The following is a 72,089-nucleotide window of genomic DNA, read 5'->3' as shown; positions in this document are numbered from 1 at the left end:
GTTTCTATATCTTCTATCTAAATTTACTTGAGTTTAAATTTTCACATGGGACACTTCGGGAAGCAATAGATTTTCTGAAAGGAAATTTATTGGCAATTGAAGCTGACCCATTAGAAACTCCACAACCTCGATCAAGACTAAACAATTTTCAAAATACGACACCTTTAATTTGAACTTTTATTTTTTCCATTATATTATATTATGAATTAGTTTTAGTTGTTTGCTAAGATCTTACGCAACCTTGACAAGCCTGACAAATCTCTGTTGCACAATCTTTAGGTCTATCTCAATCTAAATCAAACCAAAACAATTATGTCCTAGGTCATACAATCCGAAATTTCTTCGTTTCCAGAACATCCTGAAAAGCGACAAATTTCTCTACCCTACGGGGAAAGAAAAATTCTTCGGCAAGTAGGGGTGATTTGAAGCTTTTATTTCGCATAGTTTTTCTTCTTTTTTTTTGCTTGCTCTGACATCATTAAGAAAAACTATTATATTATATATATATTTTTTAAAAAAAGCGTACCTTATCTATTATAAATAGAAGGTAAACTTTTATACATAGTGCATTATCGATTATCATTACGAAAATATACACCGAATAATAATAATAACGATATATTTCACAGTATCTCCAAAGTTTTACAATTGGCTCTTCACCTGGAAATTGAGTATGATAAATATATATGTAGCGTATAAAAAAATTCATTAAAAATACTGAGACCGGTTGTAACTAGAGACTAGAAGGCTAATAGTTGGTAAAGGCAAGTAAAGCACGACCAGACTAAGACGCTAGGTAGGCTGTTGGATCTAGGTAATTAGTAGAGTAAATACGATTGATGAGGGATGTAAGAGTGACACAAGAGTATCACTTGGAATTGCAGAATGTCCAGGAGTAGTAAATATATAAAATATCACTAGAATAACTCAAAACTAATTAAAATCAAATAATTAAACAAATAGAGGATAGTTACTCTAAAGAATAATGACCTATAACTACTGCTACTGGCTACGGAATAGGGATAAGTTAATCAATACGATGGGAAATGACTAAGAGATACAAGGCATTAAAGGATTGAGTTAGATGTGGCAACGTCCCAGCTAAAAACGATAAGCAATATAAAAAGTACTAAATAATGAAATATGAGAAAGTGAGAAAGTATGTTGTTGTATAGTTGACGATCGTAAAGAATAGCAGAGTTGGTTATACAAGGTTAATAACTTTCGCAAGTCTGATATTAAGTTATCAAAAGGTTAGTTATTGCTGCTTGGAATCGAGTCATGAGCAGAGTAAAAATCCCAAGGAAATAGCTTGACTTTGAGAATCAAGACATGAAAATACTTTAAATTCATACAAGGCTCCTAGCGAGACCTTGATCCAAAAAATGCTTTTTAGTTTCTCTACAAAATATATTATAATTTAATTCATCCCGACATTTTTGGGGAAGTCCATTGAATATACGCGAAGAGTCGTATTCAAAACTACCCATAATAAATAATATTTGGACAAGCCAACATTGTGCCAGCGTGAACAGGGTTTCTCAAACCTTCTCGAGGTGTCATTTTTTCCGTCGGAAGGAAAGTTGGCCAGTTATTAGAGTTAATGGATTTCCATGCAAGTTTAGCCATTTCAGCGAGATCACGTCTGATACGTTTGAGTAGCGGCCTCTCACGAAACTGGTGGTTGCATTTTGTATCCGCTGCATCTGCTGGATGAGGTAGGATGGTGCGTTAATGAAAAGAGCATTGCCGTAGTCAAGCTGGCTCAATACAAGCGATTCTGCAAGCTGCTTCCGTAGATGGTAAGGTAGGTAGCGCTTGATACGACAAAGTGACTTGAGTGTACCATATGCTTTAGACGTAGCTTTTTTTATATGAGCGTTCCATTTCATATCCTCACTAAACGTTATACCGAGGAGTTTGAATGTTTTGACACGTTCGATGGTTTTTCGTCAAGCGATTTTATCTCGTATTCAAACTGGTGTCGTCTGGCCATCCTGGGCCATCTGTTGTGTCGAGAATAGCACGGTTTTCGTCTTTTTCGAATTGAATAGAAGATTCTGGGTTTTCGACCATCTCTGGAGATCTTTGATGTCATTGTCGATTTTTTCAGTGCACTCTACGAAGTGTTGGGGTCTTGTGTGACGATACAGGCTGGTGTCGTCTGCATATTGCATGCACTCCGCATCAGTATTTATTGACATGTCATGGACGTAGATATTAAATAGAACAGGGCCGAGGATACTTCCTTGGGGAACACCATTCAGTACGGTAAGTCTGTTCGATTCCTTGTCATTGATCTGTACGAATTGTAGACGGTTTGATAGGTAACTTGCCATTAGTAGTAATGCAGACTTTGAAAAGTTAAGTTTATGAAGTTTTTCAATCATTATTTCGAAATCGACTGTGTCAAATGCTTTCGAGAAATCAGCCATAACAGAAAGAGTGACCTCACCACAATCCATCGCCTTGATGATATCACTCTTGATTTTCATACATGTTGTGATCGTACAGTGTCCTTTTCGAAATCCAGATTGATGGTTGGATAGAAGTTTACGGGATTCGATGTGATCGACCATTTGATGCATTAGAATTCTTTCGTATACTTTTGAAAGGATTGGGAGAATGGATATCGGTCGGTAATCTGACGGTTCACTTGGTTGACTTTCGCAATAGGGGTGATCTTCGAGATTTTCCATTGGTTTGGAAAAGCGTTCTCCTCGATTGCAGTGTTTACTATGTGACAAATTGGACTGGTGATTTCGTTAATACAAAGTTTTAAGAATTTCGAAGGTATCTTATCTTGCCCGGTGGAGCAATCATTACGGAGTGAGAGGATTGCTTTTCTTACGTCCGAGTAGGTGGTTTTAGAGAAGCTGAATGTGTTCGCGGATTATCAGGAAGTGTATCAATCAAGTTTCGCAACGTTTCTTCAGGCTTAAATTCATGATGTATTGTAGAAATATGATGTATTGCTTCAAAACACAAATCATTCCATCCCATATCACTTTCAAATTGTTGCAGATAAATATATCAAAATATAATGTCAAACAACAAAACTAATAATCCATTATCCAAACTTTCAAACAATATTATCGGTAAGAAGATTCTTCATAAAAATTGTATTTTCGGCTCCTTTGCAAAGACACCTGCATTATTATCAGCGAGTCAGGTTCGTAATCAGTGCCATACTGTACTCTTTCTTTCACATAAAATGGTCACAAATGAAATGTTCAAATTATATGGTTCGTATTCGGATATGTTCTCCCGTTCTCCTCAAGTCCACGAGACTTTGCCCATTTCTGAAGTGCGTTTATCCAAATGTTCGTGTTTTTGTTTTCAGAATTTTGCCATAATAAAAGAGTAACATCATCATCCAACAGCCTGAATATGTTGTCATCTTTATTCTTTGTACATTTTTCTTGTACTTTTCCTCCTTTGATTTTGATCGAACAGCTATCTTTTCAAAATATTTGTGTTTGTTTTTAAAAAAATCGAATGTTGTCAAAAATAATCGAATGTTTTGGAAATTCGAACACTACTCGGCGCGTAAAAATAATGTTAGGAGAAAATGGTTTTGATCAAAAATATTACTTCTAAAAATAAAGTGAAGCATCTTAATTTCTCCTGAATGGTTCAACAGTTTTGTTGTTTACGTATTTGTAAACTGCGTTTTGTTTGTGGCGGGACGGCGGAAAAGAGGGCGTATTATCAGAAATTTTTGGCAGGAGCGGGGTATTACAAATCAAGCGGGGTATTACAAAATAATACCCCGCCGTAGGATAAGAGCGCGCAACCTAAATAAAATCAGTCATATAATTACATACTGTACAAATCAGGCCAATCTCGCAGTTATTTCTACCATATGTGTAGATATGTAGAATCCGTAAATCTACTATATGTGTAGATACGGTAAATGCTTTAACATAAAGACTTATGCAAAAAGGGCAAAAATCGCGAAAGTTTCTGCCCTTTAAATGCATATGCATTAAAGTATGGCTTATTTATTATTACAGTCTGTAGTAGAAAGTAAAGCAAAAAAATGATAAATAAACCGCCTAGTCAGTTGTCCGAAACAATACAGTCCGATAAAAGTCGGGCTGTATTCTCTCTCATCTCTCTATGCAAATTACCGGTAATCAAAATGATACTCCAGCCTGATGATGTCAGCAAAAAGTGCATGCGTAAGCATTCAGGTGGTTATCGGGCATGCTCCGTCAATTTTCGTTTTTCAGAATATAATGATGCTTGAAAAGCAATTCATGATATGCACCACTGCAATGACTTCACGAAATTATGCAACTTTAATGTTTTTGTCCCACCCAATACGTCACTTTTTATATTGTATAAGTGACGTATTGGGTGGAAGATTTTAAAAGGTTCTCAGAAGACTTTTCAGTGGTGCATTATCATGAATAGAAGGTGTAAACAATCTCAATCAAGTTATAAGAGAGCATGTGTACCGGACGTAATGTTATGTAATACCTTTCGGAGTAGTGTTTTCGAGACGATCTCTCAAGTTGGCTATGATTTGTTGAAATTTATCCTCCACTTCTATAAAGAAAATGACAGGAAATGTAAAAAGAGATACCATATCAGTAGAAAATTTGGTGACAAAAAGTGACAAAAAATCTACTAAATGTATGTTGTGACTAAATGTTTACCGACGAATTTTTGTACACATTCTTTTATATGCAACCGAGTTGCTAAGGGTTTAGCCTGAGAATGGTAAGAAAATCAAGCAACTTGGCCTTAGCAACCTGAAACTGAGTATGAACCGGGAGAGCAACCAAAAATATCTAAAAAAGGAGGCCTAAAATGCGTACCAATGGTATTTAGATACCTAATCTTATGGTTGATTGAAATTTGATTGACGTTTTTGCTTACGTTAATTTGAAATTTCCCTCCTAGCTTTTGTAATTTCCCTCCTAGCTTTTGTAATTTCCCTTCTAGCTTTTGTAATTTCCCCGCGCTTAAATTCGAACGTTTTAAAATCGAACGTTTAAATTTCGAACGCTTCAAAAACAATTCGAAAGTTTTGTTGTGTTGTTGACAACAGAAAAGTCCTTTCATAAAATAAAAAACTGCTACAGTATGGCTGCAAGATTTAATTTGCTATCAAACGAAGATCTGGAAAGTTTGCCCACAGCAGCTGAAAATAAAAACACAAATAAAAGTACAAACAATTGGATACGTGTTTATAAGCAATGGGCAAATGTACGCAAAACATGTCAAAATCTCGAAGACTTTGTCGATGCTAAAAGTCTTGATGGAACATTAGCCCAATTTTATGCTGAATTAACAAAGCAAAATGGTGATAAATATGAGCCTGATAGTTTACGCGTAATGCAAAGCTCGCTTCATCGTTACCTTGTGGAAAAGGGGTCTACAATGAACATTTTAAAGGACCAATCCTTCTCTAAAAGTCGAAAGATACTTGAGGGTAAAGCAAGAATTCTGAGAGGAGCGGGAAAAGGCAAGAAGAGGAATGCCAGCAGTGCGTTGGATCCTGATGAAGAAGAACTCTTATGGTCAGTGGGAAAACTTGGTGATAATTCTGCAATTTCGCTGGTGAGAACGATGTGGTTCGTTTGTTCTGAACATTTTGGTCTACGAGGCTGTCAGGAACATTGTACTATGCGGGTTGAAGATTTTATTTTTAAGAAAGACAAAAATGGTTGTGATTTTGTTGAATTTATAGAGGATCCAACAAAAACAAGACAAAGTGGATTAAAACCAATTCAGCGAAAAACAAATCCAAAAATGTACGCTATTGGTGGAGAAAGATGCCCTGTCCGTTTATTAAGATTATATTTATCAAAACGCCCTGAATCGATTCAAGAAAGTGGTAGGTTTTATTTAACACCAAAGAAATCTTTTAATCCTAATGATGATGTTTGGTTTATGCAAGTACCAATGGGAAAAAACACAATCTCAGGAATCATGAAATAGTGAGAGCTACAATGTTCTTCGTGTGCACAGACTTGTTAAAAGCAAACTAACTTTTTTAAATGATCAATTAGGTCTCTAAGATCACAAAAACGAGTGGTGAGAAAAATTTTGACCATTTTGCTGGTCCCTATGTGACGTCATCACTTTTGCTGGGGCTTGAAAATGAAAGTGAAAATTAGAAGCTCATATATAGTTCACATGAAAGATATTTATCCAAGGATTCCAAAAAATATCACAACATATACCTGAAAATCAATATTTGAGAAGCTATAAAGGAAAATAGTTGTAAAAATGACGTCATCGATGACGTCATCGGTACTTAAAAAATTGTCGAAATCGAAAATTTTTTGTTTCATTTGAAAGAGGACCTGCTTGGGAACAAAAAATATTACTACGGAAAACCTTGAATTTCACTTGATAGGAAATTATTCTGTGAAATGCGTTTGACTTGACTCTCAAGCTTTTTAAAGAGTCCTGGGCGTGCCCGAAGCTAACCTTTCACAGGCAAATTTAATGAATTACAATTTTGCTGACAGGGGCTCATAGGGAGAGATTCAGATTTTTTTGTAGTAATATTTTTTGTTCACTAGATGGTCCTCTTGCAAACGAGACAAAAATTTTTCGATTTTGACGATTTTTTCATTGTCGATGACGTCATTAATGACGTCATTTTTCGAGCTATTTTCCGTTATAGCTTCTCAAATATTGATTTTCAGGTATATGTTGTGATATTTTTTGGAATCCTTGGATAAATATCTTTCATCTGAACTATGTATGAGCTTCTAATTTTCACTTTCATTTTCAAGCCCCAGCAAAAGTGATGACGTCACATAGGGACCAGCAAAATGGTCAAAATTTTTCTCACCACTCGTTTTTGTGATCTTAGAGACCTAATTGATCATTTAAAAAAGTTAGTTTGCTTTTAACAAGTCTGTGCACACGAAGGTAGCTTTCAGAACATAGTAGCTCTCACTAAAAGCACTGACCTCAGGAACAGAACTTGAAAACTCGAAGAAAAAGTTTACTAACCACAGTATCCGAAAAACGACGGTGAAAAAATTGAAGGCAGCAAACATACCAGAGTCGTCTATAATCAAAGTTACAGGCCATACTACAACGAAAGGATTAAGCAGCTATGATCCTGGAGATGAGAATGAATTTCGTTCGATGTCGAATGCTTTAAATGCTCCATCCACTGGACAAGACATTCGAAACAATAATCCAGTTTACCAATCTGCATTCCAGTCTTCATTTGTACAAAATGTGCAAACACCACAAAATGATTTCCATGGATGTACAGTTAATTTCAACACGGTTCATCAGAATGTCGTCAAACGTAAATGTAAACGTGTTGTAATCGAAAGTGACTCTTCACAATCTCAGGACTGAATTGATCACACTTAAAACTATGGACTGTTCCCCCTTTGTTTAATGCTTATAGTTTAGTTTTTTTCACTATATTTTGTTACATTGCAAGTTGTAGTAGGGTTATTTAAGAGTTTAAAATAATTTCAATCTGAACCATAAGATTAACCAGGAATCACATGTTTACTTTCGTGAAATTCGGGATAAATTCCCCTTGGTCTAATTTTGAAATTTTTGAAATTTCCCTCGTTGCACTCGGGAAATTTCAAAAATTTCAAAATTGACCTCGGGAAATTTATCCCGAATTTCCCTCAAAACCATGAGATTACTAGTACAAATTTGAGGTATTTTGGACATAAATCTAGATAAAATCCCAAAATTTTGAAATTGCTAAGCATTTTTGACTTAAAATCCATAAGCAACTTTTTGGCTGAAATCCGGAAAATCTTTAGCAACTCCAGTGATGACCTGAAATACCGACGAGTGCTTACTTTTTTTCTTGAAGAAAATTCGAGATGAGGAGGCAGAAGGGGAAGGTGGCGTGTTTACTAAATTGTGTTGTATTGATAAATAAAGTTTCTGATCGGGAATTAAAATAAATCGGATAGTCGAAAAACCATACCTGTTTTAACCATAAAGAAAGGCATTTGTAATTGTCTCGACTCTTCTTCACCTAGCTGTAAATGCAGATAGAGGATAAAATGATATCAAAAGAAATAAAACAAGACCGGCTTTTTCTCACCACTTCGTTTTTCCATTCAGTGAATAAAATTCCCACAAGAAATTTTAGGTAATTCAAATTCCCTGTGAAAAGCTTATTACACATCAGCCTTTAGTTGCGCGGTCTTCTTCTTTTGTACGAAAGTAAAAAGGAAAAGTCAAGGCCCTGCCTTGTGAAGCGTTTTTTCGATACTATTTAAATGTCTCTCAGATGGAAAGTTTTGGCGGGAATTTGCTTGGTTTATTTTTAGAGGTCCTTGAAATGCTGCTGTGCGTCGAGAGCTATTGTCCTTATAAGTTCATTGCCTGCCCTCTAAAAAGCCGACCGAACTGTCGAGGGTTGATAGCAGGTGTATTCATGTTTCCTGTAGATAGTTATTTCATTTTCCTAAATTTTATAAATTGATTCAAAAGTTGTCGACTCCTTGATAAATAAAGGCTGTTTTGATTTCTAACTACATGACTGGATCGGGCGTTCCATACAAATGGAGGCGTGTCCAGTCTTTGAGCTGACTAATCCGCCATATTGCTTTCGATTCTGGTCGTCAACAGCGCGATTCGAATGTTTTGAAATTCGAACGTTCGAAAATCCAAGGTCGACTACTAAAATTGACACACTTTCACTGGAAATCTGTGAGCAGTAAGCCTAAAAGAATTTTAATATCTGTGGTCGTGAATAGATAAACGTACCTCTGAACCGATGGAAGTATCGACCGATGATAATTGGTTTCGAACATCAGTAAGTGTTTCGCGCATGGCTTGATTTTCACTCAATAATTGCTGGAAAAGAAAAATTCAAAAAAAGTCGTTTACTTTCGCTCAAGACTCTGTGTCAATTCTTCTTATTAGTGATACATTGCGATAGAAGGGGAAAGTCAGCTGACGACCACTCAGTCTTTTACTATAACGTGACAAAGTTGGAGGCGCGTGAAGGCCTCCTGGAACTGATCGTGATTATACGTATTTTACAATTGTCTTGTGTTGAATCTTTTCGGATGTTTACTCCATGCAGCGTTGAGTTTTTCTTTGAAGACTTTCTTTGCCTCAGCGATATCTTTTGGCAATTTATTACAGGTTGGTATAGTTCGATAAAAGAAGGAATTTGTTTGTACATCACGGAGTCCAAGGTTTAGAACCATCTTAAAGATGTGCCTTCTGTTTGGTCGCGCTCGACGGGCTATCTTGTTAGGGATGAGTATCTTTATCATAATAGTTGATGTGCTTGTAAAGTTGCACCATGTCACAAAAGTGTCTTCTAAACTCGAGTAGAAGTCTTGTGTTCACCACCCACCCATACCAAAATCACATCTCAAAAGTGAACGTACATGAGTCGAGATACAAGACTGGTATAATCTTTCAAATACTTTTAATAATACACCCCTGTGTCAGAGACACGCTGGGACTCCAGCCCCACTGGAAAATTCGGCAAGAATTTCGTCACCGGTGGGAAGAATACCCTACAATTTCATCCTCACTCGGGAATTGACTTTAATTTCATTCCCATTCAAATTTCAATGTAATAAATTGTACTCTAAAATCATCACCACTGGATTTTTCGACTAGAATTGTTATCCCCACTGTGGGAAAAGTGTTCACCGGGGCTGTGAGACAGGGGTGTAATAATAGAAAAACAAAAGTAAGTTGGGCATACCTTCTCTTTATCTTCGAAATTGGAAATGATCATTTTATACATCTCATCTTCGTTTCTAAGGAAAGACAACAACAAAGTGCGTCAACTGACTTTTTCTTGAACTAAAAAACATTTTAATGGTTATGTTATGAAGACCAAGAAGTTGGCCTGATTAAGCCTAATTATAGAATATTCCTATCTTATATTTTACCACAGATTGGGCACGCAGTTAGGCGTTAAAACACACGGCCAATAAAGTCTAAGTTGCAATAGTTTCTGACTGTTCAACTCCGGCGCAAAAGGTAGGCTGCCCTGAAAAATGACCGGAATACCGAAATAAATGACCGGTTTTTTATATCCTTGGAACCTCCACCTAAAAAGTACCCGAAGGAGTACTTTTTGTAAAAATACTGATTAATTTATTTAAAGCGCAAATGTACGGCGGTTTATCTATTAAAGTGAACAAAAAGGCTTTTAGGAACCCACACCAAGAGCTTACTTTTTGCCAGCTGTCTTCCACGTGCTACGTTTACCGTCCGCGCGCTGAAGAGCGTTCAAAACTTGGATACCAAATTTCCGTTCTTGTGATTTGTCGTTCAGAAGCTAAGAAATTGCATACAATAAACAAGTTAGCTCTACTTATGACTTTAGGCATAAAGTGGGAGATGCCTTGGAGTTTTTACAAGATACTTCACTAATTGGTCATAAAGTGGGCTGTCTAAAGTTGCCACCTTTTGACGTCAATTCAATGACTTATTTCAACCTTTTCCAAGCAAAGGTTTTAACTGCCAACTTTCTGCCAACTTTCTGCCTACTCTAACAATTAGAATAGGCAGGGCAGAAAGTCACCCGTCTAAACTAGAGCTAAATTACATATTACACAAGCAGTTCATAAGATATTGAAAAAATATTCTAGAGAAATCTGGATATAAAGCAAGAAAGTCTTTGTAAACGAAAAAAACGAAAAACTAGACCCTTTTTGTAGCTATCATGTGAGCACGTTTTTAGCTCACCCTCTTCTTTCTTGGACTAGTGACATGTTCAGACGTGTTTAAAACTTATATAAATTCTTGTGTCTTATTTCTTTGTCCTTATTCCTATTTATGTCTGAGAAAGAGTCTTAGTGTTACTAGCCAAAATTGATATACACGTCAAGGCCCTGGATGTTCTCAACAGCCTGAAAGTATTCTTAAAATGTTCTTAATTTTGCCATTTTGTGAGTTTTTTTTGTTGGGTGATTTAGAGTTCTTACTTTATTCTATATAGATCGTTCTTAAAAGAAAGTCTTACCGAATGCACTTTCTCTTTGAGCCTCGATATTTCTTTCTCCGTTCGTTTCGATTCGTGGTAAAACTGTTTTTTGAGATGTTCGATATCACTTTTCAACTTCCGCTTCTCATCTCGTTCCGCTTTGACTTCTTGTGTGAGCATGCGACTTTTCTCAACTTGTTCTTTCTCACGACAAAGAAGAAGTACTGATTCACGTTTCAGATTCTCAGGTCTTGCTGAAAGCGAACTTTGAAATAACTTTGTTTTGATAGGCCTTTGATAAACTTACGGCATAGTTATTTATTTTTCTAAATAAATTATTTATTTTGAATATTACCTCTCTAGGAAAACAAACGTTTTTGGCCGACTTTCTTTAAGATCTTTTCATCCAAGTTAAACATTTTTTTTGAAGCACTCCAAGCTCTTGTTAGTTCTTTTAGCACTTTTGAAAATCAAAATCAAGACTTGAAATCAATATCAACGGTATTATATTATGTTTTTAGTATTTATTTTAGTACGAGGTGTACTCTTTATAAATTATAAACAGGAATCCTCTATTGTACTTTATACCTTATATACGGAAAGAAATGAGTAAATAATAATAATAATAACGATATATTTCACAGTATCTCCAAAGTTTTACAATTGGCTCTTCACCTGGAAATTGAGTATGATAAATATATATGTAGCGTATAAAAAATATGATTTTCATTAAAAATACTGAGACCGGTTGTAACTAGAGACTAGAAGGCTAAAGGTTGGTAAAGCCAAGTACGTTCGATCAAATACCGTTGTAGAGTAATATGAGCTTGGCAAAAGTAGACTAAGTGAACGTAGTGCTAGTGAACGTAGTGCTAGTGGCTTGTGCAAGACCGGTGTAAAACCAAAGTTTGAATTTAGATTTAGCTATAAAATACTACAAAATTGATACAACTATTGATAACAACTAATAGAACTAATTCCTCCATGGACAGTAAAATAAAGTACGACCAGACCAGGACGCTAGGTAGGCTGTTAGATCTAGGAAATTAGTAGAGTAAATACGATTGACGAGGGATGTAAGAGTGACACAAGAGTATGACTTGGAATTGCAGAATGTCCAGGAGGATTTTTAAAATATCATTAGAATAACTCAAAACTAATTAAAATCAAATAATTAAACAAATAGGGGATAGTTGCTCTAAAGAATAATGACCGGAGTGTAACTACTGCTACTGGCTATGGAATAGGGATAAGTTAATCAATACGATGGAAAATGACTAAGAGATACAAGGCGTTAAAGGATTTGGAGTTAGATGTGGCAACGTCCCAGTTAAAAACGATAAGCAATATAAAAAAAATACTAAATAATGAAACATGGTCGGACGGAGGATGGTAAGCAGGAATTTTTCTTCCGGCAATTGCACTATGATCGTTTCTTTTCGCCTTGAGAAGTGATCTTTTATATTATAACCACTGCGGCGTAGTGCATCCTCGTAATCTGGTTTAACTTGGTCAAAACACAGTTTCGTTTGAAGAGTTTTTTAAGAGTCTTTTGTTGATTGATTTTGGTAATATTGGTATAAGATGTTCTTGGGATGGTTTGAAGATGTGTGGATGTATTTTAGGTGGTCGTTTGGTTTTCTGTAAGGTTTATGGAAGCCTGTATCAAGGTTAATAAGTGATAAATCTAGAAAATCTACTTACTACTTTTAGGTTGATCATAATTTCAATGTTGAAAAAAATAAATTAAAAAATTTATGTAACAAGTTGTCTCACTCTATCTTCCTTACGTATTTTGGAGGATCATTAAACCAGCATCCCGGTAAAGGTTAATATCGGTTTTGTTTAATTTTTTGGAAAGGTTGTGGAGGGATATTCCAACAAGTTTGCAAATTTCAGCACCATCATAACTTCTCATTGTTACGTCGAAGGCGCTGTAGTTTTTCTTCTTTTTCCAGGTGGTGTCCTTTGAAAACAGTAACGATTTTTGGCAGTGATGAATGGTTCTATTTGAAGCTTGCAGACTCATTTTCTGTCATTAAATTGAAATTGAAAATTGGAAATGACCAAAAGTTAACCCTGTCAGATACTATCAAAATTGAGCAAAAATTGTCTCGAATAAAAGTTTAATCAACTTTTCACCTGACTGAATTAAGTTTCTGATAGACCCAAAAGATTCTCCTTATAAATATGCTTTTTAGGTTTTGATGATGCCTTTGGGTCCAAATTGGCCTGAAAATATGTTAACTTATTTTTTTAAATCAAAATCGACCTTTTCGATTTCTGTCAACCTATTCCCTTTATTATTTAGGATCTAGTGAGGGGTTACCGACTTTTCTACCGATTTTTCGATTTTTTTATTCTGATGACCTTGCTAGACCCAGAAATTTGCCAACTTCCATAACCCAAATCACCAGGTGCTCATTGTTTTTCAAATCAATAACAATCTCACAACGTGATTCTTCAACAAAAAGTGTTATAATTGGGAAATTTCCTGTTTTCAATCATTCTTTGACCACATAATTGTCTTAAGTTTTGATCTAGAAAAGTAAAGACCTTTTAGGCCTAGTTTATAAGGCCGCTTTTATTTTTTATTTGTTTTTTCCAAGATTTCTCATAAAATTTCAACCATATTTTTTTACAAGTACTGTTCTCCTACCTATTTCCTTATGGTAGAACTGCTTTAGAAGAAATGTTTGATTTCAATGATTTTGGGACCCTCTTAATGGAACTCAAAAGAAACAAATTTTGACAGGCCTTGTAAACAAAAAATGACTTTCTGTATAAAGTAAAATGTAAAATCCACCTAACAGAGCTAATTTGTTGTCATGATTATCAAGAGTTCAGGCAAGGTCTCTTTGGAGGACTAGACCAAACTACTAAAGTAGAATTTTACAGCCAAACACCTTGTTTGATATCAGCAATCCAAGAACACGAGAGAAAGGGGAATTTGGAGATTTACTAAAATGTAATCTTAAGCAGTGAAGGTTGTGTCTATCTGTTTGGAATCATTAGTTTAGCTAGAACCCTGCATTAAAATTGAGCTTTAGGAGAAGCTGGATATTTATAGGCTTGAGTAATGATTAGTATATGTATGGTATGTACTAATGACTATTGTTTGTCAATCTTAATTGCGACATTTTAAATTTTCTTTTACGTAATTGAATAGTGCTTTTTAATGAATGTTGATGTGTATGTGAAAAAGAGAAAAAAGTGTTTTATAGTCATCAATGGTTGATACTTTCTCGTGTTACAGAATAAAACATCAAGAATTTGTTACTTTTTTGTAGATTAGTACCATTTCAAATAATATCTTGTTGATCTGTATGTACACATTTTAATTCTTTTTGTTTATCTAGTGTCACATTACGTATTCTTTTGTCTCAAGAGTTTTGCCACTACCCTATTTGCATCCTGATAAAATGTATTCAAAACAGACAAATGACAACAAAAGACTCTCAATGCAGGAGAGCAGTATCTCTTAATATTGTCAATTCCTTACTCTTAAGCTTTGCTCTTATTTGTCATTATTAAAAAATGAGAAAGGGAGAGTGTAAGTGTTGATTGAGTTAAAAATAATTTGACATAGAATTTTTGTTGAGAAAAAAAGAGAGTTGGTAAAGTTGTTGTTGTGCTTATTTTTTGTTCAATGGAAAATATCAGTCTTTTATCAAATAAATTGCCCTTTTTATTGAGTGCTTCACCTGATTTTGTACATGTATGTATGAATTAAGATTTTTTTTTAAATCTGTTTTCATATTTTTATGGGCATGACTTTTTCACTGCCAATGCATCATGTTTTAAGTTTTACAGCAAATTTAGGATGATTCACAGGAGTTTGCTTTCGATGATAACGTGGTAGAAAGTAGTATGAAATTGCTCTCATTAACATTTTATAACCTGGATCAAGGTCCCTTTAAACTATGAGGCATATCACACCTTCAAATGATCTTTTAAAAAAGATCTATTCTTTAGCTACTAAGTTATGAGCCAAGTGTGAAATTCAACTCTATTCACTAATTTATTAATATCGTTTAGCAAGTTTCTTCTTTTTTTCTCTCCAATATCATTCATAATAAGTCTTACCTTGATATTAGCAAGATATATTTAGGTTATTAAATTGTAGGTTTCTTTCAACTTGGCAGTGGTCCCTTTTAATATCCCATTATACATTATGTTAGGCATTTTACTAAAGTAGAATGCTTTTTGAAATTGCATTTTATTTTGTATTTATTTTGGTTTACTTCCTCCTGTTTTTTGGTAAACATTTTGGTACAGTTGCCATCAGATACCATTCATCTCCTTATTTATGAATTCTATTTGCAACTGTGTTACTACTTAACTTTCAATAGCTTCTCATAAATGATAAATTTTTCTCTCTCTCACTCACTCTATCTTTACTGATTTTATTGTGAATTTGGAATTATCTCTTTTCTTCTATGTAACAATTTTGTGCTGGTTTTTTTCTCGACATATTTTGTTACATAAAATGATTTTTGCACTTATACTAGAGACAAATTGCTGATATTGAGAGGCTTTATGTGTAGCTTGTTACATTAAGCGATGTTTGTTAGATGAATTTTGTTTATGATCACATCAATTTTGCTGATAAGAATTTTTCTGTGTAAACTTTTGCTATAGGCAGATACAAATTGTGTTGGATAGTTTCAAAATTTGCAGCGTTACAACTTTTTTTTGGACCTACCTCCGGGTGCCCCGGTGGAGGTCCTTTAAATTAACCCATGTCCGTTCGTCCGTTCGTCCGTTCGTCTGTTGCCAGCTTTTCTCAGGATTGGCTCATTAGTTTTTTCTGATTTTTTGCACAAAGATGCAAAATGGCAATGGCCAAAATGTGACGGAGCCCGATTTTCGAAAAAAAAAAATTTCCGGCCGAAAATGCCGGAAATATGCCGGAAAAACTGGTTTTTCGGCATTTTCTCGAGATTTTATCATTAAGTTTTTTTGATTTTTTGCTCAAAGATGGTAATTAACATGGCCAAAACATGGCCGAGTCTGATTTTGAGAAAAATTTTTTTCCGGTCTGAAATCAGAAAAAATGCCGGAAATCGCCGTTTTTTTGCAGATTTTCATTGGACTTTTTCCTTAATTTGGTTGTTTTTCATTCAAAAACTATTAATACAATGCCCACCATCAAGCAGAATTCAATTTCAATAAAATTGATTTTGAAGCGGAACTATTTAAAATACAACCTATTTCGCCGGAAAAAGTATTTCTTGAATTTCTCGAGCTGTACTTTATATTTTTTTATGAAATTTTGCACACTGATGCAAAATGACAATACCTAAAATGTGACGGAGCCCGATTTTCAACAAAAAAAATTTTCCCGCCGAAAATGCCAGAAATATGCCGGAAAAACCGTTTTTTTGGCATTTTCTCGTATTTTCATCCTTAGTTTTTTCTGATTTTTTGCAGAAAGATGCGTATTCGCAACGCTCAAAACATGGCCGAGTTCGATTTTTGATAAAAAATTTTTTCCGGTCGAAAATGCCGGAAATCGCCGTGTTTTCAGATTTTCATTGGATTTTTTCCTTATATTTCTATGTTTTTTACACAAAAACATTATTGATAACAATGCTCACCATCAAGCATGATTCAATTGTCAATAAAACTGATTTTTGCGACCAGAACTTTCTATTTATTTTTTCCCTACAACCCTTCCCTCTCCCCCCATCAACAATCAATGATGAATTTATTGGGTTATGCATTTTCGCTAAACGCTATATTTTCTGACTGATTTTTTTCATTTTTCTCCTCACATTGCTATCTAACTTTCATCGTCAGGTAGGTCCATTCAGCATCTAGCTTGTTTTTTCTGTTTCCACGCTATATAGCTTTAAGAATAGGTTTAGGCTGGCTTAGGTGAAACTCAATCAATTGTTATAATTCCTCTTGTTATTATTTAATTTTAACATTTTTTTTGGAATAGATTTTGATCTTCACCTTACATTACATTAAAGTGAGTTCCTTGTGTCATATCAATTTATAAATTCGACTTGAATTTAGGTGCTTTAATTTTCTGATTTTGATCTTGACTTTAAGTCTTCTTTTTTGTAAATAAAAATGAGAATTTGATCCTCTGAATTTAGAGTCAAACATTGTCTCTGCTGTGATTTGTCCCATTTAAAGAGCTATTTTTTACAAAAAAGGGAAATGAAACATTATAAACAAAGGAATTTAAAGGGAAAGAAGGGAAAATCTTCAACAGTTTTACTTTCCAAATTTCTTCTTCTTCTTTTCAATCTTTCTTCTTCTTCCTTTTATATTGGAACTTTATTTGCATTGTTTTCATTTAGATGTTAGGTTATTTGATTCACTTCTTTTGTAAGCACTACAAACCTATTTTGTTATTTGGTTCCTGTATTTCACAATCAGGTCTCATCGAAACCACAAACAAAATTTAGAACTTAGAAGCCAAGCTACCTCTAAGACACCTTTCTGGTCTACAAGCCACTCCTCCAGGGAAATAAGTATGATTTTAGTCAAGTTATCGTTGTTCTTTCATGCCATTCTAATGAAAAAGTTTTTGTTTCGTGTTTTAGTTTTCTGTTTCATTTTTCATTTTATTCTCGTGTAGCTTCTACTGTTTTCTATTTTCTCTGGAAGATAATAAATGTTTGAGTTTGTAGAGAAAGAAGAAAAAGTGATATTTATTAGGCTAAACATTTTTTTTTTCTTGTATTTCTTGAAGCTTTGGAAGTTTGTGTTGGCCAGCTTCTGTTTCATTATTTACTTTTATTGAAATTTTAATTTTCAATTTATTCTTTTCTTTCCTTCTCCAGCAAGCTCTTCCTAAAAGCATGATCATATCACAAGGTCTATTTATAAGCGAAAATATATGTTAATTCATTATGTGTTAATTGTGATATATGTTGCTGGGTGCTGTGCCACACATAGTATGGTTTGTAGAACGTTCGCAAATTTTGACATGGACTATTCCCTACCTATGACGACTTTCTTTCTTTTTCTTGTATTCTCAGATTAATTATTATAAAATCACAAAACAGAATTCACTAAAGAACATCGAATTTTCTAATGGAGTAAACCAGCTTCACTTTTAAAACTACTGATTATCGAGGGATAACTATAACCTTCTATTTGGATTGCTTTTTGGCTGGATGATGCGTGCACCAGGAGAAGTAATGGCTGAAAATCGTCCCTCCCCAACACTTGGTCGAAGAACGTTAAGCAACGGATCCACTTCAAGTACAAACGATCTATCCCCTGCTTCACAAAGGAAGGTATGATCCTTTATCATGCTTTTTTCAGTTCTTTTATATGGCTTGAACTTCATATTCTGTCACTACATGGATTTGTCACCCTATCCTAGAAGTGCAACATAACAGTTTTGTTTCATCATGTTAGACAAGTTTTATTTAATTAAAAACATGTTCATCATTAAAAGGCACAATCTCTCGTTTTCTGTGTGCCAATTTTCCCAATAATAAATAGCTAGGTAGACAATAGACCTTTTCATAAATAACGTCACAACCATCACTTGCCTCGTTTTGAAATTATTACCATGGTATAAATAAAAAAATCATTTAATGTCTCAAGGGACATAATCACCATGGTAATTGTTTGAATACGAGACAGTGATGTAATTTATGAAAAGGTCTTTTTTGTCTTTTTATCAAAGTTCTAACTCATGATTTATTGATAATTCAAAATAGTTGTTTGTGCGAAAGTATCGGAAATCAAATTTTTCTATCTAAATCTTAGCCGAAACAATTTACAGTATCAAATTTTTCAAACAACATCACATAGAAATTTAAAGATACTTAAAAGACTTAGTAGATAAACCTGCCCTCCTCTTTTCACCGTTACATTGTATAACATTCTTAAAATTGATACCAGCAATAATAAATAAACTTATTAAATCTCTCTAATGCCGCGCTATTTTTATCATAAAAACGTATAGACATTAAAGTTCAAAGGGGGGAATCATACCAACCTTTTAATTTTATATTTAAATTATTTTCCAAGAAAATCGTTTCAATTTATCTAAAGCTATTCTCGGTATGAATTTATTCAACTTTCATATTACAGGACTTAACGAATGCTGCAAATGGTGCTATTGAGGTATATAAATATTTTCAAACAAAACAAAATACACGAACGACACAAAAATGACAAACATTAAACACAGTAACGAAACTAAACTTTTAAACCCATACATACAAAAAAAACTGGTAACCAACAAAACTATTTTTGCTACCTGCTTGACTCAGTGTAGATTCAATTCTACTCTTGCACATCTTTTCAACGAAGCTGTAATATCTCATTTTGGAAGGACTGTGGTGTTTTAACGCTTGTAGAACCTTAAATACTTCCTAATTCCTTTGTGTATGACAGGCCTGTATAGGTTATTGTTGCATTTAGTCGTGGAAGTAACAGTGAAGTAAAACTTGCGGTCGTTCTTTGCTGCAAAATGTGAGTACTGGTTTTAACGTTTATCATACTTTATCATCGTTGGTTGTGTGTGAAGCGTGATGAGATATCTATTCAAACTTTATACCACTGAGTTACAAAAGAAGTCAACTTTGTCCTGTTTTTACCAAAGACACAATGATATCTCTCTCCATATCTTTGTTTGAGGTTTACTTTTTCATTGTTGCAAAAAGTAGAAATTAAATTTCATTTGCTTAAAGTGTGTACGTGCTTTATTCTTTTCTGTTGGTTGCTGTTTGCTTTGAAAGAGTCCTTGCAGACGGGTGTAGACGTCAAGAAGAATGCCTGGGAATTTCCATCATGTACATTCCCCTTGGTAGAAAGAAGCATCATGAGCGCTTAGACTCTGTTTCCACTAAGAGGAATCTTGTTGGTGTCAATGGACTTAACAAGAAGAAGAAGGCTTCTGTAACTTACATGTATTTCAACCTTTACTACGAGGTATGAACTGCTGTTTTGTTTTTGTTCGAGGTTTTCGATTTATGTTATTTTAATGAGTCTTCAACTTCTTTTTAACCCAACTAAGTCTTCTGGTAGGTACCCATCCGAATAACTCGACATTGCGATAATTCGAACATACTTAGTGTTCTCCGTGCGTGTTCGAGTTACGGAATCTCGACACTGTAATTGCGCAATATGAAAGTTTGGGTTGGATTTGATTTTAACTTTTGCGGTCTCAATAGTTTTGATTTGGACTTCCTTGCTTCTTTCTACTGAAGGAAGTTCCAAAGGAAAACGTTGAATTGTGTGAATGAGTTGTGATTGAGTTGTGATTGAATTTTATCACAAGGAACCAAGTTCAATTGGCATGTGTGTAAGGACCAATTAAGTGACTCTTTGTGACAGGTTGAACCATAATCTGATACTCTATTTTAGGTAGCTTATGCTTTGGACCTATCCTTAATTATTTACTGTTAACGAATAATCGAGTTAACGAGGACATGATAATTGTTTATGTTCTATTAAATGTTGATGAGTCTTTGCTTTCATTTGGAAAAAGTGGTGCATTGGTGTACTTGTTTCGTCTGCAGGTAGAGGAAGAGAGTTTTTGAGACAAATGTTAGGGGAAATTTGTAGATAAATTTTGACCAATGGTCAGGCTTTGAGAGTTCAAAAATATATATAAGAACGTAAGGCTTTGATGGCCAAAATATTAAGAACAAAAGTTAAAAACATTTTAAGGCTTTGCGACCTCTAAAACACCCAATATTTTAGGAAACGGGAGAAAAATACTCACTTAAAGGTGAAAATAAGATCATGTTAACAACAATTTTAGGCTTAAAACTGAAAAAAAAGGTAAGAAAATCCGAAGGCTTCTAAAATTTTGGATTTTCTTATTAAAAAACGTGTTATTCGTGTCTTTCCACGACAAAAGTACTCTCACGTGCCTCCCTCTCTCATTGCTCACACATTTTACTCAAATTCTCATACCTTTTTCGCACTAAAGATAGCACTTTTAAGACGGTTTAACATCAATAATTTATGGCTGAATACTTTATCTTATGGTCTCCAAGCTTTAATTTGATTCTTTTTACAAGAGTAAAGAGCTCTAACAAAAGCTCTCTATTTACTACGGGTAGAAACTGGTCTCAACGTCTTAGAGAAGAGTCTACAAATTTGTTCTTACAACTAACGCCTTCTTGTCTGATTAGGAAAGCTTAAAAAGGACAAAAATTATTCTTTATATTCGTCTATTCTTCATTTTTTTGAGAAGTTCTTGTCTTTCTCGACCTCAAGGTTTGTTTTTCACTCTCTGCTAGTTAAAAATAATTTCGATATGCATGTTTAACACATGGAACTTGGTAAATTCAGTGCATGATTTTGCAATCATTGTTGCTGTTTCAGTTTTCAGTTCTTCCATCTTTCACAATGTTCTTGTAGCGATGTGTCTTATTTAGTCTGATCTGAAAGAAAACTTCCTTTCTTAGCTTTTATTGAGCTGATAGTAAAGTAAGTTTAGAACAGATTTTCATTTCTGTATACTTCTTAGTGTAATTTTGTTTGTGCCTGATGTTTTGGAGTGCTCAATGAAACGAGAGCCAGGTAAAATATTAAAAGATATTCTCATCACAACAGAAAAAGTAGACTACTCAGAGTTTCGTACTACTGCAAATTTACAAAACTACTACTTCTTGTAGCTACATACCTTATTGAAATGGGTTGTTTTGTTTTTTCTTGAGCATCAAGGGCCCAAGATGTCGGACTTTGCGTTCAGTTAATTTTGAGTAAATGCTAGTGCTACTTTGCCGGCAATAAGAGTCGATTATTTCGGCAGCTTACTTACAATGGATCTCCATTAATCTTCTCATTAATAAAATAACAATGTATTAAATTTAATTGGATGTCATTACTTTCCTTTTAATGATCACCCCTTTAAATATGACTCATCCAATAAATTAAAGCCTATTTTCAAGGATAAAATCGTTTAAGGATAAAATATGCCTAGGGTTAAGTTTATACTTCACTTTTCAATCACTTTTTTGGACTCGTTATGTGTATTCAATGGAGTTGTTGTTGCATTGAAAAATGTTAGTTATGAAAAGTAAAAATCTTGAGGCCAAAATGCTTTTTAAGATCTTGTTAGGATCATTTTTTACCGAAACAGCACTGTTGTAAATGCTTCAATTACCAAAATCTGTCGTAAAACTTAAAATTTCACTTTGTATTTTTTCGTCCATGAAGACAAACAACTCTAATTACCACCTCATAATTGCTTTTGAAAGATGTACATTACATTAGAAACCCTGAATTGTTCAACCATCATCATCATTTAATACCACTTGTCAAATTTTCCCATAGAGACGAATTAAACAATGACAAGTCTCTCCTGGATAACGTTTTATTTGTTCTTCTGAAAATCGATATGCACCTCATTACTACTTCCTTCTCTCTGATGACAAAACGGTGGTCGTTGCTTTTGTGTGTAATTTACAGAATGACGGCCCTGTTTTTAAATGGTTGTTGTTTACAGGATTTTAGTCAGTGGTAGTTGTTTTTAAAAGTGAATTTTGAATTCCTTATTTAATAAGGCTTTCACTGACTCTTCGTATCACTTTCTGTGTAAGACTACTTTTTTGAAGTGACTTTGTCATTGATAGTTTCCCCGATTATTCCGAAATTTTCATTGATTCCGATTTTCTTTATCTGGATATTTTTTTTTCAAACAGCTGTTCCAATAATTGTTCAAAATGTCTTTTTTCAACAACAATACCAAAAGACCATTTATATAACAAAATTTTATCTGTCATGCCTTTAGTATGGCTGCGTTAGGGTATCACTTTTTTATCTATCCTTGGGGATCAGTCGAATTGAAAACAGGATAGTTCCGATTATAATAAAGCCTTGGGAGGCGGTAGAAATATCAAAACGACTTTGTAATAAACATGATTATAGCAATGTCTCTTATAACGTACTTGTATAAAAGAAGGAATTTATATCAGTTTATAAAGCTGGTTGTTTGTACGGCTAGAGAAAGTGACCGATCTATGGTCATCTTGTAATCTGGTTATAACTTTTCTGTGGTCACACCGAGTCACGTCATTCGTCTCTTTCTAGTAAAACTCGAATTTTATTGCTCTCCTTTTCTATAAGAGATGTGTATTTATTTTGTGTTAAGTAAGTTTGAATCAAGGCTCTTCGACATTACTCATCGTCTCAAGAGCCACATGTGTTAGCAAAGTTGACTTTTTTTGATTTTATGTTGGTGTTCATGCTGATTTCCTTTAGCCATGCAACCTCGCTCCAATTTTGATTTGTTGTTGAAGTTTTTGGTATGGTTTCGACGACCATTTTGTCAACACTTTTCTTATTGTCATAAATCTGTCAACTTAAAAAGTTCTCCACCATACAGTATAATTTGATCTCCATTTAAATTTCCTGCCCATACTATTGTTTCGCATACAGTGGTTCTTTAGTTGAATAATTCAGTCCAATTACGTTGCATTGTTGGAATGCTTTTGACGAGAACAATAGAAATGCATTGGTAATTATCAAGTTAACGACCGTTCCTTTGTTCGTGGTTTCGAAGCTATTTTACTTTGTTTTTGATTAACGCTGATAAAAGGTTTACTGGTTGAGAGTGAATGTGCTTGTAATGTAAGCATTATTGTTGTTATGAGGTTTTTGTTTTGAATTTTTATCATAGTATTATGGTAATGAGTCTGTGTTTCTCGTTTCAAAAGAGAAAAGATTTTGTGTCGGCAAAATTTCATCACTTTATAGTATTTCATTGATTTGAAGAAAAAAAATGTTTCAAAAGTTTTTATAATATGAGTTTGATATGCAGTTGGTTGCGAAAAATCGGTCGGCTTGTTTACTCTTGTTTCGAAATTTTGTTATAGCTTAGTACATAGTTGCTCATTTTTCATCTTCTTTTTCATTCTTTTATTTTTGTTGTTTGCTTTATATATGTTTTCATTGAAGCAAACAAAAAGTAAAACAGGTCCTATTGTTCTTCATAGGGAAATAATCTTCATAGGGAAATAAAATTGATTACGTAGGGAATAGCTTCTTTATCTATGATGGAAGAATTCCTTTCTCGTCCTTTTAAAACTTGATGTAATAGGAAACTAAAGAAAAATGAAAATTGAAGATGATAATTTGAAGAACTACGATTCATCATCTAACCATGGAAAAAAAATATTTTCAGAGAAAAAAAATTCATGGAATGTTTTTTTGTGTTTTCTTGTACCGTTTTAAAGGCAGTCATGTTGAGCTTGCTTTTTAAAGTGATTAAAAGTTTTGTATTTTCTGTAGAAATCGTTCACATTATGAAACAGTTATTTCTAGATAGGATAAACTTTATATAGTTCATTGGATGTGGCCTGTGTAAAGTATTTTCAGGGTTTTGCTGAGTTTTAAAGGTTGTAGCTACACACAATCATCACCTAGAGTTTAGTACCCAAATTGTTTTCATGAATTTATTTCACCTACTTTGACGGTACACATTCTGTCTTGTGAAATTTAATTGATTGTATGCTTGTTTACTAGAACATGTGAGTACAGAAAATGACGCAGCTCTTTCTTATCGTTCAGTGTAAATAGTTTTTGTCGTTATCTAAATTCGAAATCATCGAAGACAATTTGGAGTTTGACAGTTGGAAGTCGTTTCTTACAAAGATAGAATTGTTTGATAATTTTGAATTGGCTCTACAAATCGATTTAGATTTTTTATCAGTGATTTCACTTTCTATATACTCAACTTCTTATACAACTGGCTGTACTATTTATATCAAACAAATTGATTCAGTTTTAATTGGATGACGTCTCATTCTCATAGTTTTGTATACTCTTGACGAAAAGTCAATTTTGTTGTAAATGGCCGTGACGCTGGTATAAGGAGGCGAATATAGTTCAGATAGTTTCTCGTTCAGCCTTGTGCAGTGTGGGATGTTTTAATTATAGTGCTGAGCTACGGGCTTTCTTATACATTCAATTGAGGGAAGTACAATTTGTACTCGCAAAGCAAAACGTTAAAGTTTCAGATCTTATCATGCTGTTTGTCTCTTTAAGTCACAAAACGTGGCACAAAAATTACTCGTAAAGTTTTCTAAACTATCGAGAAAAAAAAAGCAATGACGGAAGTTTTGAACTTATTTTGTTTAAAAAACCACACTATTGGACTAGTGGCTTTGGTAACTTTAGTAAAATTCAAAATATAAAATATGTTGAAAGCGATTGCGATTGCGCTTGATTGAGAACATGGTATAATCTAACTGTAAAGGGTTAAATCTCTGAGCTGTCTTATTATCACGTGCTCGTTAAATTTGACGACCATTTGTTCGGTCAGGTTGCCGACAAAAACAAAAGGGGAAGTGATCTTTTTTGTCAGATTCTTACCTCGAATGAATAAGCGAACAGACAGATTGTGATTGATCCCTTCTTAGTTTTTGAATTTGACAGAAGAAAGGAAAATCGTGCTTGGAGTCAGAATCTGCTTGAAAATTCTGTTTGAATTAAACAAATTTCGAATGAACAATGTGTTTTTCTTAACCTGCTTTTGTTGAAGTTTCAGGAACAGAATGTGGAAATGTAGGTAGAAATAGCTTTCTTGTTGTTAAAAAACTAGACATTTGACAAACTTTGAACTGCTCCCAGATTTATGAATAAAGGGTGAACTTAAAATGGATAAAGGGTCGACTTGTAAGCCCATATCTCAGATAGAAATTAAAGTTTAGTTTAGGATGATAAAGCTCATCCATATATATCTTTTCTCGATGTTGTAACATGATCCGAAAGTATTTTAACGCCAGCAAAACTTTTGTCAACCTCAAATATGGTAATAAACTTTATGAGATTTCTTACTTTCTTACAAAGGAAAACATTTAGCAACTTCTTTCATTTTTTTGTTTTCAAAGTTTGATGTGTTGACATTTTCACCATCATGTCTCGGATTTCAATGTGAAGTAAGAAAAGGGGAAATTTCAAAGCCGTGATAGTAATAACAGGATTATTGAGAGAATGCCTTAGTTGTAGAGCTTTGTTTCAGGCCGGTCTCCACTTGCGCGCGCTTCAATCGCACTTTTTCGAACAAAGCTTCCGCGCTATTGGTCATAAGAAAAATGAAGCAGCTCCATTGGCGCGATCTGACGTAACGATTGAAAAAAGTTGAAATGAGTTCAACTTTTTTTTTTGAGCGCGCGCTACACTTTTATGACGTAATCTTTTTTCCAAGCAAAAAGGATTGAAGCCAAACAGTGCAATCGCAGCGCGCGCAAGTGGAGACCGGCCTTCATCTAAATGAGTTCCTATCTGAAATATTTGAGGAAAAATTCAGACGTCTAGCCTACCAAAAGTTACAGTGACAGTCAGTGACAGTTAAGATTGAAGCCCGATTGAAGTTTTTTTATATGATATGATTAATACCATATTATAGCGGCAGTTGAATTAGTTCAATGCAGCGGGAGTATATTTATTTAATTGCTTTCTTAAATCCTTTCTCCTGTATTGGTTTTTTTTTTAAATGAATATCTTACAATTAATCCCAAGATTGACAGTAGTACCTATCGACCATTTTACATCTTAACTATGCATCCTTTTAAACAATCTCTCCTAACATTAGAGAAAGAAAAAAATACTTGAGAAAGGGAAAAGAATTTATTCTAATATCTAACCATATAGAAAAGCGAAAGAAAAATAATTGGCATATATTTATCACTGTTGGTCCGACATTCTTATCATTTCATTGGATTTATACGTTTTTGATTTACTTCACGTATATAACATCATTGCTTGCTCATCGAAGAAGAGAAGTGACGTTACTTTTTATGGTATCAGATTTAATGTAAATCTTTCCTCGTATTTTCTTGGTTTTGTTGGATATTTTGACGGAAAGTTTATGAGAAAAACAACATGGTTTCACTGAAAGCACCTCCACCTGGCAAACCAGTATGTATTTGTTGGCTTTCGTTTGATACTCCACTTATACATCTATCTATCAACCATTGAGTTTAAACCCGAAGGGCTATAGTGGGATCTTCAACCTTTCAAGATTTGCGCTGCTTTTAGAATGACTGATTTAATCTAGCGCTTTTATTGTTTTCACGCGGCTGGAGATGGATTTTATCTGAAAACTGCGTGGTTACGCTTTCAAGATTTAGCTTTATTTCTCATACAAGGGCACAATGTTATCAACTTTTTCGCCAAAAGATGTTATAACAGGGGATGTGAATTCGAGTTCACTAGGGTCTGATATCATTGTATTGTTGCACTGGCAGACACAGAAATTGACCTCGGTCGGCTTTGGTATACTGGGGCGGGTTCAGGTTTTTAAACATGACTTTAGTTGTTGTTTTTTTGTTTTAATTATGTTGGATGTGGACTGGAGCCAAAATGGTGTAAAGAGTATTGTTCTTAACTACCTACACCTCACTCAACATGGGAAACTTCATTCATAAAACATCGACAGTCATACCACTCAGCCTCTTTCATCAGAAAAGTCTGTTGTTTGTAAATTAAAATTTAGCTGTGTCATCAATTCTTCCTGAAAATTGTGATATTACACGCTTTCTTTTTATAAGAATGGTGTAAATCCATTTCATCATGGATATTCTTAACTTTTTTGGGAAAATCATCCTAAAATATATTCTTGCAGCATTCTTAGGTTAGGATCCTAATTCAGACTAATTTTAACATTTAGTACATACGTCTCAAGCTTAAAATGGCATTTTTTGAGTGAGTCTTACTTGGAGGTAATCAGGGTAATTGACAATTTATAATTGAAAATGCTCTAAAAATGGCATTCTTAGCATGAGTAGCAAATTCCATGATGGTAATTATTCTTAGCATTATTCTTAATTTTTTGGCCATTTTCATCATGGACATTCTTATAAAGTGCATTCTTATAAAAAAAAGCGTGTAAATCATGTTAACATACCAAGCATTTCAGGCAGCAATGACTTACAGTAATGTTTGTCATTAAACCCCTAGTGCTTGTAATCTATTGATGACCTTTGAATTTTGTGGAAATTGTAATTCATAAAACTATTTCAATTTCAAGTTCGTAAACCTTATTGGATTAATTCTCGAGCCATCATTCCCCAAAAGTCAGTGTGCAAGGAGAGACTTTATTATGTATACTTTTTCAACGTTGCCTAATTAGTTCGATGTATTACTATTATAAAATTTGTAAACACACGATTGAGGAATGCTACCGAAATGGATACATGTTGCAATATCCATTGAGGACCACTTAATGATGTGTTGCTATTTGTGGTAAGGAACAACGTGCATCCTAATGTTTACTTAAGAGTCCCTTTAAATCCCTCAGTCATTTATAAGAAAGTATGGTTTTATTAGAACTTTGTCAGACTCATTCAGCTGCTTTTGTTGGATATAGGGTATTGATTGTCTGGTGGCTTCATAACATCAAACACTAGCTAAACCTAAAAACTATTTTAAGACATGTTAAACGGTGAACCATCTTAAAACGATTCAAATTTTTCCCAAAAAGAATTCCTTTTTTTGTCAGCTTTCCAAGTTTTTTTATGATGGACTGTGGTTTTCTGTCATACTCAAAGTTATCGAAACGGCCAGCCTGTTATTGAACAAAGATATTGGCAATAATTTGAAGTATCTATTGTTTACCTTCTTAACGAGTTAATCGATGCTGAATTCAAAAAGATTACCTTATCTTATTGTTGAGTGAATGACAAAAAATGTTATACAATTCATACATAATCATTTTGGTATTCAGTCTTAACGTAGTTGTAGAGAGTAATTTTACTACATTGCTGGAAGCATGTTATTTTTATGTTTTTAGATTTAGAATTTTTTGGCCAAGATTCCAATGTTTTAATGGATATTCTCAGCTGTTTTAGGGTTTTACAGTTTAATTTCTGAATTCTAGATTCTGAATATTACAGTCATCAGCAGTCATTGATTTTTTTCGAAATCAATCGAGCCATGCTGAATCCATTTATATAATGACGTGATGATAGCTTCATTTTCGTAGGAAGTTAAAAGGTTCAAAATGTCAATTTTCATGTTTTATAATGTGGTGTGGTTGTGACATCTACGTAGGAACTTGTGAAATAAATGTTGAGTTCTTTTCCTTTTCCTTTCTGTCAACCTCGTTGAATGGACGAATTTCATCAGTATAAGATAGTGTCGATAGTTAGATAATGTCGAGTTTTTACGTGGATAGCTCAGTAATGTAGGACTTTTGGACAGTCTCTAGATTGTTTTGACGGGGTCCACGACCAGCTGGTTTAGCTATTTATGAACTGAACGGAACATTGCAAGGAGCGGGGACTCGAACAGCGAAGCCCTGGTTTGTAGTACTGATGTCTTTAACCACTTGACCATCACTTCTTAAGACGAGTCTACTTTACATCTGCTTTATTAACACAGTTAAATCTGTGAATGCGTGATCTACTTCTTTAGAGAATTTGGTGGATTGAATTCGAGATTATATTTTTTTGGAAGAGCGAAACACATTACACTAATCACCTTTTTGGCATACCAGCCAGGTGTATTTCGTTTTCGAAACGAGTGTAATTAACTAAAACGTAATCACCTTCCAAGAATCTTGATGCATTCAATTAGTTTTCTCATTTCCAAAAACGTTTTAACGACCTTTTCTATCGGTAGTGGTAAGAGTGTTGGCGAAAGTTGGCATCGAAAAAAAAACAATCAATTAATTGATGACGATGCTATTAAACGCGTGCTTTCCTTTCGAATGGAATGATCCACCATTTGTCCATCTGATTTCGTATTTTTAAACATTTTTATTTGATGTAACTGGGAAAATTTATTGACATCAAACTCTTCTTGTACTCTTTGTGTACTACTATTGGAGAATTCACTCTGAATGGCAGTTACAGTGGAGTCTCTCGAACACGCACGGGGAACACAAATTTGTTCGAGTTAAGGAAATTTCGGGTTATGAAGTAAGGTTTATAAAGCATTTCTAACTCAAGGGACCAGCAAACTTGTTCTACTTGAAGAGACATTCGACTGAGAGGTTCGAGTTAAAGATACTCCACTGTAGTTAAGGATTTCGACTTTGTTTTTTCTTTATTATTCTTTCTTCGCAAATAAATGTTTCTTCTTCAGGCCTTGATGTTGTCTTCAATGTGAGGAAGCACTATGATGGTGGCCGACGGTAAAAGAGAGACATTTTCAATTCAATTGCTGTTCTTTACCATGTGTGAAAATGGATATCCTAGCTTTGTTGAAAGGATGTTCACGTTGAGGCTGCTCTTTTACCAAAACTCTTTGCGACGGAGAGTATACCATCTCTTATTAGGAAATTTATTTCTGGTTACAAGCTTTCCACTGTAGGACTCTTTAAAATCTCACCTCCATTGAGACACACCACGACGACATTTTGAATTGAGAATTTTTCATGAATAATGAATTATCCCACAACACGATTTTGTTTGAAAACTGACGGTAAATATGACTCGCCTATTCAGCAGACAGGTTTGTCTCTCTATATTTAGATGGCTTCATCATTTCAAACGAAATCACATTGATTATTTAAGAATACTCTCTTCTGACCGTTTTACTTTCATTTTATTCATCCCCGTATAGAATGCGGGGTCGTTTTATTATGGTTCGGGTTTTCCATGATTTCTATGTCTCTGTTTTTGAATATTTTTTGGTGGCTTGAATATTTTGTTTGTCTCTGTCTAGATTTGCCTTATGATGGTCATATTATCTCAGTTCGTTCAAAATAAACAGTTATACACCTATTACAAGCACTGAACTCTATGCAGATGGTTTCGATGTTCTTCTTTTCTCGAGTGAAATTTCATCATTTTTTCAAGACTTTCGTCTGATTTTACATATCTTATATTTTTATCCAGACTCAGAAAATCCCCATCAAATCTTTTCACATTAATTCAAGTAACATGTCGATAAAAAGGGCAAAAGGGGTGATATTCTTACGCTTGGAATGAGTTGTTTGGCAACTTCACGTGAATACCTTTTGATAGATTGTTTTGATAAAGGATTTAGGGTCATTTTTGTAGCAGTCCTACTAAACACGAAATGTTTTCTTTGCAAAGAGTTTTTTGAAGCACTTCTCAAAGTCCAGTGTTAGTTTAAAGCTTTAAAGTTTATTTTTACATCAAATATTTTGAGAAGACGTGAATTATAAGAACACAGAACCACTGGCTATTTTGGAAAGTAATTGCTAGAATCAGTTGTCAAAATGCCTTTTGCTTGACTTTGTTAAATTGGGATCTTGGAAATATAGTGCTAGACAGTGTACTAGAATCTGTCATCGCATCAATTCTGGAGTCTTCTTTTCCATCGTCAACAACTTTTTTACAACAAAATTTTTACAGTTTTTCAAATGTTTGTACAACCCTTCATCCTCTCTCTCTTTTTCCCTTTCTCTCTCTACACGTTGCAATAAATTTATGTTTGTTATCTTTTCTCTGCTCAGTTTGTGTGCGGTAAAGATATTTCGTAATATTGTCATTTTAAATCGTAACCGCATCGGGTTGTTGCGCTAGTTGGTTAGAGGGTTGATTTCGGAAAGACGTATACACAATTCTTCTTTATGAAAATGCAAAGTTAAAGCGAAACTTTCAAACTTGTCATTCCAACTTTCGCATCCTATGTACTGTACATATTCTCAAATTGATGGAATAGGAATCTTATTAGTCATTTTGTTTAGAGTCTTCATGTTACATTACACCAAACTTGATCACGTGTTTTACAGTAATATGATCCATATATCATTGTTTATGAGGCAACTTTGTCGTAGTTAAAAAGCGATCATTTTACGCAAACGAGTGCTACTTATTGCAAAAGTCATGATGATATTACTCATGAGAATGCTTTTAACGAGTTATCAAAATGATAGTTGTGTATTTTCTGTAATATACAAGAAGAGTGTTTTATGCGATATGTCTTTTTCAACAATGTCAGTAAATTGTGGTGATAGGGTGTTCCATACATTACCGTAAGTTGGTCTAATTTCGACACCCTTCCTTAGAGATAGAAATAATAGGAAGGTTGGTATCACTGATAGACAAAAGATTTTTTCCGCTCTGAACGTTAAACAAAGATAATTAGTTTCAATCAGCGATTCGGACTTTCCTAATATTCCTATTTTCAAAGAAGGATGTCGAAATTAGAAGAGGGATGTCGACATCAGACCAACTTACGGTACTAGATACTTCGGTATCTATCTAAAATTTCTTTCAAAATGTTTGTTTATTAATCTCTAAAAGAACTTAACAGAAACCTTGTTTTATGTTTAACCGTGATGGTTTGTTAAACTTTTGCCCGTCTGAATTTGTGTGTATGATCATTGGATCAGTATCCTTTGCTTACTCGTCAATTTTAATTTACAAGCTTTTTCACTTTGGTTTTACACGGATTAGAAGCAAGATTGGTCAGAAAGAGGAAAAGACAAACATTTTTTTGCTTATATCTGCACAATATAACAATAGGAAGACGCTGTCCTGATATGAAACGGGAACATTTATGTAAAAATAAAACCTTTAAATCTCTACTATATCTGTTATCGCCAGTAAAACAACCAGCAAAAAATAGTAATAAGAAAAAATGATTGGGTTCGTCCAGATGAATGGTTTGGACAAACGGAAGAAATTTCCACATCAGCATCAAAAAGTGAAGAAAATTCCCTCTCCTGATGCCTCTACTGGTAATGGTGACGTCACCATCAATAAATACCTCGATGGAGTACGTGAATTCGATTGAATCTACTGCAGCTGTTTTTGACAGAATTTGAATTGCTAAGAAAAACTTTTAATGCTATTCACATCCATTTCTATGACGATTATGAATGACGAACTATAAATTGAGACTGCAACCTAAAGAAATTTAGTTGATCCTAGCCCAACTTAATGATAAAAATGCTATGTACTTTATACTTAAAGACTACAACTTCAAACCTTAACAACGCATTATAAACTGTTCTACTAAACGCGATGACTTATTTTTGATTTCGTAAGACGGAAAGAGAAATTGACCTTTTATATAAAAAGGGTGAAAATTCTCTTCACACTGAAAACCGCATTGACCGACCACTGTCGAGACAGTCACACAATAAACTTGTTTTGATATTTTTTCTTTTTTCCTTTGAATTGAATCTCTCTCGCACAAAATAGTCTGTTTGTTTCAAAATTTTAAGAAGAAATCTACCGTCTAATAACCTTGTAAAGAAATTCACCTTTTAAACCTTCCTTTCTCTTCTTGCAAACTTTCAGGGTATCAATCGAGCTCAACTGACGCTACAAGAGCTTCAAAGTCTTGCGGAGAGACAACGCGAACAGATCTTGTACAACAGTCAAGAACTTATGGAAAAACAACAACAACTCATGAAAATGCACCACGATTATCGAGCAAAACTCAAAGCACAACAAGAAAATAATCGCTCTGTCCCTAAAGGGTTGAAAGTAAGTAGTGACTGAATATTCCCATAAACATTTATTGACCATAGAACTTGAAAATCTCGGTAATACCATTATTGCAGGGGCTATACCCTCGACTGGAAATCTTATCGAAATGTTTAGTTCGACTGAGATATTTTTTGCTGGTTTTTCTAGTTATGTAACGTCATAAACAAAAAGCAAACTAAGGCTATTTCTCTTTTATCTTTTAGGCACACGAAAACCACACAACACATACTTCACTTCCACAATCACCCATGGCTCCCCATAGAACCAACCGTTCCCGCCCCTCCAAAGGCGGTGTGGATCAAGACCAGTACGCGAAAATGTTGAGGGCGACTTATCAAAATATGGGGCGGATACAGAGCAAGAACCAAATGCAACATAATTTAGATGTCAAGAAGTTTAACAACACTGAACTTAGTACGAACTTCTTTTTTTTTCATAATCCCGAGATTGTATTATGGCCTTTCTTTTTCGGTAATTTCACAACAACGTGTTTTTTTTTCACGCTTTCACAATGCTGGACAAAAGGTGAAAAATGATGAGAAATAGAGCAAAATGACTCTTCAATGTGTCTGAAAGGGGATGGAAATTAAGAAAAACACTTTTGAAGTCGTTGCATCGCCTTTGAATTGCTTTTGAGCGAACCACAAGCAAAAAATCGTTTTGATATTGGTGTAAGCTAGTCAATCAAGCCCTTGTGGTTTGCCCTTGCGGTTAGACTGCAGTGGGTGATGAAAGACTTTGAAAGACTTTGAAAGACTTTGGATGGATTTGGATGGGTTTGGATGGGTTTGGAAAGCACCCAGAACTTGTTTTTGATCGATATTGAAGTATTTTGCAAACCTTTTGTCCAGCATGTTATCTTGTACTCGTTTTCCTGGAACATCACTCTCGACAGTCTAGACCATGCAGAACATGCTCTTAATTTTTTCTTCCTTATGTTACAGCTCACGAGTTAGAGAAAGTACGTGCGGCTTTCGCTGCCAAACAAAACGAACTAGCAGACGCGGTTAAGAAAGTAGACGTATTAACACACGAGCTAGAGCAACGTAAGAACGGAGAAAACCATCCGTCCGTACCGACTCCCGAACGAATCAATCGACGCAAGAAGATTCAAAACGCCAAAGATGAATTGTACAGACTCCAAAGTGAACTCATTGTATGTCAAATGCTTTTCAATAATCCTTTCTCTTTTATACTTGTTACGGTTCTCTTCTACCTCCTGTAGTGATATTTCACGCATTAGATCGGGCATATATATTAATTTCTACGTAGGATACTGCACTCTTCTTCTCTTAGCTTTGTCTGGCCGTAGTTTCTAACCCCTGTATTACGTTCAATGTTTGTGTTGCATGTACAATGTTTGTGTTGCATGACCCAATTAGCGAGAAAAAATCCCCCAAATTATCCTAGTTCTAAAATCTAGATTCTTTACACCCTTATCCATTCCAGATTCGAAACGAGATGAATTCTCAGCAAAGCCATCAGCTTCAACTACAACGTGACATCATCCAGGAAAAGAAACAAGAACTCAAAATGCTCAACATCAGAATGGCCGAACTCGGTAACGCTTTACGCCGCCAACACGGAAGTGGGTTTGACCCACGTCGCTCCATGTCCTACGGGAAACAATCGCCGGGACTTTTTAACGGAACTTATTTACAAGACACTCTAAGTCGGCGCAAACTCAACAACAATAACAGTAAACCGCCGCCAGGACAACGTGACGTCAACGCTAATATTGTTCCCAGTCCTTCGAAAGACCAACAACAAACGGAGCGTTCAGAAGCGATGACGTCATCGCCATCTACGCAACATTTACGTAACGGAATGGTCAATGGCGGACATTCATCTAGCAGTAAATCGAAATCGAACTTTGAAGATGCTCCAGTGTCCGGGAACCAGGTTTGGCGAACTGACCCGAAGAAGAGTTTGAACTTTGACAACCAACCACAACAGAAATCCTCTCCTCTCCATTCGCCTGCATCCTCTATCTCATCTCTTTCTTCACTCTCCTCTGCTTCCGCTACTCCTGATGAATCAGCACTCTCAAATAAACCAGCTTTCCCCTTTAAAGAGGCTCCACCGGCGCCGCCAACTCGCACCACACCCGTAGGGGTCTTAATCGATCACAACGAACCATCACAGGAAGACCTCGCAAAGTTACGCGCACAAAATCAAAAAATTTACGAGCTTCAACAAGAACTTAAGAAAAATACGAACCTTTCACTACAATCTTATAATGACTCTTCTCTTTCGTCGTCCAAAGATGACATAAGGTTTCAACCGTACGGAGATGCCAGCAGTAGTTGTTCTAAAGAAGAACTTTCTTCTACCGCTCAACTTAAATCTAAACCACCTCCACCGACTACTAAACCCAAACCACCTGCGGTATCACCCAAACCAAGTATAGCAGCCAAACCGAAAATAAACACAACCAAACCGGAAGAGATCGAAAAAACGGAAGTACAAACAATAAGGGATGATACCATTCCCGACGAACGTCATGTAAATGACCACGAAAATAATACTTCAAAAACGAATGACGCTAATTCGTGGTCGGTGGCTCCGCCTCAAATTGTAAATGTTAATGAACCAGATGAGTTTGAGTTATCTTTTGCAGATATTGATGAAATTAACGATATGCAAACGGACTTATGGAGCAATAGCGGTTCATCCGCAGGATCGCAAAGCTCTTACGATTCCGAAACTGAATCTTATACGGCGGCTCCCGTCCCTGTTGTCATAAGCGTGTCGCCCGATAAAATGCCTCCTCCCATTTTAATGAAACCGGATAAACCGAGAAAACAGAAACGGAATGTTATTTTGGATCCGTTTGCTCTTTTGTTGGATTCAGCTTTGGAAGGAGAAATGGAGATGGTGAAACGAACACTTATGCAGGTGAGGAAGAGGAGACAATCTTTATTGCTCCAATGTTTTTTCACCAAGAACGGTTTTACCTACATGAATTAAACGAAGTCTTGCTTACATTTGACTAGAATGTCAGTATTGTCAGCTCATGTTGAATTTTTAATCGGGACATGGGCCCCGTCAACTAGGTCAGTATCTTTCCTTTCCAGAATCCTCAGTAAATCCTCACTAAAAATGCGTGCCTTAAATTGTCATTATGATGAAGGTTGTTTTGAATCAGCTTTCTGGTTACTAGCCTTACTTTCAATGTAAACCTAACACAGGAGGAAATATTTAGACAATTTCTTTTTCTACATACATAGGTGCCGGACCCAAGTCGACCAAATCCCGAAGGAATCACAGCTCTCCACAACGCAGTATGTGGAAACCATAAAGAAGTGGTGAGATATTTGGTGGAAGTGGCTTGTGATATCAATGCTGCCGACAATAACGGATGGTGAGTCCAATCTCCTCTGTACCTAGTGATTTTCTGGTGTTCCAAACAATCGTTTTCAATATTCTGGTCAGATTGCTTCGCATTTGACGTTAAATTCTCACACGGTCCCTTAGTAAAATTAGCATTTTTAGGCTGAAATGAAATATAATTTAAATCACTTTTCTTTGAGATTTTTTGACGCTTATATGGACCTTTGACAGTAAAAAATTGAAATTCACGAATTGACCGTTGACTTCTTATCTATTGGGTAGACCCCACAATTCCCATATTTTGATAAACATACTGAAATAATTAGAGTAACCTAAAACTAGGAAAATTATGAAAATCCTCTTTCTTAATCGCGACGTATGTATGGATCCTTTGCGGATCAGTACTTTAACCTTGTTCAAAGAATAACGTTCCTTCATTCTTTTTTCTTACCAGGACGCCCCTTCATTGCGCAGCTTTCTACAACGATACGGAGCTGTGTCGATATTTGGTGGAGAGCGGCGCTTCAGTGTTTGCCACCACTTACACCGACTACCAAACACCCGCTCACAAATGTTCACGCCTTGATGATCATTACGATGAGTGTTTCGCTTATTTACATGGTAAGTTTGAGAGAAAAACGTTATCAAAACTTTTTCATTTCCCTGTTTTCCATTCAAAGTAGTGAAAAACTTGTACCTAGAATCCTTCGAAAGCGGAGGTTGATCAGGCGACGGGGTAGCAGAATATTGTGACTTTGTTAATAGTAATTTTTTCTGAAGCTCTTATAATGAAAAGTCTATCAATGGCGAAAAAGCCATTTCAAGTTTAACCAGAACACAACAATTTTATTACAAAGCTCTACTAAAATCGTTGCAATTTAAAAGAGTCGTATATATTTTGTTGGCTCAGTGTTAGATCTTTCGCTCAGTCAAATGGTCGCTTTTTCATAAATTTCTATTCTTTCCATCATTAGAATGTAAAGAGAATGTTGGCCGCATCGACGCTGGTTTGGTGCACGCGTTATATGACTATGAAGGCCAGTACGAGGACGAGTTATCTTTCTATTGCGGTGATGAGTTAACTATCTTACGACGAGGTGACAACTCGGAGAAAGAGTGGTGGTGGGCTAGAGACTGCAAAGGAAACATGGGATACATACCGTGCAATCTTGTAGGGGTAAGTGTTTTACGGGCTCTCTTAATGACTTGACATTTCATCTAATAATTGGAAAATGCAGTTGACGCTCTTTAGTTCGATTTTCAAGGGGAATTGGATTTTCATCTAATAAGGGAACATATTTGATAGCAGGGCGTTGTTTAAGAGAGTTTCTTGTTAATGGTGGCTTTCACTTCAGTATTATCGAATAACAAGACGTCGAATTAGAGAGCAACAACTGTATTCAAAAAAATATTTTTCCCCAAGTTGAGGAGGTTGAGTTTTCCACCATGGTAATGCTCCTCCAAAAGCCTGGAAATTCTAGGGAAATCATCTTAAAGATAAGCAAAAACTAGATGTTTGCTTGCAACATGGAGTAGTGAGGTCTATTTCTGGATTAGCATTTTCGAGGTTTGAGGATGTCTCATCAATCTCAAGTAATATGGTTCATATTGTTCTCTAATTAAGTTTATCTCTTTTCCGTTCTTAGAATTACCACCGTATTTCTGCTGCTGTGTAATGGAGCCATGTTCAAAGAGAATGATGGAACGTGGTTGAATATGTCAATATAAAATTTCAAGTTGGAAAAAACGAAATGAAAATATTCAAAATAAATCCACTATGTAAGGACACACCTAAGTGATTGAAGTAGCGTCTTTGTTATGGGCCCTTTTCTCAATGCTTCTAAAGTGAAAATACTTGCCAATTTCAACTTTTCCAATGATAGAAAAATAGAGAGAATTATTCTCAAATTTTATTTTTGTACGATTTTATTGTTATTATTATCATTTGTATTGTTATCTCACCTAATATTTTAGTATTTTGAAATAAAAAAACCTAAAAGTCATTTAAGCCAAAACTCCTCTTCCTTTTCACACTAACACCCACTTTCATTTATATATAATGAAATTCTTTTTTCTTGTAAATTTTAGAATCCAAATTTTTTTCTTGTAGAACTTTTTTTTGTTTTGACAATAAAATCAGAATCTTGTACAGTTTTTTATATTTTATCAGTTTTATTTTCTGAATAGATGTAGCAATAAGGGAATGATATAAAAATCAAATACAGTTGTTACTGCTTTTCAACCTCGTCAATTAGAGTCTTCATTTTGTCATTTTGTTAGAAACAAAAAGACAAGTTGCGATTCGCATACTTTTTGATCACGTTACCAAAATCTCCTCTTGGGATTGCTCTATTTTCTAATCACATGATCAATAAGTTTGCATAATAAATCGATTTTGGTACGTACTCTCCATCTTTTAACAATAAAAAGAGACAAAAGCCTATTCCAGACCTTATTCTGACAGGTATAACCTTTTTTTTGAAGCTCTTTTAGACCTACCTGGAATTTCCATGATGTTCCTGCAACTGTTCATGATTTGACAGTAAAAGTAACAAAATCGTGACAATACTGCCACCCATTAGTGCCATTCGCGATATTAAATTCCCGCGAGATCTTAAAATTCCGCGGATGAGCTCAACCGCGAGATTTAATCCCCGCGAAAATTAATCCCATTAAAGTAGACATTTAATTTCGAATGGGGATGAAATCAAAGTCAATTTCCCAGTGGGGCTGAAATTCCAGGGTATTTTTCCACCGGGAACGAAATTTGTGCCTAATTTTTCAGCGGGACTGGTGTTCGTTCGTTACCAGCTTTTCTCGTGATAGGATCGTAAGAATTTTTTTATAGAAAGATGTGTAACCATAAGCCCTCAAGTGAGACGGAACTAAAAAACGGGTTTTTTACACTTTCCACAAAGTTGCATCACAAATTTTTTAGATTTTTCTATAAAAGTGTGCCGTCATAAGTAGAAGATGGTAGCGAGGCAGGTTTTTGCAAGAAAAATTTTGGTTCGAAAAATTGACTCTCCTCAGGCACTATTACGGAAAGTTTGTTTTCCATAAATCAATTTCTTTCACGCAAAGTTGTAAAGGAAGTTCTTCTTTCTGAGGAGCTCGCTTTTTTTGTAAGTAAAGTATTTTTTGTAGGGAGTGCAAATTTTCCGAACAGGTGCAAATTTCCTAAGAAAAAGTACTCTCCGGGGAGTACTTATTTTCTGTTACACCGCTTGGGTGACTTAGGGTATGTCTATATTTTTAAAAATCACAAATCCCGAATCCGCGACCAATAGCACCCATTCTCAGGTATTCACTCATTAATTTTTAGATGACCGATACCTTAACTCTTCATGACCCGGTTGTTACGTAAATTAACCTAAAAATTAATTATTAAAGAAAGTGTGAATTATGACGTCATCAAATTATGACGTCATAAATCGTAAATTAGCTCTAACTCCATAAGTACATGTCAAATTTAGACCAAAGATGCATCTTAATGGTGCCGAACTTTTCAATGAAAAATTTTTAAAAGATTTTGATGACGTCAGCAAAAAATACAAAAAATCGAAAAACGCAATTTTTTGCTGACGTCATCAAATTTTTTTCAAAATGTTTTTCAAAAAAAGTTACATTTCAGTTAGATGCATCTTTGGTTAAAATTTGGGAAAGATTGGACATGTATTTTGATTCATGACGTCACCAAATTCGATCAAATTATGACGTCACGATTACAATTTCTTTAATAATTAATTTTTGGGTTAATATTTAATTACGTAACACCGGCTCCTGAAACCTTAAGGTATAGAGGTACTTTAGAGCCCTAAGTGGATCTCTGAATCTGACTACTATTGGTAGCGAAAACTTAGGGTAAACTGTTAGGTTTTTGAGACTTACCCTAAGTCACCCGAGCGGGCCATTATATATTTATCACTGTCATCCAGTCTATCAAAAAGCTATAAGTGGCCCCCGGGCTACACTTTTTATTTAGAGCTAACTTTAGTCAGTCAAGAACACCTTCAAATTAGCCTATCATAGGCTATTTAGACTATTTTATATAGGCTATTTAGCCGAAAATCGATAAAAACCTTGATTTCAGACGAAATATAAATAGTCGCGTCTATTTTTCACCATTACTTCATTGCCCAAAGCCAAAAGAATCTTTTTCACTTAAACTGATATAACATTCAATTTTGGAAACAGAAATATGAATAAATTTACTATCCATCGGCTAACTAGCCGATTATAGGCTAATTTTCTGATAATGAAGTTCTGCTGAATCGACAAAAAGCCCGGTTTTCTTACCCTGCGCATGCGCACGCATGCCCAGTACCAAAAAGTGGAATATTTCCTAAACCAAAATTGACCCAAAGTCAAAATTTGTCATGAGCATTTCTCTGACAATGAGAAACCGTGTATTTCTTATTAGGGAGGGACATGGTACTTGTATGCGCCAGTTTTTGCTTGCTTTTTCTCTCTCTCATTTCAGGATGATTGGCGACGACGCCCACGTCCGACGTCGAGGACGCACAAGCAGCAGCGCAGCTAGTCCCAGCCAGGTTTTTTCCCCAAAAGGTGTTTATAGTCCAGGGACTAGTCTTTTTCGTCTTCTTTTGGGATGTATCACGCAATATGCTCTCCATTGGTGTGGGTCCCTTCGGAACCCCATACTCCTACCTAGTGGCTAGCTTATACAGTATCTTCATGCACATACATGTTAGGAGTAAAGGCTTTCCTCCTTACAGTCCAAGCTTATTTGACTGTCCTCCTTACAGTCCACACCCATAAGGTTCAGGAGTAAAGGCTGTCCTCCTTACAGTCCACGCTCATAAGGTTAGGAGTAAAGGCTGTCCTCCTTACAGTCCTTCGACAGGCCGTCATCCTTACGGTCTTAGGCGCTTAAGTTAGTAAAGGCTGTCCTCCTTACAGTCCTTCGACAGGCCGTCATCCTTACGGTCCTAGGCGCTTAAGTTAGACCTCATATTGCAAGGTACATCCCCAACATCAGCCCCAAAGCGAACAATATTTCACATTTATTTCATTTCACAGCTTTCGGCAAATTTCTATTATTTCAAGTTTACTATTATTTACTCATTTCGACAAATACACATTTCGGAACCTAATACACTTTTGTCATTTATTTGCCTCCCTAAAATCTTCACCTGTTTGCACTGTTAACAACATTTCGGCCCTCTGACGTAAAAATTAATCCTTAGAAAGCAGGTCGAAGATTCGGGTCTAGTCTTCTGATTTTTCATTTCGAATAGGAGTGCTATTACAACTGAATGAATGCATAGTCATTATAAAAACACTGGTCTGGAGGGCTTTTGTCTCTTTCTATTGTTAAAAGATGGAGCTTACTGTACGTACCGAAATCGATTTATTTTGCAAATTCGCAAATTCTTTGAACATTTAATTAGAAAATAGACCAATCCCAACAGGAGATTTTAGTAACATGATAAAAAAGTATGCAAATTGCAACTTGTCTTTTGTTTCTAACAAAAGAAAATTGAACAAAAAGCTAAAACAATACATTGCCAGACCGGGATTTTTATAATGACTATATGATGAATGTCAGATTTTTGTCACAGGTTTTCTATACAGTGGTGGTTTCTTAGTACGGGTGAAAGTAGAATTTTTTTCTTCAATCCGTACATTTCTGAATTTCAGTCTAATTTAGGTTGGCAAAGTTTTCAAAAAAAAAATGGTCCGACGTAGGTCCCATTTTTCGAACCTTAGTGGAAGACCCCTGTCGGTCAATCGGCAAAGGTAGTACCCCCCTTCCGGGTGACAGCAGGTGAACGTCATCAAAATTTACAGAATCTACTGGTGTTCATGAATGGGGATAGTTAAAATTAAAAGTTTTTTACATAAGTGTTCCCGTTTCATATTTGACACATATTTCATATCAGGACATGGTGTGTCTGCCTATTATTATATTATGATGATATTAGCAAAACTACGTTTTTCTTATCCTCTTTCTAAGCAATCTTTCTCTAAATTCGTGTCAATATGAAAAAGCTTGTAAATTGAAAATGAATACACGGGTTTCGAATCAAATTTTTGCTTAGCTTTAGCTTTGATCCCATGTAAATTTGCACGAAAAATATCAAGTAAACAGAGCGAAAATTGGCCATGTATCAAGCAATTTTAGCTCATTTTTCCATTTTGACAGACTTTATGGGTCATTATGAAAACAAAAAACATTAAAATAAAAAGTCAATCGTTTAATCATATTTCTTTTATTGAATTTAAAATAGAAAAACATCTTTTGAATGAACACCTGGCTTTCAAAAGAGAAGAAAGGAAATCTATCAACCTTTTATAAGGCATTTCCCGTTATCGCTCCTTTTATTTACTTGATTTTTTGTCTCGCGCCAGATTTAATTCGAAACCCGTGTATTAAGCCATAACGATATCACTCTTATATTTAAGAGTCTGCTAAATGACGCGCCTTACGCGCCCACGTGCCCTCGTATTTCTAACGCGCCTTCGCGCCTTACGCGCCTATGCGCCTAACGCGCCTGACGCGCCTCGAAAATTTGACGCGCCCTATGATTTCGACGCGCCTTGAAAATTTGACGCGCCCTAGAATTTCGACGCGCCTTGAAAATTTGACGCGCCCTATGATTTTGACGCGCCTTGAAAATTTGACGCGCCCTATGATTTTGACGCGCCTTGAAAATTTGATTTGCCCTATGATTTCGACGCGCCCTAGAATTTCGACGCGCCTTAAAAATTTGACGCGCCCTAAGATTTCGACACGCGTTAGGGTTTTGATGTGCCTTAAGTTTTCGACGGTTTTGACGGACGGAATAATGGGACCGGTCTAATCATACATGGTTGGTATATAAAAGAATGCCGGTGTTAGCAAAATGATCATTTCTTAAGAGATTAGCCTAAAGTCGACCCGTTCCATTTATCGGCTGTACACTTTATGTACGCTTTATTAGTCTATTTCATAGAATTTGTACATGCTACACGTTATTTCTATTCAATTTACAGGGGAAAATGCACAAATTTGTCCCTTCACAGAAAACCCGACTTTTTGTAATCATCTTTGACTTGGGAATTTTTGAAAAGTTTTCCATTGTCGCTGTCTTTGTTAAATGTACATCTCAATTTGGAAAAGAGTGATTCAAAATAATAATTTGATTACTGCAGTGACGTAGAAAAAAATAATGTACTGAAAACACGAATTATGGCTTGGTAATAAAATACTCGGGAAAAAGGTTTGTATCCTCAATCGCTCATAGAACGACACTGGGATAAGAACAACATTCTTTATGAGACATGGAGAAAACTCTGATCTTCAAATTACTGATCTTCATTACTAAGTAACTGAGCCTTTCAGGGCGCGTCAAATTATCAGGGCGGGCGCGTCGATTTTTAGAGCGCGTCGATATTTTAGGGCACGTCAAATTATCTGGGCGCGTCAAATTTTTAGGGCGCGTCAAATTATCAGGGCGCGTCAAATTATCAGGGCGCGTCAATATTTTAAGGCGCGTCAAATTTTTAGGGCGCGTCAAATTACCAGGGCGCGTAGGCGCGTGGGCGCGTAACATTTTAGGGCGCGTGGGCGCGTAAGGCGCGAAGGCGCGTTAAAAATATGAGGGCGCGTGGGCGCGTAAGGCGCGTCATTTAGCAGACTCTATATTTAAAAACAAAACGTTTAAAAACACAGTTTTCTTCGGGGAAAGTAAGGAATAGGTTTGGCAAGTTATGGACACAAAACTTTTGGTTTTTTTTTCTGAAAATGAAAATAATATTGTAAATGGATGACAAAGAAAATAATTTAATAAATAAATGTTTTGTCAAGACTGGATGAGACGTTTAGTTAGGGTAAAATATCCACCAAAAGGGGCATTAATTTTTAGTCTGTTATTTTATCGTATCACGAGTGAAGGCTGCAAATACTTCATATATTGAAATTATGGAAAAAGTCTAATAATTCGTTAAGTCTAAAATTTCAGGCTTTCAATCCATATAGACTAGAGTGAAGCACTGAGCTTTTTATAAACCTTGTAGGCAGTTTCTTGATCCCCGCCATAACCAAAATCCCTCATAGGAGTTTTTTTAGAGTGGTACCCTAAAAAAAGGGGATGAGCTGGAGTTTTTATAAAATTCTTCACTAATTGGTCATTTGAAATAATAGAGATGACGCGTTCTTTAGAAAAAGCAATAAAATCCTTTGTCTCAAGATTCAACGACTAACCGAATCATCGAAAACCTTGTAAAAATTCCAGCTTGACCCAAAAAAAGCATAACTCAATAAAGAGCGGTGTAAAATGTGTCGAGAGTGCTAGATCTACTGTTACTTGGATACTTGTGATGTTATAGCGCCATTTGAAGTTAATTTTTAACATCACAATATTTCTTCTTTATCGACACCACCAGAAAACTCCGATCAAAGTCCCCCGTCATGAATCTTAGTCCAGGGTTTATAAAGGCCAATGGATTGAAGAGAGTTGCTTACTATTTTTGAGTTTGAAGACAATTTACACCCTATTTACACAAAGTATACAAACGGGAACTTAGCGAAAACTATTTACATTTTACGGGAACAAAACTAATAAGTATATTTCATGGAGCCTCCATTTGTTGAGCTTGGGATGAGACATGCTCCAATGATGGAGAGGGTGAACGACATGACGAACATCCCAAGACCTATCCATGTAGCAATGACCGACCAGCCTCGCGTCGATGAATCCCATTTAATTTCCAATTCGGCGTATATCAAACATGCAAGTGTAGCTCCCGCTATAAGCGAGAAAAAAAATTTTCATTTTTTGAAAGAAAAAGATATATCTATTTTTGAGTGAATATTGTTCAATTTTTAACGGAAAATAGGACGTGTTATTTTTAAGGAAAACAGTTTTAACATTTTCGAAGGCAATTATTCTATGTATTTTTGAAGGAAAATAATGTATACTAGTTGGAAAATAGATTATGCAGCGTTTTAAAGAAAAGTATCAATACTTTCAAAGAACCTGACCACGGAACTGATAGGATTTTTTCAGCCAGCGGGGGTTAAAATAACGGCCTGAAACTAAATGTGGACTGGAATTCGTCCTATAATTCTTTATGATCAAGGATTGAATCCCAATTTTCAAATAAGAAAATTCGTTGAGATGGAAGAATAGCACAATATTTAACAGTATATTTTACCAATAATTCTTTACCATAGACAAAAAATGGAGTATTATTTGTAACTGGGGACGATATTTTAGCTAATTTTTTTCCAGTAAAAGGAGTTTCCACCGGGTCTGTGAGAAGGAGCCGATATCTTTTGAGTTTCATTGGTATGAATGAGAAAGCTAAATCTTACCTGCCAGTAGAGTGTTGCAGATCACCAAAATACTTCCACACAACCAACCCGTTCGCTTATTTTGACAACAAAACATGGCAGCTGAGGTGATTAGTGCGCACACTCCAAAAAATCCTGCCCCAATCAATAGCACCAATAAGATGTCACTGTTCTCTGAAAAGAAGATGAAAATTATTTTTTGAGTGTGCTGTTTTTCTCTAAAACAAGCTTAAGAACAAACTAAATAAAAACATAAGGCTTCGATGGCCAAAATCTTAAGAACAAGTTAAGAACATTTTAAAGCTTTGCGGGCTCTGAAAAGCTTTTTTTTCTTAGACAAAACATCTTAAAGGGACAAAAATATTCAATAAATGCTGAAAAGAAGAACATGTTAAGAACATTTTTAGGCTTGAAACCCAAAAAGTTAAGAACATCTGAAGGCTTCAATAATTTTGGATGTTTTAATAAAAGAAAACGCGTACAAAAATTATTTGCGAAGTACGAGGGATAAACAGACTTAATTAATTTTCATCCGAAAGAAATTTCAGCCAAAAGTTATCTTCCTACTGTTATCCTTGAACTCGGGATCGAACTTCAGCACGTCTTCTCGACTTGTTCCACACGACGTATCATCACTACTCAGGAGAGTTACGCAAGATCGCCATAAACCAATTTCCGTTTTCTCCACCGAATTCTCAGACCTCCACCACGAATGACCAATAGCACCAGCAACAATACCTGCTATCCCGACACTTATACAAATGAAATTCAAAACCAAGACAACACCCGTCGTTGTCCCCATTTTTATTTTTATATTGGTCTAAAATTCGGATGACAGGAAACTTGACACAAAGATGAAAATAAATTGTATCTGTCATCATTAGTACCTCGTACTGTATCAGCCAATCTTGATTTCCTGAACCGGGGGAGGCCGGTGAGGCAGTGGGTTTACCAAATGACGGTATGTGCAGCGAAAAAATTGGCTTTTAGAATCGTTCCCTTACAGTACAACAAAAAGTCAAATTTTTTAACTCTTTTAGAGCAAAAAGATCTTAATTTTAGGGCAAAAAAATTGCTATTATTGTTGCATTTGCTGAAATTTCTACCTTTACAGTGCATTTATCTTTGAACATATAAACGACTGGACATTCATCTCCTTTGTATTTTTGAAGATAACACTGCTAGCTTCGTTGCCACCTCGTTAAAATCATAAAATGAAACAATGGAGTTTGATGATATACCTCAGGGGAATACTATGCTAGCTACGACAAAACTTCGACAGAAACCTTGATGGTCCAACTCCTTACAACTCTTTAATTTACACTATGAGGAAAATAATAGAGGCAAAATACTCCGTCAACTTGTTAAAACTCTGGCTAATATTTTGAAATTTCGACTCAAAAGTATGGAATAATTTTAGAGAGTATGGGATTCACATAAGGCTCTGAATTATAACATGCCATTTTTTAAGCCATAGATAATGCTTTTAAAAAATAGGAGGACAATTTTTTTTTGAATTACAATGTTCAAGCTCTTTCAATCCTTTTAGATAGTAATTCAAATAAATAAAATTAAGACGGAATAAAGTCGGATTTTTTATTTCAAATTTGAAATGCAGGTGGCAACGAAGCTCGTTTCAAAGACACAAAAGAAGTTAGACGTCAAGTCGTTTATATGTTCATGATTTATCAAAAGTCCACCCTTACAGTGCATTTCTGCAATCCTGAAAAACATACCCTTAACTGCCGCACATAACCATCGGTCAATTTGCCTGACCCCCCCCCCTTCAAGTTCCAGGGCCCTACTAAGAACAGTCCTGTCCCAAATTCAAATATAACAAATATAAAGGTGGAAGGAGGATTCAGGAAACACTAAGAAAGTAAACAAACTTCTACTTAAGTTTTTTCTATTCTTGTGGAGTAAAATTTGTTAATTGAGTCAATATCTAGGCTAGTCTCTAAAAAGATTGATGATCTCTCAGCGACTTTGTCATCCTGAAACTTCGACTATAAACCTTTCACCTCCTTTTTCTTCATGACTTACAAACACTTGTCCCCCACTACATCTGATTTCTGACTATTTTCAATTCATTACGAAGTCAACTTGTTGTCAGTAATTAAAGATAACTGTAAAGGCTATAATTATCCTAATTATAATGGAATGTTTTAAATTCCATGAAGTGAAAAAAAATACAAAATACAAATTCAGATCGAAAACAACCGCAAATGGCAAAATTGTTTTAAAAAGGAAATAATGCTTATACTTGGTTGGAAATAGTTCCCGTGGGAATGCACTCGAAGTGAACGACCTAACGTACGCGCAGCCTTAAGGCTCCTTTTTCAAAGCTTCACTTAAAGTGTGTAAAAGCTAGAAAATCATACTCTATTTTGCCTTAAAATGGTCAAAATATTTCAAGAAGATGCACCATAAGGTTCGATTTTTCGCCCAAATTTTCTCTGCACTGTAAAGGTCTCATTTCAAAGGCCTAATTTTGGGCCGCACATACGGTCCGAATTCGGTCTTTCTATTTGATTGCAGTAGCATGGTGGCAGGGGTGGGGTAAAGTGGCCGATTTTTTTTCGAGCTGGGGGGCGCGAAAAGGCAAAGGTGCCATTTATTTCTAATTTCGGTATGTATCCCTTTTCTTTTTTGCACCCTAATATTAACAGTGTCAGCCAAAAAGGAGGACAAACATCCAAAGGTTTTTGTACTGGCTATAATTGCATTATTTAAAAAGAAATATTTCCCGTAGGGAGCGCCAAATAAACACCCCTGTGTCACCCGCTGGGACCCCAGCCTCACTTTGGAAAATCTGGCAAAAATTCTGTCCCCGGTAGGAAAATACCCTGGTATTTTAGCCCCACTGGGAAATTGACTTATCCCCATTGGATTTTTTAACCTTTGAATAATAGAATTTCTATCCCCATTGGGATTTCAATAGGAATTCTTATCCTCACTGAGAAGAAAAAGTCCACCGTGGCTGTGAGACAGGAGTGTAAAATACCTTTCTTAGAACCCCCTTAGAACATTGCCTCCCCAGTTTGCCCGAAATTTAGTCGATATGCATAACGCTACTGTATGAGCTTTCATTCAATCATAAAGAAATCACAAATCGTAGTAATCATCAGAATCTCACAAAGTCTCAGCATAATTGCAAGCTATCACTCTCATATCCTAAATATACTCGACAATATTTTCATGAATTATGAAAAATTTTGAAGATTCAAAAACTTTATTTTCAAAAGAAAGATGAAGATGAATAATAAATAACTGCATTCAGTTATTCCTACAACCACAGATAAAAATAGAAAATAACGGTATTTTCATTCGTAAGGTCATTCATTGATCATATTGAATCGAACATATTCATTGGTTGACAAACGGTTAACCTTCTATCATTGATCTAAAGAAATTAGCGTGAGTCCGAATAGACAACCTTGTGTCTCAGACCTGCTGGAGCCCCAGCCCCACTGGAAAGTTTGGCAAAGATTTCGTCCCCGGTGGGAGTTTGACTTTGATTTCATCCCCATTCGAAATTTATTGTATAGAAATTGCACTCCAAAACCATCTCCACTGGATTTTTTAACCTTGGAACAATATGATTTTTATCCCCGATGTAGGAAAAAGTTTCACCGGGGCGCTGAGACAGGGGTGTAAATAGTACTCCAAATACACATACAGGGGCCTTATTAAGGCCCTGTGAACGGCGAATTTTGCCGGCCCAAGGCACTAACCAGAATTACGATTGACTGGTCTAAAAATTCGGTTCGCCACCTGAAGTAAATACATTTCCTATCAAAAACGAATTAAACCCCTCAAATACACTCAATAAAACCCATGGAGATTAAATTGTAAAATTAAAGAATTTTTTTACTTATAGAATTCATCGCGGAGAATGCAAGTCGAACGTTTTGACGTTTATCAAATCCGGGGGTTTGACGTCACTTTTTTGACGTCAATAAAAGAGAATTTTGAATTTTTTAGCTGTTTTCATCACATGTTGCTCAAATTATTTAGATATTTTTGAAAGTTTTACATGCTAAATTTTGTATATTTGAACTGTCTGATCTTTCTTCTCTCTGGTAATACTAAATTTGTCTGTGAGTTGATTCTTGATAAAAAGATTCAGTATTCTGTAAAAAGACATGTTTTTTCCCATGTTTAACGAAAATTGACAAACTTTCAGGGTTTAAAGAGGTAGGAGAAATCTGCCTTTTAATTATACAAATATAGAGAAAGAAGGATCAGTTCTAGCTCTTTCCAACGATGTATGAATATTGATAGGTTGTAAAGGATTTTCACTATGCCAGCTAGGCTCAAAGATTCCTCCTGTCGAAAAGACAAAAAAAGATTTTAGCTCAAAAATATTGACGTTGCCAATAGAAAATTCCAGTAGAAAATACTGGAACCAGAAATGAATTATACAACTAAATCATGTCAAAGAGGATGAAAAATGCCAAAAAATTATGTATTGATGTCTATAGGTTGTAATTCATTTCATCTATGCTTTTTTGTCTTGAAGTTTTGAGTACCTCCTTATTCTAAAGAATTAACGTCAAGTTTGAAATTGCACATTACAGTAGGAATGACTTTAGCAATAAGCAGAAAAAACTCCTACCTAGACTAATTCTGGCATTTCTCAAACTCTCAAACAAACACTCACTTTCCTTTGAAATCCATGGTATCCAATCTTTCGTCTTGCCACTTTTTTGATCAAAGTTAAAAGTTATAAAAGTTTCCTTCAAAATCGAAATTCAGAAGGACGAAAAAGATGCAGTGAAAACTGAAGTTACATCCCATAGAAAAATATCCATTTTTTCTATGTACACCTAACATCACATAAAATCAATCTCTAAACAGAATTTAGTTCAATTTTCCAAGATAAAATTAAGAGAAATATAAAATCAAAGGCTTCTTTGAATGATGTGATCTCTTCGAACTTCAAAACTCAAATGTAGATTGCAACGTTTTGTTGACATTTCGACATTTTGACATTCGAATGTCTTTTTAGAATTCGAACGTTTTGATTGGCGTAGATTCGAATGCGCGCGAAATAGCATCGCAATGACTTCTTCTCGAAATGTCAAGAAATTCAAGCTGCATTCTCCGCGATGTAGCTTTTAATATCATGTGTTAACTATAAAAGTTTTGGATTTTTTATACTAAAACCTCCAATGTTTTGTCACCGTTCTTCTCTTGAAATGGTCTGACATCAAACTTGGTGTGATCTAGTTTACGAGTTTCAGATAAATGTTCTACTGTAATCCATCAATCTCAGAAACAAGACACACAACACACAAACTGAACATTCCTTCCTTGTCCTTCTAACCACCACAAACCATCATCATCGTGTGAAAAGAGAAAATCTATAAAACCCAATCACATTTTTATTAAATCAAGCTTTTCTTGTCTATTGAATGAATATACTTCTATAGGTATATAGCAATAGAAAATCTGTATAGCATACCATAACGTATTAAAAAGCGTCATCATATAAACGAGAACAATAATGACAACACTAATCTAATACTGCGCCTAGCGTACGAGAGAAATAGGGATTAAAACCAAATGAATATATATAAAGCAAACTCATTAAGAAGTCGAGTATTGTGAGCTTTATAAGTTTGTTCTAATTCAATTTACAGAGTTTTAAACTATTTGCAATATTCAAATTTGGAATACTCGATAACTTGTTACTCTCCTCCTGTCTGACTCCACTAACTTCCGACTACCAAAGATATTCTTCTTCTAAAAAAGAAGGAGTGTGCTACTTTTGACATATGACATAACTTTGCTATATTGGACAAATAAGAGACAGTTCAAGATCCAATTGAGGCAAAAAGATTATTCTTTTCCCAGTCATTTTGTCAAGGAACTTAAGTGAATTGAAACGGTAAAAAATCTCTTTGGTCGTGTTCAGACCTGAAAGTTTAAGTTTAAGGTTCAAGTAGTACTTTGTTGATATGGGAATTTAATTATAATCACTTTTCTTTTGTCATCATCGATTGGCGATCTCGAGGAATCTCCTTTCCTAACTTGAAATCATGTCATCTTCTCTCTTGAGATACTTTGAAACAAAAAAGATTTCAGGGAATCCCTCTGCAAAACACTAATTCGTGGTCGTTGAAGCCATTACTGCTAGAGATGCTCCGAGCGTCTCTAAGTCATAAATTTCACGTTCTTTTTTCTTCATTTACAAAAGGAGCATGCTTTTCACTTGCGAATTCTGATTTCATTTATTCAGAAAACTGTAACGAAATCGTAAAAACTTTTTTTTTAAACTAGAGGGTGATTCCTTTTTAAACTTTGGTTTAACTAATGAGGAGCGTGCCGTTAGATACAAAAGGAATATAAAAGAAACATGTAGACCTAATTGCTTTAAACCTTGGTCTGAACACGACCTTTCTATCGAAAATCCATATGAAAACACTTAACTCTTCTCATATAGGTCGTGTTCAGACCAAGGTTTAAAGTAATTAAGTCTACATGTTTCTTTTACATTCCTTTTGTATTTAGCTGCAGACTCCTCATAAGTTAAACCAAAGTTTAAAAAGGAATCACCCTCTGGTTTAAAAAAAAAAGTTTTTACGATATTACAGTATCACAGTTTTCTGAATAGACGAAATCAGAGTTCGCAAGTGAAAAGCATGCTCCTTTTGTGAATTATGAAAGGAGAACGTGAAATTTATGACTTAGAGACGCTCGGAGCGTCTCCCGAGCGTCTCTAGCAATTTAGGCAGCTAATGGGCTTTTAATGAGAATATCATGGATCGAAGTATGGAGATTTCCATACTCTGCAACAAAACTGTTTGCGATCTCCTCTATCAAAAACGAAGCCTCACTCAAACATTCAAAAGGGGATTCCTTTTTCCTCTCTTATGTAATCCATCTAAAAGATGAAATATCAATTAAGTCGTTGCATTTCTTAATTCCCATATCAACTTAATACTACTTACGCCTTAAACTTAAACTTTCATATCTGAACACGACCATAGAGTTTCATAAATTACAGTGGGGGATATCAAATTTTCCTATTTCCAAAATACTGTTTTCACCACTAACTAATTTATTCCCTAAGGATATAAAAATGTGAAGTCATATACAGTACAAAAGCCTCGTAACAAAAGATAATGACCCAATTTGATGACGATGATGATGTACAGGGTGTCCCTAATTAAAGTATCGAGTTTGAACATGCGATTGAGTAGAAAGTTTTATGTGCGTGTTCACAAAATTGTATTTTAAGCTCTCCCTCTTTTTTCTTTGTCATTACAATTAATTTATACGTTGTAACTACCTGTTGTAATAAGCCTGTGTGATGGAGAACGTTCTTATATTTTAGCGATAACACACACAAACTTTTCTACTCAATCGCATGTTCAAACTCGATACTTTAATTAGGGACACCCTGTATAATACATAGCTCAGCACGATACGATGGTCAACTGAGTCATGAAATTTGTTTCAAAGTGCAACATACTATATTACAGTTCAGTAGAATTCTGTTGTAACTAAGTAAGTAACTTCGATCATTCAGCTATCTTCGTTCCCAGGAAGCACACAAATTAAACACTTTGATGGTGAGCAGAGGAAGGTTGATGCAGTTAATCTTCTTTCTTTACACCCAGGAAGCACATAATCAAACAGTGATTGCAAACATTGATTGGTTGACTTCAGCAGCTGGTTGATTCCAGCTCCTATGATGGGCTTTGAAGAAGGTCTTCCCAAAAGGAAGTGATTGGGAGTCTATGGTTCACGATCGTTCTGGTCGTTGTTAACATGGGTTAGTGGCCGACTGTTCAGTACAGCTTCAACCTCTGTCATTTTAATTTGAAGAGTGGAATAGTTTAATGTCGAGCTGAATCGTTGAGGATGACACTCAGTGTTATCTTGACACTTTGAATCAGATGTTCCCAAACACCTCCCATATGGGATGCTTCTGCTGGATTGAATTGCCACTTGATCTCCTTTCTCTGCAACGACAACGACGATTCAGTCGTTCGATTTTTCTTTAACTTCGTTTGAAGCACCCCTGAAATTTGTATCACAATCAGAACGGATTATCTCTGGATTTTCTCTTCTGTTAATGAATTGGTCCAGAACATTGATAAAATCGTCAGCTGCTAATGATGGTGAAACCATAGTATAAGAAAGCCGCGGCTTTCTTATACTATGGTGAAACTTCAATATACGAAGCTTTTCCAGCGATTGAAAAAAGCTGAAAAAACAGGTACTGAACAATTTCGCACTGAAAATTAATCATATTAACATTCCAGATTTAACGTCGAAAATTGGTCATTAAACCTTTTATTCTCCAAGAGAGGGGTATAGCTCTCTTGGCTTAATGATGAATTAAATTAGATTGTTTGCAATAAAATAACAGACAGAGGTGTTTTACTGAGGTTTGTGTGTACAGGTGTATGAAAGATGGATGAAAAAGAACTGTGTGAGAGTTACGTCTACGAATTTAACCAAAAATACCGAGGTAACAAGAAAGCATCAAGCTATGACGAATGGCTCCTTAATTATTGACAACCAGCAGTTTATAAACCACTACATGGATTTTAAAAGTGCACCAACCGTAAATAAGGTTTTTTCGCAATCCAAGACAGCAACTAAACCAACTAATCCGCCATTACATTATAAGAATTTTGAATGCAAGCCACCTGCAAAAAGGTCCTACTCTCAATCCAAGATCTCAACTCAACCGACCAATCCACCATCACAATTTATGAATTTTGAAAGATGCCACTCTCAATCCAAGACCTCAACTCAACCGACTAATCTGCTATCACATTATGTGAATTTTTAAATTGAACCATCTGCCTTTACTCCATCAGGCTACATAAATTTTGAAAGTGCATTACCTAGTGCAGGCTCTACGTCTAAGTCTACAAAACAGGCTGGTGCTACAGTAGCTTGGCCGATGGTGGCAACGGATATACTTGTTGCAGAGTGGAAAAAAAATATCGAAAATTGCACATAATTCACCGAGATGAAGTGTGTGGACGCGAATTGCATCCAGAGTGATTATTATTTTACCTAAGACTATGAAGCAATGCCAGGACAAAATGAGAAATCTTAAAGATGCATACAATAAGGCTTTTGACGCAAACAAGAATAAAACAGGAGGCACTCTACAAACGTCTCCATATTATGACAGTCTAGGTGAGGTCTTGAGCGCAAGGCCTTGATAGCAAGTCAGCCGTCGCAACTCACCAGCCGAGGTTATACGAACCACGGTAGAAACGATGTTGAAGGGTTGTAGCAAACAAGTTCCTGGAAAGAAACGTGGACGATTTAATAGTGTATTTTACTCAGTCAGCAGCAGACCATTAGAAATTTGTTAAGAAATTAGCAAAAAGTCAAATGGACCAAGAAAAGGATGAGAATCAAAAGGACCGAGATTTTTGGAAAGATCTATTGAAATAATTTTTAGTGATTTGTTTACTATCATTTCGTTATTGCCCCGCAGGGGCTTTTGTTGCTTCACGTAGCGGACTTGCTCGCCAGAAAAATATTCATATTCATGTTTCGTCCGATTCTGAGCGGGCCGCACGCGGTTAAAAAATGTTCGCGTGCGATATCTCTTTTGCTGCTACTTGTATTGATTTCCTAGCTATAGGCCATTTCACGGTCGAAATGGATCATGGGTAATCAGGACTGATTGCGCCTCCATTACGGCTTCCCGTTGGCTAGACGCAAAAATCTTCAATTTTTTCAAAACTTTGGACCAATAGTAAGTCGTTATTAGCGCGCAGTGGTCCTGATTACCCATTACGCTTTGCGACTGTGAAATGGACAGAGAAAGTAGCTTTCCCAGCTATCCACGATGGTTGAAATTTGACAATGACTTGCTTTTAGCTGTGTGTCTTTTGCTGAACAAGAAAACAGAAAAAGGTATAAATATTCAAATATCTATGAAAATGTCTAAGAAAAATCATGATGAGCCTTCTTCAGAAGGAATTTCTCAGAAATTTATTGAGCCTTCTTCAGTTTCTGATGAAGGAATTTCTCAGAAAATTATTGATGAGCTTTCTTCAGAAGAAGAACAGATAGATCAGGAGAGGTACGTGTACAAAAATGATAGAGGTAATAGAGACTTACATTTTATGAATTTGTGTAGACACCAAGTTTCAGTGTATACATGTGCAGTAGACTCATTTTTGGAAATAGCATATTCTACGTTTGGCCCATACATTGCTGAAATTGAGACACAGAGCTTATTCTTTGATTTGTTAACAAATTGTTTGAAGTCATACAGTATCATTTTAAATTCAGACATCACAGACAATAGAGAAAATGAAGAAAACTTATCTATTATTCGTCAGCCCGTTTGGGACTTCTTAATTGCAAATTGCACATCTTTTGAAAAACGTGATTGCGAGGCTGAGTTTTCTCAGATTTTTTCAGGAAGTATTGTTCGTAATTTTTCAGAGCAAGAGAAAGCTTTATTTGAGACACGTTACAGAATAGAGGGATCATGCTCTAACTGTGGTGAAGAATTAATTCGTCAATGTAGTATATTTTTGAATTACATTTCAGAATTAAACTTAAATCTTTTAGATGACTTCAATAATTGGCAAAATCTTTTAAACCCAGTTATGATTGATAAATCAATAATGTGCAGTAGTTGTGGGAATATTTCTCACAATACATCGCTAGTGTCATTTGTTGCACCTACAATCTACCTTGTAGAATTTGGAGGTGATTGTGATATAGAATTTGGACAGAATTTGGTTTTAAATGATCAAAACTATGTCCTGAGAGGTCTTGTTAGACATAAAGGAGACCACTTTTCATGTGCTGTATTAGATGATAATAATTGGATCTATATTGATGATTTACATGAAAAAACATTTTGTTGCGAAAGCTTGCGTCAACTTTATGAGATTCAAAAAGATGGATGGTTTTTTTGCATTTACATAAAGGAAAAAATTTCTGATCAAACTAATTTTGTACATTTTGAGATAGCTAGCACTTTAATGAGGAAAAGAAAGATGGGCAAAGATGATTTAAAGGACTATCCATTAAGAAGCAAAAGCAAAAAAATTGAGGATAAAGCTGAGATCAATAAAAGATATTATGCAAAAAATAAGGAACGTATTAATTTGAAAAAGAAGAATTATTACAAAAACAACTGTGAGGATAAAAAAATCTATTATGAAAAGACAAAAGACAAGCGTAAGGAATATTTTGCCAAAACAAAAGATGTGCGTAAAGAAAAACAAAAAGAATATTATGAGAAGAATAAAGAGAAAATAAAGGCTCAGCAGCGTGAACGTAATCATGAAAAAACAAAAGATTTACGTAAAGAAAAACAAAAAGAATATTATGAGAAGAATAAAGAGAAAATAAAGGCTCAGCAGCGTGAACGTAATCATGCTAAAAAAAGGCAAAATACAGAAAAGAATGGTGACTTTTTGGGTGATAAATTTCACAAAAAATTAGAAATGACTATTTTTCAGTGCAACACTTGTAAGGAAGGCTGGCCACTTTGTAAGACTCCAAATGATAAAAGTAATTATGAATGCGTACGATGTAAAAGAGATAAAACTCAGCCAAAGAAATTTAGTATTGAAAATGATATGATTCCAAGTAAAGTTCCACTGGAACTGCAAGGTTTAACACAGGTTGAAGAAATGCTTATTGCTAGAGCATTTCCTGTTATTCAAGTTTATACTAAGCCAAATGGAGGGCAAAAAGCTTATAAAGGACATGTTCTAACTTTACCTCATGATGTTCAGCACATTGCTAATGTTTTGCCAAGATATCCCAGTGATATACCAGTTATCGTTTTTAAAATTGACGGGAAAGATAACAGATCAAGAGACCTAAGAGTGCGTAGACAAAAAGTTCTTGATGCATTAGTGTGGCTAACCGGAAAGAATAGTATGGGGGAACCAAATAACCCAAGGTACCAAAATGTGACTATTGATAGAAGTAGATTTGATAAATTGCCTGAAGATGATTATTTGCAAATGCCAATGAATGTAGACTTCAATCAAGAAGAGGTTGAAGATGATGATTTAGATAATGAGGGAATTCTTCCTGATTTTGGTCCAAATTCTGAGGATAGTGAAGAAAAGTTTATGATTGCAATACTGAAATGGGGAGTTTTATTCCAATTAAAGTAAAAACTAAGAAAGAAAAAGATATAATTAATGATTCAATTTTGAATCCAGAATCTGTTAAGATAGGCAACGAGCCTTTAAATGAGTTCACTACAGAGTATTTGGCTACTTTAGCTTTTCCAACACTTTTCCCAGATGGTAAAGGAGATCCAACCAATTCAAGCATCAGAAAGTCTATTGCTAAAAGTGATACAGAATCCTTTTCTGAAAAGATTAAACATTTGATAAAATTTGCTGAAATGATAGATGGGAAATGGGTATACAGATTTGCAGCCCATCCTCGATTTGGGTTTTGGGCTTACAATATGCTTTATCGTAGACGTCTGTTGGGACAAGGAAGTTTTTACTTGAAGCAAAATCCAGGAGAAGCTAATTTGACGATTAATGAATTACAGGATATGGTTAGAGAAGGTAGTCATGCTACAATCATGAAAAAGCTAATGAGATATGCGAAGAATGTAACAGGTACAAATGCGTACTGGAATCATGCTAAAGAAGAATTAAAAGCTACAATTAGTCAGGTTGGTTCTCCAACAATTTTTTGGACTCTGTCATGTGCTGAATTCCATTGGCCAGAATATCATGCATTATTTTCAAATAATAATGAAAGCTCAAGTGATACATTGCGAGAAAATATTATAAATAATCCTCATTTGATAGACTGGTTTTTTACTGTCAGAGTTGAAAACTTTGTTAAACTTTGGCTTTATGAGACTTTAGGTGCTGAATGGCACTGGTACAGATTTGAATATGCTGTTATGAGAGGCTCTATCCACTGTCATGGGGTAGCAAAACTTAAAAATGACCCAGGATTGTGCTCTCTTACTCAAAAGGCTTTAGAAGGACATATAGCTGAGAAAGAATTACTAGATTCTGAATTTGAGGATAATGTAAGAGTGGAGCTTGAAACTAAAGTCAATGAAGGAAAAGCAGCAGAAAGGGAAGTTACTGAATATGTTGATTCTATTGTGACAGCGTGTAACCCCTGTACTCCTGAAGAAGGCTGGGTAAAACCGAAAGTGCACCCATGCAAAAAAAAAGTTGAAGACATTAATGAAAATGAGCTTGACGATGATTATGCAAATTTAGTAAATAGTGTTCAGAGGCATACTAAGTGCAGTACAGCCTATTGCTTACGTAAAAAGAATGACGATGAACAATATTGTAGATTCAATTCCAAACGGCGATAAAGCACAGATTGACTATATCATTTTCCGGAAAAAATGGCGTAATAGCATACAGGACTCAAGAGCATATTCTTCCTTTGCTACTGTGAGTACTGATCATCGCATCGTATCTTCTAAGGTCAAACTTAGTCTTCGCTCTTCCAAACCTTCCAAACCTAATCCTTTAAAACAAATAGATTGGAAAAGAGCCTCTACAAATCCTGAAGTCTGTAGCATGTTTGGAATTGAGGTCTTTAACCGTTTCTCTACTCTTTTCAACGAAGAATTGACCAAAGATAATGTTGAGCTAGCGTATTCTTGTCTTAAAGATTCCACAGAAAAAGTTGCCCTAGAGCAACTTCCAAGAAAACAAAAACGAGCTAAATCAGACCCAAAAGAATGTCCCTTAGTCAAGAAAGCAAGAGAAAATCTAACAAAAGCTTCCTCTTTGTATAATGCAGCACCGACGCGGAGACGCAAGGAGCAACTTAACTCTGCCAAGATTAAACTTGACGAGGCCTACCTAGAGGCTCAAGTTTCTTTTATTGATACTCAGCTGAAGGACATGTCTGAGCAATTTTCCAAAAATTCTCATCGCGATGCTTGGAAAGTAGTACAAAAACTAAGTGGCAAGAACTCAAAACCGTCCATCCAGCTGAAAGGTGGCTCGGATAAAAAACGCTTAGATAATTGGTTACAGCATTTCAAAAATCTTTTAGGTAAAAAACCGGTGTTAGCAACAAATAACTTTCTTCCACGAGAGCAAATTTCTCCCCCTCTAGATATATCTACTTTTTCTTTTTCCATGGAAGAGTTGACAAAGGTCTTTTCCACAACAAAATCATGCAAGGCCCTCGGTCCAGATAACATACCACCTATTATATGGAAGGACAGAAATTTTCATGATATCCTTTTAAAGCTTTGCAACCTCGCGTTTGAAGACAAAGTTTGTACAACACACTGGTTAAAATCGACCATCGTTCCAGTACCAAAAAAGGGAGACCTTAGTCTTGCCACAAACTATCGTGGTATCTCTCTTCTCCCAATCGCAGCAAAAATCTATAATAAGCTTCTTCTAAATAGAATACGGCTTCAAGTTGAACCCATTCTTCGTAAAAATCAAAACGGTTTTCGAAGTGGTCGTTCTACTTTAAGCCAAGTTCTTGCTCTTCGACGAATCTTAGAGGAAGCTAGAAACTTCAATCTTGAAGCAATTTTGATTTTTGTTGATTTCAAGAAAGCCTTTGATTCGGTTGATCGCGACTTAATGTTTGATATTCTCTCTCTTTACGGCATCCCTCAAAAGATCATTGATGCCATAAAACTTCTGTACACTAATACAAAATCTTCAGTACAAACACCTGATGGTGAGACTTCAACTTTTTCTATTTTAGCTGGTATTCTCCAGGGTGATACCCTTGCACCATTTCTCTTTATTCTAGTTGTCGATTACCTTATGCGCGTTTCTGTTGATAAAATATCTAGCTGCGGTTTTCTTCTTCAACGTAGGCTTGGTCCACGTAATCCTGCCGTTCATTTAACAGATACAGACTTTGCTGACGACATAGCACTTATCAGCTCTACCCTAGAGGATGCACAAAATCTTCTAATTGCTCTTGAATCTGCTGCAAACTGTACAGGCCTATACCTCAATGAGTCCAAAACCGAATATTTGACTCTTAATGTTAACGAATCATCAGACAATATTAAAACTATATCTGGTACAAACCTACGAAAGGTAGAAGACTACAAATATCTTGGTTCTTACATCTCTTCTTCTGAAAAAGACTTTAAAATTCGCAAAGGTTTAGCTTGGAGTGCATGCAATAAGCTGCATAGTATTTGGTCATCTTCCTTCATCGACTCTAGTCTCAAAGTTAAAATTTTCAAGTCAACTATTGAGCCAATTCTTATGTATGGTTCAGAAACCTGGTCCCTTACCAAAAAGTTTGAAAAGCAACTAGACGGTACCTATACCAGACTTCTGAGAAGGGTTAAAAATCTCTCTTGGCGTGACCATCCAACAAAACGTACCATATACGGTTCCTTGAAACCAATCTCTCTCCTCCTTAAAGCCAAGCGCGTTCAATTTGCTGGTCATTGTTTCCGTGCCTCATCTGAGGTTATTTCCTCCCTATTGCTTTGGAAACCTAAACGTGTGGCTCAGAGATCGAGAAAACTTACCTTTCCGGATGTGGTGAGCAGGGATACAGGCCTTGATCTTAGCGACCTGGGCACTGCTATGCGCAACCGCGACTCTTGGCGCCAGCGAGTGGAATCCATTGTCTCGACTGTGGTCGAGCAATGATGATGATGATGTAGATTCAATTTTCCTTTTGAGGATTGCAATGAAACTTATATCGAATTTGAGGAATTGAATTCAAAGAAATATGGTAAGCAGCACAGACCAAAAATTGTATTGAAAAGAAACGACTCAAGAGTAAACAGGCATCAGAGATTGCAATTGCAATCATGGAGAGCTAATTGCGATATACAACCAATTATTGATTACAATGCATGTTTAGAATATCTTGCTAAGTATGCCTCAAAGGCAGAAAAAAATATCAGATGTTGCTCGAGACGCTTTTGTTTCTGTTGTTGAGAATTTAAAAGGAACTGAACAAATGAGATCTGTTATTCAGAAATTAATGATTAGAGCTGTCGGGGAAAGAGATTTTAGTATACAAGAGGTAATGCACCATATATTATCATTAAAACTGGTCAGTTCATCTTTTCAAGTTGTTAATGTTTCGGTTGACGGATCTCGAAAGGTTGAAATCAATAATGAGGATGTCCTTACTGAAGCTTCAACTGTTGATAATTATGCTAACAGAGCTAACCTTGAAGGATGTGTAGATGCATTCGTTTTAGATAGCAATTTTATGCAATTTGTTTCAAACTATTCAGTGCAAAAAGATGTTTTGAAAAAACGTAAGAAGCCAGTTATTGTTAGAGCCTTCCCAACACCATCATTTGATCCAAAAGGGCCTCAATTTTATGTATTTTGCAAATACCAACTGCTAAAATACAAACCATGGAGGACCAGGATTAGTGATGCTTGGGATGGTTTAAATGAGGATGATACTGATATGTTTTGCCAAAAATGGAATGAGTTTTTGCAAACTGATTTAGGTCAAAGTGTTGTCCCTAATTGGAGAAGAGAATTTAATAATGCTGAATTATATTTTGAAAGGTCAGAAACTGATGAATTTGAAGAGAATGTTGAAGGAGAACGTGAAGAATGGATGCACTTAGCTGATTTATGTGCGAATAACAATGAAACTAATCGAGATGAGCCATCTCATAACGATTTAGAATTTTGGCAGTCTTGTAGAAATAATTACACTGAAGAGCAGATTGGAAATATGGTTTCTTGGCTTGACAAAAGAAAAGCCGAAATGTCTGAGAACCCAGTTGAACAAGTGTTTGAACTAAAAGTAGACTCCCTTAATGAGTCCCAAAGAAAAGCATTTGATATATTATTAGATCATGATGTGAATCACAGAGATCAGCTATTCATGATGATTACCGGGTTAGCAGGGAGTGGAAAAAGTTACTTAATTAATAACATTAGAGCTTTACTGAAGGAGAAATGTATTGTATCAGCCTACTTTGGAATAGCTGCATTTAATATTAATGGTAAGACTTTGCATTCTTTATTGAATCTTCCAATAAGAGGAAAAAACCGAAACGATTTGAAGGGTCCTGCCCTCTTACGCCTACAAGAAAGACTCAGTGGAGTTAAATATATGATTATTGATGAGTATTCTGTTGTTGGTCAAAATATGCTAGGATGGATAGATAAACGGTGTAGACAAGGAACAGGTGAATCAGACAAAGCTTTTGGTGGAATATCTATAATCTTGGTAGGAGATATTGCTCAATTACCCCCTGTTGGAGATGAAGTATTGTATCATAAGAAACCTAGAAGTGAAATTGGTACATTGGGTTTTTGCATGTATAGAAAGTTTACGACTGTGATAAAGCTTACAGTAAATGAAAGATCTAAAGGTGATGATTTTGAGCAAGAAAAATTCAAAGCTGCCTTATTGAGATTAAGAAACGGTGATTCAACTGAGGAAGATTGGCAGATGTTCTTATCTAGGACACCTGCCAATTTGACTGATAATTTAAATTTAAAAGACTTTGTGAAATTATCTTTTTCAAATGAGAAAGTTGCTTCCGATAACCATGAAGCATTGATGAGCTTAAATGTCCCAGTGGCACAAATTAATGCAAGACACAGTAATAAAGAATCAGCGAAACTTTCTTCAGACGACATGGGTGGATTAGAACCTAAGGTATTTTTAAGCATCGGTGCAAGAGTAATGTTGACTAGAAACCTTTGGACAGACCAAGGACTTTGTAATGGGTCAATGGGAATAGTTAAAGATATTATTTATCAAGAAGGAGATTCTCCTCCAAATCTGCCTATAGCTGTTATTGTTCAATTTGACTCTTTTTATAAAGGGCCGAGTGTATGCGAAGACCAACCTCGCTGTATTCCTATTATTCCTTTGACAAATTCTTCAGACCTTCGCGGTACATCTCATGAGCGGCAACAACTTCCTTTGAGATTGTCTTGGGCAATAACTATTCACAAGTCTCAAGGGTTAACTTTGAATAAAGCATGGATTGATTTAGGAAATACAGAAAGATTTATTGGTTTAGCGTATGTTGGAATTTCAAGAGTGAGAAAGCTAAAAGATATGATTATTGAGCCAATGACATTAGAACGCTTACAAGATATAAAGAGAAGGAAAAATTTTAAATTTAGAGAATTAGAAGAACAGAAAATTAACGGCTTGGCACTAGAAACGGAGACAAGATTGATTTGATAAGGGTGTATATTGATGAGAACTAAACGTTTTTAAAGATTAGGGGGAGGGGTAAATGTATTTTCAAAATTGTAAATGATTTTTTTTTCAATTTAAAGCTCGATATCAAAGGAATATGTCACAAACACAATTCAATGATGCTTCAAAATGCCCTTTCCTAATGGTAAGAGTCGTAATTTTTTAGTTGTCATGATTATTTGATTTTTTAATTTAGTATGTACCAGAAAAAAGCGCCATCAATTGAGACTCTTTTTGGGCCAATTTTCCATGACGTCATTTTTCAGTACAAAACCAATAGAAAATGATTTCAAAAAGACTTCAAAAATAAATTTAAACCGGTTCATTAGAAAGACCTGAAAGAGTAGATAACGAAAATTGGGCTATTTGCCAATTTATAACTCCAAAGGGACCTCTTTGCCAAATTTCAGCCACATACTATTTTTTCAAGGTAAAACCCAATTCCCACATACTAATTTCCTTATCAACTTGTTCGTATACGACTTTCTGCAGCTTTCTGACTTAACAAATAAGTGGCTTGATTTTCTTTTCCTTTTTTAGGTCATTTTCAAAGCTTATTCATCAAAACGAGAAATTATTTCAATCATCAACCTTCGTAACGTTAATTTGTAACTCGACATTTGCTGATTCGTTATCGTGCTGTTACCTGTTACCTTTTTGTTATTTGTTCCACCATTTCCCTTGATGTCCTGGTGTATGTGTCGATTCAAATCAGTTTCTTATATTGCCTACACGATTGCTGTATTTCTATCTACAACGAATGACCAATAATTTAGATTCAACAAAACCTGAACGTTATAAATGATGCAATGGTGCTGACTTCTGACTTACATGTTGCTAACACAATGTCGCTTATTTTCCTGGTTGTAAACTGGTGTTCCTGGTCGTTTAATTGTTTTAACTGAAATTTCATACCATACAACGTGGTCTTTGGAAATTGAATTGTGTAGAGACGGACTATTTTTAAAGCAGGAAGCATATTTTTATAAAGAGTTCTTAGTATTTTAAAGACTTTAAACGATAATATTTTTACACGATGAATAAGAATCTTATTACAATACATCTTATACAGTCCTACTTGCAATTTCTTTTTTCCACTCTTCTATTACACTCAGTCTTAAAACAACAAAAAAGAAATTTTTATTTTCCAGAAAAATTTGTCCTACAAATCCTACCTAAGTTTACCCTGATTGCGTATATTGTGAAACGTTCTTCTCAAACCTAATTATTCCAAAGTAATCTTGAGGTTGAGTCAGAATATACTCATCAGTTGTCACGTCCTACTGCCGGGCTTTAAGGATGACAGCCAAGAAAAGGACTTTACATCTAATTTCAACTTTAGACATAATGTTGTTTTAAAAGGCTTTTATCGTCGTAACTAAATGTTACTCATCAAATTATAATGGCTGGCAATAAATGTTTAACTCCAGCGGTTTCGGGGCATTTATAGCTTCAGCTAACTGCTAGTATGTAAAGTTGTGGTTACCTCCCGGGGGAAGGGTACTTAGGCAAATGGAGGTTACGGTATGTGCCGCCCTTAAGGGTACCTTTTTTGAACTTCCAAAGTCATTGATTTGAATTTTCAGTCCCTCTAAGGGTTACATATTTAAGATTTTATAAAAATTTTGAATTTCAGGTAATCATCCCAAAGGCTGTGGCCTCCTTATACAAAATTAGGGCGGCTACTGAAAAATCGTGTGCGTTCGTATCGTGGTGCGCTAGGCTGCTTGCATCCACTAACGGATTCGTGCTCCTTATAGAGGATGCTTAATAAGCTATATTTCCTTTGTCCAGAGATTTGCCGCCTTTAGCCGATATACGGCTAAAGACATTTTTAGCTGGCGAGTGTCTACAAATATAACATTACGTAATGTTTAAATTTTCTGTGAGGCACCAAATCATAGATTGGAAGTTTGCTTGTTTTTCTTCCTCCTTTCTTGTTTAATGAGATTTTGTAAAAGATGAGGAATTAGATTTATTGAATTTAAGTGCCCTGGTGTATCTTCTGTGTGCACCAACAAAATTTTGCTTCATAATACTACATTTTGATGCTTGAATTTGGACTTGTATGAGTGTATAATTTTTTACCACACTGGATTCGTTGATCACTTTTGCTCCAGATAATTGTTTTGTCAGTTCTACAGATATGTTGCAGATTATTTCAAGGTATTCTAGTTATGTATATACAGTACATTTTGGGGGTCATATTGAATATTTCTGACATTAGTTCTTTATGATTCTACAAAAGGGAGTGTTGTTGTTCCTTCAACAAGAAGGGCCTTTAAATGTTTAAACAAACAAAAAACTTTTCTTCAGCTTTGACATTTCACTTTTAATATTGTGTGGCCTTTGTATCTTTTCAGGTACTTCGCTTCAATTCTTTGAAGAGATTGGAGTGTTTTTGGTTGTTTTCTTTCACTTTTGTGTTCACTTTTGTATTTTTTGAGCTTCGACCGAAGAGCTGATGGAAAAGTTTTGAAAAATTTACAGACCAGATATCTTATAAAAGCAAAAGTCAAAAATAAATCTACAGACTGTACATAATGCACGCATCAGATTATTTTTTATCTTTTTTTCTGTTTTGTTTTTCTGGTCTGGGATTCGAATTTCGAATGTAAACATTCCATTGAAAACGTTCGAAACGATCGTTTTTGCGTACACATCAATGTCAATCAAATTATTAACTCGCCAAGATATCCTTTGCGAACCGGAAAGTGGTTGGTAGATCATTAACTGCTTAATGCAGTACCTGGGGTTTTGTAGAGGTCTGCGATTCAGACTAGTGGTGCGCGCGTATAGGAGCCACCCGTTTCGGCCATGATGGTAACCAAACCTTGCACGTTGGATTTTTGTGATTTCGTATTTATGAAGGTGGATTTCCAGATTTCCAGATTACGTTTTTTGCTTGGGCTGGTTCTGGTGTCCTGGGAGTGTAACCTGAATGTTCAATTTTTATGTCTGAAAATAAATAACTGTGAATGATTGGATTGGAATAGTAAATCTAACATATATCCAAATTCCAAGTAAAAATGGAAAAATTCTAGAATAGCCTGTTTTTTGTTAATTCTGTAGAATCTCGTTATTATGTTCTGCGATGCAGACAGTGCTGCTTGCATTGACAACTTATGACTTTTTGTACAAATACCAAATAGTGTAGGTGACGACAATCGTATCTTTTTCTGCCCTTGCCTTGTTATATCAATTTTTATAATTTATAGAAGTGTATTTCTCAGGTCTATTGACCTCTATGAAACAATCTTACATCTTTACAATTTATAGATCTTATCATTCCATTCGTGTGTCAATTCTAGTTTGAATTTCCCTACGGACGGTGCATTTACAACATTGGTTGCCAAACTGTTCCAAGTATCAATGCTCCTATAGTAAAGTGAGTTCAATTGGTATTCTCTAATGCCGTCTTCAGCGAAATTCCTCTTTAATTCGAGATTGTGCTTACGTTGAGATCGATTTCGAAGAACGAGTTTCTGATATAGGGAAGATTTATCATAGACATTAAGATGTTTATATACTTCCACCATGTCCCCGATTTTACGCCGGATATTAAGGCTGGGTAGGTTCATGACTTTGAACGTTCTCCATATGAATGGTTTCTATAACCACCAACAAGTCTTGTGGCTCTACGTTGGACACTTTCAATAGCATCGGAGTGTTTGATCAGCTGTGGAGACCAAACTGCTTGCGCGTACTCAAGGTGAGGTCTCACAAATGCAATGAAAAGTGTTCGGAGCATCTCGGGAGAAAGGAAGTCGAAGCTTCTGTTAATCAATCCAACGATCGAGTTAGCCTTCTTGATCTTGGTGTAGATGCGCTCTTCGAAATTCAATTCACTACCAATAATCACTCCAAGATCCTTCTCTTGATCGACATGTTCTTTATTTTGATGTTCTTCCACATAATCTTCTGTTGGCTAGACTCCAGGCTTACGGTTTTGAGTCTCCATCTTTAAATCTAATTCAAAGTTATCTTTTAAATCGAAATCATCGAGTCCGCATATCTTCAATATTTAGTGAGTGGCTAACTGCTAAATCTGGGGTTCCTGAAGGCTCAGTATTAGGACCAATGTTTTCATTGATGATATGTTTATCATATTTAATGAAGATGACATCTGTAACTTTGCTGACTGATGACACTCTTTCGGAGGCACGAAAAACGCTTTAAACTGTTTACATTATGCTCTCCAAAAAAGCAAAACTAATGCTACTAATGGTTTGCACAAAATTCAATGGTTGCAAACTCAGCAAAGTTTCAAGTCATCTTCCCAGGTTGTCCAAAATGTAATATTTCTCTGATCAGTAATGGTAATATTATTGATAGTTCTGAAATTGTAAAACTTTTAGGAGTTTTGATTGATGACAAGCTCTGTTTTTATCCTCATCTATTAGACCTTACGTCTAATGCAAACAACAAAATTAAAGCCTTAATGAGGATTAGGGCTATTTTGTCCCAAGAAAAACGTAACATTTTAACATATTTCACTTTTATTATGTCCATTTTCAATTACTGTCCACTCATATGGATGTTTTGTTCTAAAACTGCACATCAATAAAACATGTTACAGAGCCCTTAAAGTAAGATTTTCAAACTTTACCGAGTCCTTTGAAAACTTCTTGCTAGATCTAATTCGATTAAAATTCATGCTCTGTAACGTGTTTTATTGATAAATGCAACGTTTTCAAATTTCAAAAAAAAACTGGGCCCCAAAATTTGGTTCTAGGACAATTGCCCCCCGTGACAATTGCCCCCCGGACAATTGCCCCCCGGACAATTGCCCCCGGACAATTGCCCCCCAGACAATTGCCCCCGGGACAATTGCCCCCCAGACAATTCCCCCCAGGACAATTGCCCCCCAGACAATTCCCACCTGGACAATTGCCCCCCAGACAATTGCCCCCCAGACAATTGCCCCCCAGACAATTGCCCCCCAGATATTAAAAGTAAAAAAAGATGTCAAAATTTATGGTGATCGAGTAACTCGATTTTAGCCTTAATGTTCTTATAAAAAACCTCATCTTTGAAATATCCTGAATTTTTTTGAAGTCGTTTTTTTAAGTTTTATGAATGAATGAATGAATAAATAAATCGCACCTGGGTTTTCTCGGAGCCAAGAATATTAAAGCGACAACATTAAAAAGAGTCCCAGCCTCGTCCCACCTGAGCGTTCCACCATCATCCCACTTAAGCGTCCCACCTGAGCCATCGTCCCACGTCCCACTTTTCCAGTATACCTTTTATTTTCATTTTGTTTATCAACAAGAAGCCCGTGGGGCGTGAAGGCCCAGCAACTTAAAATATGAATCACCGAGGAAGTTAGACTGTTATAGAACTGTTTTGTGTTGAAATTAACAAAATTGGTCATGGCAGTATTCATAAATTCAGTAAATTCACTGAAGGTTATTTAAAAGCCATTGCAACGTCTATCATAAGTTAATGCAGACTATTTTCTCTGTAATCGTCAAAAAATCATACAGCATAGCATTCTTGAATGCACTTTTCAAGTCTAACAAGAAAAATAGTCAAAAAGACTAACGATCACCCGATCAAGAATTGTCTCAACGGTGATTGTCTGAATTTTTTTTTTTTTTTTTGGGGGGGGGGGGCAATTGTCCGGGGGTAATTGTCTGGGGGGAATTGTCTGGGGGGTAATTGTCTGGGGGGTAATTGTCTGGGGGCAATTGTCTGGGGGGCAATTGTCCGAGGGGCAATTATCCCGGGGGCAATTGCCACGGGGGGCAATTGTCCTGTCACGCCAAAATTTTGCATGACATTTTTGAAACAAAGCAAATACCATATGTTCTAAGATCAGGAGATTTGCTTGAAATTCCATACACCGATTCTTTTGACTTTCGCGCAACAATGACTTGGAATGAAATTCCGAGTGTTATCAAAAGCGTCGGAACTCTCTTGGATTTTAAAAATAAACTAGATGAGACTACTATCTCATGTAGATGTAACTATTGCAGATGGATCTCCTTTTCTACCTAAAATCTAGCTGGACCCGTCTACTCTGTTCGTGTGGTTTCGAAGTATAACATTTAGTTAAAAAGAATAATGATATAGAAATAACAGAGTAGCCGGGTATTTTTGTAGATGCCAAATCTGGTCGCAGAACTCTATTGGGTGTTAAACCAAGGGCGTATCTAGGATTTTTAGGATACCATGCAAAAAATATTCAGCTATATCTAGTAATTCAGCTATATATAGTGTCTAAGGAGGGTCCACCATGGTTGGGCCGGACGGGCCAGAAAATTTTCGAATTTCGACCCTCTAGATTGGCTAGATAAAGATAAAGAGAGAGATAAAGAATTAAAATTCATTTCATTTAAACACAAAATGAAGCTGGTAAAACTAAAATAGTTTTTTTTTGGGTTAAAGTGTTTTAAGAACCAAAAAAAGAGTGGCCTCTAAAATATGGAAAAAATGAAGGAAAGAGAAAGGAGGTGTAAAACATTGGCAACTCATTATATCAATGACAAAGATCATAGCTATCATGAAATTTTTAAGAACTTTTTAAACTTTACACAAAAAAGTGAAAAATGATAGCAAAATAATACAATAGAACACAAAAGAGTATAAATTAAACAAAACTCTTTATCTGACAATAAAAATAATATTTACTAAACTGTCTAAAATTGTTTAATATAATCATGATTCTCATTATGTTAAATTTATTTATCTTATTGCTGCCGAAAGGTGACTTAAATAATTTCAGTTTAAATTATTTTCAGCTTGTTGGAAGATCTAATTTGGAACCCAGAATAATCCCTTTGACATGTTCGTTTTTGATTCCTGAAATGAAACCAGACCCATTTGTTCCTGAGTTTGCTGAAGCAATCTTAAAACAGCTGGAGAAAAAGAAGAAGGTTAGCCTCGTTCTTGTTTTTACGAAAAAAACGTCATTTTATCTTTCGCAGATACATCCCGTGGTTTATGTAAAACAATCAATTTGTTACTGACAAATGTATGACTATAAACTAAATTGAGACATCCGATGTCATTTTCTTACTGTAAACTTAATACACGCTTCTTTTTTATAAGAATGGTGTACTTTGGATGAGGGTCAAGTATTCTTAAGAAAGTGTCAAAATCGAGGGTGAAATATTCTTAACGTTTTTTTACTTTTTTTAGACTTTTTTATAAACATGAGAAATGATCAATTTGAGAGTTTGAGACTTTTGAGTGAACATTTGGGTTGAAAATACAGTTCTTCCTCAAAGCTTCAATTCATCTCCAACAAAGGAAGCACTTTTTTATGTTTTTTCTTTGAAATTCACCCTAGAGGGTATTGTTACGATTTGGCCAATTTTCACCCTGGTATTCTTATAGAAGATATTCTTATAAAAAAAAGCGTGCAATTTGAACAATTTATACCAGAGAAAAATTTTGTAGATTTCAATTAATTTTCATATTTTTTATAATAAGGTCCTACATGGCTATGTCCAGTTACGATAGTCGCAAGGAAAACATACCTGCACTAGGATTGAGGAAAATAACTCTCAGCTCACTCGAAAATATCCAAACTCCGGTTGGTTTTTGTTTTGTTAGTTTTAATACCTTTGCACTGCAAAATTAGTTGCCTTAAAGAAGACTTGAAACTATTATGGACGCCTTAGTATAAAGATTCTTATGGAAGAAAGAAAATTAAAAAAAATAGTTTATATGTCATTTGGGGTGAAAGCTAAAAAGAATATACATGACGTGTATAGACTTCAATTGTACAAAACCCTTTGTCCACTTTGATTTATTAATGTTTAAAGGATTCCATCTGCCCATTTATATCCAAGCGGATATTTTCTAAATTACATTTAGAAAGCAAGATTGGTGTTCACAAGCCTAGAGGCCTAGAGGGGAACATCACCTGGGACTCAGTAGCTTCGTTCCATTTGTCAAAAGATGCTACGTTCAAAACAAAGAAGAACAAAGAAAATTCTACCCGCGATAAATGTAAGTGAAAAATTGCATCGTTTATGGGTTCAATGCCTCTGAATTTTCATAATATATTGAATTTGAATTG

General features: G+C 35.4%; 2 protein-coding genes and 2 long non-coding RNA genes across 7 annotated transcripts in view; 3 read left to right on the top strand and 1 right to left on the bottom strand.

The window, feature by feature from the left end:
- The first annotated feature begins 17,914 nt into the window (after positions 1-17,914).
- LOC136804903 (apoptosis-stimulating of p53 protein 1-like) lies at positions 17,915-38,820 on the top strand. 4 transcript variants are annotated; one of them, XM_067061413.1, is made up of 10 exons: positions 17,915-18,177; positions 18,986-19,018; positions 33,076-33,264; positions 33,471-33,681; positions 34,212-34,423; positions 34,717-36,165; positions 36,498-36,631; positions 37,055-37,221; positions 37,575-37,777; positions 38,247-38,820. In XM_067061413.1, exons 1-10 carry the CDS (start codon positions 18,055-18,057, stop codon positions 38,274-38,276), a joined length of 2,751 nt encoding a protein of 916 aa, XP_066917514.1. In that variant the 5' UTR covers positions 17,915-18,054; the 3' UTR covers positions 38,277-38,820. The 4 variants fall into 4 exon arrangements, with proteins under 4 accessions (XP_066917514.1, XP_066917515.1, XP_066917516.1 ...); XM_067061414.1 differs by lacking the exon at positions 18,986-19,018; XM_067061415.1 differs by lacking the exons at positions 17,915-18,177; positions 18,986-19,018 and adding an exon at positions 26,446-26,773.
- A 5,640-nt stretch (positions 38,821-44,460) lies between these two features.
- Positions 44,461-46,757, bottom strand: LOC136804902 (uncharacterized). The gene is made up of 3 exons (XM_067061411.1): positions 46,469-46,757; positions 45,923-46,075; positions 44,461-45,354 (listed from the first exon to the last, which is right to left on the bottom strand). The coding sequence occupies exons 1-3, from the start codon at positions 46,701-46,703 to the stop codon at positions 45,164-45,166; spliced, it is 579 nt and encodes a 192-aa protein (XP_066917512.1). The 5' UTR covers positions 46,704-46,757; the 3' UTR covers positions 44,461-45,163.
- An 8,987-nt stretch (positions 46,758-55,744) lies between these two features.
- On the top strand, positions 55,745-65,124 carry LOC136804901 (uncharacterized). The gene is made up of 3 exons (XR_010846312.1): positions 55,745-55,801; positions 64,138-64,202; positions 64,598-65,124. It is a non-coding gene; the product is annotated as an uncharacterized lncRNA (long non-coding RNA).
- A 6,729-nt stretch (positions 65,125-71,853) lies between these two features.
- The window catches only part of LOC136804900 (uncharacterized), a 20,280-nt gene continuing 20,044 nt past the window's right edge, over positions 71,854-72,089 (top strand). Inside the window, exon 1 of the long non-coding RNA XR_010846311.1 lies at positions 71,854-72,019. This is a non-coding gene — a long non-coding RNA (uncharacterized lncRNA). The remainder of the gene's footprint in view (positions 72,020-72,089) is intronic.

The sequence above is a fragment of the Clytia hemisphaerica genome, unplaced genomic scaffold (assembly GCF_902728285.1).
Source record: "Clytia hemisphaerica strain Z4C2 unplaced genomic scaffold, Clytia hemisphaerica genome assembly, whole genome shotgun sequence".
NCBI classification, from domain to species: domain Eukaryota; kingdom Metazoa; phylum Cnidaria; class Hydrozoa; order Leptothecata; family Clytiidae; genus Clytia; species Clytia hemisphaerica.
The sequence above is the reverse complement of the archived record's forward strand: the minus strand, read 5'-3'. Positions and strand labels throughout refer to the sequence as shown.

Excerpts from the sequence above, each read along its gene's own strand:
- LOC136804903 (XM_067061413.1), top strand. The coding sequence starts at position 18,055 with ATGATGCGTGCACCAGGAGAAGTAATGGCTGAAAATCGTCCCTCCCCA. Across the intron at positions 34,424-34,716 it reads GACTCCAAAGTGAACTCATT|ATTCGAAACGAGATGAATTC; the intron begins GTATGTCAAATG and ends TATCCATTCCAG. Across the intron at positions 36,632-37,054 it reads GCTGCCGACAATAACGGATG|GACGCCCCTTCATTGCGCAG; the intron begins GTGAGTCCAATC and ends TTTTCTTACCAG.
- LOC136804902 (XM_067061411.1), bottom strand. The coding sequence starts at position 46,703 with ATGGGGACAACGACGGGTGTTGTCTTGGTTTTGAATTTCATTTGTATA. Across the intron at positions 46,076-46,468 it reads TCCCGAGTTCAAGGATAACA|AGAACAGTGACATCTTATTG; the intron begins GTAGGAAGATAA and ends TCTTCTTTTCAG. Across the intron at positions 45,355-45,922 it reads CTGCAACACTCTACTGGCAG|CGGGAGCTACACTTGCATGT; the intron begins GTAAGATTTAGC and ends TCTCGCTTATAG.